The 72,089-nt window shown below is 39.0% G+C and overlaps 1 protein-coding gene and 3 non-coding genes across 5 annotated transcripts in view; all 4 read left to right on the forward strand.

Moving 5' to 3' along the window:
* Window positions 1-32,953: 32,953 nt before the first annotated feature.
* LOC112799122 (small nucleolar RNA R71) lies at window positions 32,954-33,061 on the forward strand. Its single transcript, XR_003200699.1, has one exon. It is a non-coding gene; the product is annotated as a small nucleolar RNA R71 (small nucleolar RNA).
* A 9,564-nt stretch (window positions 33,062-42,625) lies between these two features.
* On the forward strand, window positions 42,626-42,733 carry LOC112799045 (small nucleolar RNA R71). Its single transcript, XR_003200633.1, has one exon. It is a non-coding gene; the product is annotated as a small nucleolar RNA R71 (small nucleolar RNA).
* Window positions 42,734-54,938: 12,205 nt separating this feature from the next.
* On the forward strand, window positions 54,939-55,046 carry LOC112799046 (small nucleolar RNA R71). The gene has a single exon (XR_003200634.1). It is a non-coding gene; the product is annotated as a small nucleolar RNA R71 (small nucleolar RNA).
* Window positions 55,047-64,834: 9,788 nt separating this feature from the next.
* The window catches only part of LOC112796836 (E3 ubiquitin-protein ligase PRT6), a 17,730-nt gene continuing 10,475 nt past the window's right edge, over window positions 64,835-72,089 (forward strand). For both annotated transcript variants that reach the window (XM_025839478.3, XM_025839479.3), the window contains exons 1-7: window positions 64,835-65,317; window positions 65,640-66,710; window positions 66,939-68,149; window positions 68,260-68,400; window positions 70,500-70,743; window positions 70,822-71,535; window positions 71,878-72,066. In XM_025839478.3, the coding sequence (XP_025695263.1) occupies window positions 65,246-65,317; window positions 65,640-66,710; window positions 66,939-68,149; window positions 68,260-68,400; window positions 70,500-70,743; window positions 70,822-71,535; window positions 71,878-72,066 (3,642 nt within the window). In that variant the 5' untranslated portion in view covers window positions 64,835-65,245. The remainder of the gene's footprint in view (window positions 65,318-65,639; window positions 66,711-66,938; window positions 68,150-68,259; window positions 68,401-70,499; window positions 70,744-70,821; window positions 71,536-71,877; window positions 72,067-72,089) is intronic.

The following is a 72,089-nucleotide window of genomic DNA, read 5'->3' on the forward strand; positions in this document are numbered from 1 at the left end:
AGGATAATCACAACGTCATCACCATAAAAAGAATGACCATATTTTAGCTTTAGCATAAGTAATTAGTTGTGCTTGCAAAGTAGTTGAGCCTAGGGGTGGCAAACGGGCCTAAACCCGCCGGGCCGGCCCGCGTAACCCGCCAAAAAAGGCGGGCTGGGTTGGAAAATCGGGACCGCCGAAAAGCAAAAGCCCGCCTAACCCGCACTGCTTAAACCGCTGGTTTTGGCGGGCTTTGGCGGGGCGGGGCGGGCTTCCCCGCCGGGCTAAGGTTTTTATTAGTGAGGGGGTATTTTTGTAATTTTTTTGCCAAAACTTAACTTCCCCCAACCTAACTTACAAGAGTATGAAGATAAAAATTGAGTGTTTTGAATTATGTTTATGTTATTTTAGAGACAATATTTATAATTATGTTTTGGATTATATTTATTTTGCTTTGGAGATAATATTTATACTTATATTTTGAATGAAAATTTGGTTTATAATTATATTTATTAGATATTTATAATTACAAAGACTTTAATGTTTGTGAATATAAAAAATATAATTTTTTATGCCATTAGAAATTATAAATTTATTAATATGATTGTAAAATTATATAATTACTTAGTAGTTAATAGTAAAAAAAAAAAAAAGAGGAGCTTTGGCGGGCTTAGCCCGCCAGCCCGCCAGCCCGCAGTTAGGCGGGGCGGGCTAGGATTCTAGGACCGCCTCACTAGGTGGGGCGGGGCGGGCCAGCCCGCCAAAGGGCGGGCTTCTGGCGGGGCGGGGCGGGCTTCCCCGCTTGCCACCCCTAGTTGAGCCACAATACCCCTAAAAGTTAGAAAGACGATTTATATTGGTTATTATTATTATTGTTGTTTAAATTATTTGATTTGATAATGATATATATTGGGTTTAAGTTTTATTTTTTAAAAGTTTATTTTTAAGATGATAGGTTATCTGTATAAAAAATTTTATTATTTTTAAAATTTAAATTTAAGATCTTTAATTAAAGTGTTAAATATTTATTATTTTTATTATTATTATTACTATATATATATTTAATAAATAAAAGAATAAATGATAAATAATATTTATTAGTCCACTAATATACTAATATAAGTTGTAAAATAAATAAATAAAGAAGAGAAAAAAATATAAAATAAAGAAATATAAATAGAAGACTTTAGTATTAATATTTATCAATATTACTATCTCAATATAGAGATGATTCATATATATTTACTAATTATATATTGTAGTATATAAAGAGAAAGAGAGAAAAGAATATTTGTTATTACTATGTGTATATTGTCTTTGACTATGCCTCCTATTTATACTTATGTAAGTTTAACTTTTTTCAAGTTTTGGAAAGATGGCACCGTCTATCAGTAAAGATTTGTACCGTCCAAGTGATTTTAATTGGAGGAATGGTTGATGGTCATCCATATTGTTACACCCCTCTTTGGATGATCATTGTGAATATGCCTCATTAAAACCTTAATAAAGAAAAACCCAATGGAAAAAAACTTTAGTGAAGGAAAAAGAGTACAATATCCTTTGTGATGAGGACTGCCTCATTAAAAACCTTGTCAAGAAAAACCCATTAGAGACAAAAACTTGACCAAGAAAAAAAGTGTATATCCTCCCCCTCTTGTCGACAGTATTTAATATTTTAGAATTGGCGCATCCCAATCTGATACACCAATCTTTTAAAGGAGGATTTTGGAAGTGACTTTGTAAATAAATTTGCCAGATTATCGCTTGAGTGGATTTGTTAGACATCAATTGTTCCTTAATTATGAAGGTCATGAGTGAAGAAGAATTTGGGAAAAATTTGCTTTGTTCTATTGCCTTTGATATATCGACACTTGAGTTGAGCAATACATGCTGTATTATCTTCAAACAAAACAATTGAAGCTATTTTATAGTTAATCAGTCCACATAATGACAGAATATATTTGATTAAACTCCTGAGCTAAAAACATTTGCGACTTGCCTCATGTATCGCGAGTCTCTCAATATAATTAGAGAATGTTGCTGCTATCGTCTGTTTTGTGGACCTCCATGATATAGCTGTATCAGTATATGTGAATAGATATTCTTTTTGAGATCTTTCTTTGTGTAGATCAGACAAGTATTCTGCATCTGCATAACCAACTAATTGTGAGTTGGATTCATATCAATAAAATAGTCCCATATCAACTGTACCATGAAGATATCGAAAGATTTCTTTGGTTCCATTACAATGTCTTCTAGTTGGAGAGGAACTATACCTTGCTAGTAAATTCACAGCAAATGATATGTCAAGTCGTGTATTATTAAAAAGGTACATTAGCGCTCCAATGAAACTAAGATATGGTACTTCAAGACCAAGAATATCTTTATTTTCTTCTTTAGGACATAATTGATTATTTTCCAAATCCAAAGACCTTACGATCATTGGGATACTTAATAAATGTGACTTATCCATATAAAATCTCTTTAAGATCTTTCTGTATTAGTTGATGAATAAATATCCCATTTTTTGTATGCTCGATCTGCAAGTCAAGACAAAATTTAGTCTTTCTAAAATCTTTCATTTCAAAATATTCTTTTAGAGCTTTTATAATTGTTGGAATCTCTTCACGAGTTCTAATAATATTTAAATCATCAATGTACATAAAAATTATAATGAATTTAGATGCAGATTTCTTTATAAAAATACATGGTCAGATATTAACATTCTTAAATCCGTTTTTGGCCAGATACTTAGTAAGGCGATTATACTACATTCGTCCACATTGTTTTAGACCATATAAAGATCTTTGTAATTTTACTGAGTATAACCCCTGTGGATATTCATGATATGGTTTAGATATCTTTAGTCCTTGAGGGACTTTCATATAGATATCACGATCTAATGATCCGTATTAATTGGCTATTAACACGTCTATTAGATGCATATGTAATTTATGGTATGTGGATAAACTAACCAAATAACGCAATGTTATTGCATCTACTATAGGGGAATATATTTCTTCATAATCTATACCGGTCTTTTGTGAAAAATCTTGTGCCACAAGTCGAGCTTTGTAGCGGACAATTTTATTTTTCTCATTTCGTTTTCTCATAAATACTCATCTGTATCCAATAGGTTTTATATTTTTTGGTGTACAGACTACATGTCTAACGACTTCACGTTTTATAAGTGAGTCTAACTCAACCTTCATAGCGTCTTCCCATTTCAGCCAATCATTCCTTTGTCGACATTCTTTGACTATTCTTGACTCAAGATCCTTACTTTCATGCATGATGTGTAATGCCACACTATATGCAAATATTTCATTGATAATTATTTTATCTCTGTTCTATTTTTCTCTTGTAAAGACATAATTTATCGAGATCTCATTATTTTCACAATTTCTAGAATTTTTAGGTACCTAAACGTCTTCAAACATCAAAACTATATCAGAATTTTGGCCAACTGCATGTGTCTTTACTATGGCTTTATCTTTTTCAACTGAAATACTATTTACCTTTTTTTCAAAAATTTGTCTTTGGAACCAACATGCTTACCACGCTTCTGACCTTAATTTGTTTCGGTAGTCATTTGTTCAACTGGGACATTAATTCGAATTGGAGCATTTTCATCTGATATATAGGATTTAGTAATCTTTTTCATATCAGAAAATACATCAGGTAATTCATTTGCTATTCTTTGTAAATGTATAATCTTTTGAACTTCTAATTCATATTAGCATGATCGAGGATCGAAATGCATCAAGGATGATGCATTCTAATTAAATTCTTTTTCAAGAAGCTTATTCTCTCCGCCTAGTGTTAGAAATTTTGATTCATCAAAATGACAATCTGCAAATCGAGCTTTAAACACATCTCCTATTTGCATCTCAAGATACCTCACTATAGAAGGAGAATCATATTCCACATAAATTTTCAATTTTCTTTGGGTCCCTATAAAATCCCGATTAAACAAAAATTAAATAAATAATTAATTAAAGATGGACCGATGGGGTGAAAAAAATTGAAATCATAATTTGAAATTTTAAATGTGATATTTGGATTCGGAGATTTTTTTCAAGTGGCAAATGTACTTTTCTGTGAAAAAATGCGTAAGAACACATATTGAAAATTTAACCGGTAGTAACAGCTTAGACTGTCTGGTACTGTGAGTAAGAAAAGAAATTATAAGTCAGAGAGATTAATGATGCACCACTATTTCGTGGTACATCTTGTGCTTAATTGAGTGGATTTTATCCACTATTCTCACACTTATTCATGTAAATTGCATGTTTTACATTTTCCTTCCTAATTTTGTGCTATGATTGAAAACATGTTTCTTTGGTCTTAATTTAACTAATTTTAATCCTCTCTTATTACCATTCGATGCCATGATATGTGTGTTAAGTGTTTTCAGAGATTACAGGGCAGGAATGGCATAGAGGATGAAAAGGAAGCATGCAAAAGTGGAAGGAATACAAGAAGTTGAAGGAACTGCAAAGTTGTCAGCCCTGACTTCTTTGCACTCAATCGATCATAACTTGAGCTACAGAGGTTTAAATGAGGCAGTTTCAGTTGCGTTGGAAAGCTAACATCCGGGGCTTCGCAACGATATATAATTTGTCATAGTTTCCTGGCTGTTAAGTGACGCGCACGCATGGATCACGCATACGCGTGACCTGACAAAAGTTCAATCCACACGTACGCGTGGACGACGCGTACGCGTGACAGAGTTACGTGCTAGACGTATCAGAAATCACTGGAGGTGATTTCTGGGCTATTTTTGACCCAGTTTTTGGTCTAGAAAACACAGAATAGAAGCTGCAAAGTGGAGGAATCAGATTCATTCATCATACACTTATTATTCACAATTTTAGGTTTTAGGTGTAGTTTCTAGAGAGAGAGGCTCTCTCTTCCTCTCTTCTCCTCTCTCTAGGTTTTAGGATTTCTCTTAGGTTTAGGTTTATTTTTTTCCAATTCCAGGTTCAATGTTCCTTTAATTTAGTTTCTCTTCTACTTTTATTTATCTTAGCATTTTAGTTGATCTATTCCTCTTGTGATTCTCTATTTTTTCAATTTAGTTTATGAATTCTTATGTTAGATTTGATTTTCTATTTTAATACAATTTGAGGTATTTCAGATTTATTGCTTCTTCTATTTTTGACCCATGTTCTTGGCTTGGTTGAGTTATTGGTGACACTTGAGTTATCAAACTCCTTTATTGATTGATAATTGAAAGTTGCTGATTGATTTGGATTCCACTAAAGCTAGTCTTTCCTTAGGAGTTGACTAGGACTTGAGGAATCAAATTGATTAGTCCACTTGACTTTCCTTCATTCATTGAGGGTTAACTAAGTGGGAGCAATAAACAATTCTCATCACAATTGATAAGGATAACTGGGATTGGATTTTCATTTCTCATACCCTGCCAAGAGCTTTTCTAGTCATTTGATTTTCATTACTATTTACAATTCTTGCTTTTTATCTTAAAAACCCCAAAATAGACCTTTACATAACCAATAACAAGAACACTTCCCTGCAATTTCTTGAGAGACGACCCGAGGTTTAAATACTTCGGTTATTATTTATTAGGGGTTTGTTACTTGTGACAAACAATCTTTTGTACGAAAAGATTCTTGTTAGTTTAGAAACTATACTTTTAACGAGAATTTATTTGTGAAATTCTAAACCACACAAAAATCCGTTCGTCAAAATGGCGCCGTTGCCGGGGAATTGCAAATGTGTGCCTTATTATTGGTTATTGTAAATATTTGCTTTTTGTTTGTTTGCTATTTTTTGTTAGTTTGGGAATTAGTTGCTTATTTTTACTAGTATTTATTTTTATTTTCTTTAGCTACATAAACTCTCACCCCTTTGGCTATGAGTTTGGTTACAATTATGTTGCAGGAAGAGGATATTATAATGAGAATATGCATCAAGGATGGGAAAATCAAAGATGGGAGGAGCCACAAGGATTTGATCAATTCTCTTGGCAACAATCACCTCCAATGGACTATCAACAACCATTCTATGATGCATATCAAGGCAATGGTTATGGTGGACCTTTCTGTGACAATCAACAACCACCACCATACACCTATGAACCCCCTCCTCAACATAGCTTTGAACCACCATACTCACAAGCCCCTTACCACCAAAAACCCCCATATTCGAATGAACCATACATAGAACCACCCCAATTCCAAAATAATTACTCTCATGAACCACTACCTCCATATTCATCATCTCCATACCCTTACCAAGAAGAACCACCTTCCTATTATGAACCCTTTCTCCAAAATAATGAACCTTCCTATCCACCCCAACCTCCACTGGATGACAACACCCTTAGTGTTATTCACTAAGGGAAATTAAAGCTTCAAACCACACTTACCTCTCTCACTAGTCTAGCCTCTACTCTCCAGGCTCTTATATCACGCATGGACCAATCCTCTACCTCGAATACTCAACCCTCAAGCTCTAGTGCACTTCCTTTTCAACCACATAATGATCTCTCCATCCCATCCACCACCCTCTATGGAAGAGCACCCACATCCATCAATCCAAGAGCAAGATGATCCTAATTATACTATGGACATGGAACAAGAGAGAAGGGATCGTCTTCGCGAATTCATACTTTATAAGAAGCTAGAGAAGGCCCTAAAGGTGGAGGTAGTAGAGACTGACGTTAGGATTTTTGCCAGTAAAGAATATCATAAAAACAGTCGCGTTGTAGATATAGTCTCTAAACCAACAAAAATCCCTTCGTACAAACGTTTTGGTTGTCACAAGTAACAAACCCCTTTGAAATTGATAACCGAGTATTCAAACCTCAGGTCGTCTTCTCAAGGAATTGCAGGGAGGTATGTTCTTATTATTGGTTATGGAGATTGTAAATTTGGGGTTTTGAGAAATTTGGAGTTTGGGCAATGTGCACAGGTATATTTTCAAGCAATAAAAATTAATAAATAACTGTAAAATAAACTCTTGGTAAGGTATGAAGACTGGAGGTCCTATCCCAGTTATCCTTATCAATTGTAATGAGAATTGGATTTTTCTCCCACTTTATTAACCTCTAACTATGAAGGTAAGTTAAGTGGATGAATTAATTCTTGAAGAATTCCAATTCTCAATCAACAATGAGTTTGATAACTCAAGAGTCACCAATTATTTAACCAAGGCCAAAAGGGAGAAAAATATCTAAATTAAATTGAAAGCAATCTTAAACAGAGCAAAGCAATCTTAAATCTGAATTACCTCAAATAATATTAATTAAGAAAATCATAACATGAATGTAGCATAAGCCAAATAAGCAACATATCTAATACAAGCATTGAAGCATCTGAAAGTAAAAAGAGGAATATAAAGTAAAAGAACGTTGAACCTGGGATTGAGAGTCACTCCTAAAACTAAGAGAAATCCTAAATCCTAATCCTAAGAGAGAGGAGAGAGCCTCTCTCTCTAAAAACTACATCTACTCCTAAAATTGTGAATGTGAGAGCCTCTTTATGAATGGATGCATTCCCCCACTTTATAGCCTCTAATCTGTGTTCTCTGTGCCAAAAACTGGGTCAGAAACAGCCCAGAAATCACTTCCAGCGCTTTCTGGTCCGTACAGGTCACGGAAAAGTGACGCGGCCGCATGGCTCACGCGGCTGCGCGGGTTGTGTTCCTGCAAGGTCACGCGTCCGCGTGACCCACGCGTTCGCGTCGCCTGGCATCGGGGCAGCTATGGCAAATTATATATCAAATTGAAGCCCCAGACGTTAGCTTTCCAACGCAACTAGAACCGCGTCGTTTGGACCTCTGTAGCTAAAGTTATAGCCATTTGAGTGCAAAGAGGTCAGACTAAACAGCTTAGCAATTGCTCCAACTTCTTGTATTCCTTCCACTTTTGCATGCTTCCTTTCCATCCTCTGAGCCATTCCTGCCCTGTAATCTCTGAGATCACTTAACACACATATCAAGGCATCTAATGGTAATAAGAGAGGATTAATAATAAGCAAGTATAAGATCAAAGAAGCACGTTAAGGAAATATAAAACTATGCAAATATTATGAATAAGTGGGTAAAGAGTTGATAAAATCCGCTCAATTGAGCACAAGATAAACCCTAAAATAGTGGTTTATCAACCTCCCCACACTTAAACACTATCATGTCCTCATGCTAAGCTCAAGAGAAACTATAAAGATGAAGAGGAATGGTAGATTAATATGAAATGCAATCCTATCTATATGAATGCAACTACATGCAGAATGTTTCTACCTACTTGGTCAAGAGTAAATAAATTCTTCAAGACAAAAGTAATTCAATTTTTCACTAATTCAAATCATACAATAAAAAGCAAGTAAACTTGTAAGAAGATAGCTCATGAAATCAGGGAACATAGAATCAAGCATTGAACCCTCACTAGTAGTGTATATCACTCTAATCTCTCAAGTGTCTAGGGTCATTCACTCTATTCTTCTCTAGTCATGCTTTCTAAAATTTGTTCCTCACCTAACCAATCAACAATATTTAATATACCAATGCAAACATCATGAGGTCTTTTTCAAGGTTGTAATGGGGCTAAGGTAAGTGACGAATGGATTTTTGACGGTTTAGAATTTCTCAAATAAAATCTCGTCGAAGTATAGTTTCTAAACCAAGCAATAATCCTTTCATACAAAAAGTTGTTTGTCACTAAAACAAACCCCTAAATTTATAAACCGAAGTATTCAAACCTCGGGTCGTTCTCCCTAGGAATTGTAATGAAGTGTCTTGTTATTGGTTGAGTTATTTTTTTTTGGGTTTTGATAAGAGGCATGAAAGATAAATGGCAAGAAAGTAAACTAACAACTAGCAAAGCTCTTGGCAAGATATGAGAACTAGAAGTCCTATCCTAGTTATCCTCCTCAATTGTGATGACAAATTGTCCATTGCTCCCACTTAGTCAACCTCTAACCATGAAGGAAAGTCAAGTGGATGAATCAATTTGATCCCTCAAGTCCTAATCAACTCCTAAAGGAAAGATTAGCTTTAGAGGTACTCAAATCATTTAGCAACTTCTAATTATCAATCAACAAAAGGATTAGATAACTCAAGAGTCACTAATTACTCAACCAAAGCCAAGAGGAACAAAAGCTACACTAAATTCCTACCAAGCATTTCATCAAACACTTGGAAGGCATAAAAGGAAAACATAGTAAATCAACAACAAGAACAAAACCTAACAACAATTATTGCAAGGAATTAATAACAACAAATCAAAAGGAACACAATTATCATGAATTACCTCAAATTGCATTATTGGAATGAAACTAAAGAACAACAATCTATCCAAAACAAAATGAAGAATTACAATTATAAAAGTACATAACTAGAAAGAGAGAGATGAGAAGATTGAGAATTGATAAAGGAATATTGAATCAAAGCATGAATTAAATCTAGATCTAAGAAAAAGAGATTAACCTAAACCTAATCCTAATTCTAGAGAGAAGTGAGAGCTTCTCTCTCTAGAAACTACTTCTAAAACTAACTATCTATCTAATCTCTTTCTCATTAGTCTATGGGTGTCAATGTGTGAATGAATGTCCATCCCCCTTCAATCCTTGGCTCTTATATGCATTTTGGCGCCAAAGTTGGTTGCTGAAACCTTCCAAAATCGCCAGGCACGTGTTGCTTTAGTGAGGTCATGTGCCATCATCGGCGCGTGCGCGCATGGTACGCGTGCGCGTCCTTGGCCTGTTCCGCAATGTGCGCGCGAGCGCCTTGTGCGCGTGCGCGTGCTTGGCCGAGATCAACTCTTTGGCTTTTTGTGCTTCTCTCCACTTGCATGCTTCCTTCCTTGCTTCCTTTGATCCATGCCTAGCCTATTTCAATCCTGTAATTACTAGCAACCACATCAAGGCATCTTATGGAATCAAAGAGAAATCAAAATGAGGGTTGAAAAGCATGTTTTTACACTTAAGCACAAATATGGGAGAGATACAAAACCATGCTGATTCATAGGCTAAATGTGACAAAAGGTTATCAAAAATACTCTAAATTCAATACAAAACAAACCGTCAAATTGGGGTTTGTCAACCTCCCCACACTTAAACCTTAGCATGTCCTCATGCTAAATTAAGAAGGAACTAAGGGTTATGACATTTATTAAATGCAACTAAACTATATGAGTCCTATCTAAATGCAACTACCTAAAGTAAATGCAAATGCTTAATTCAAACATACCAAATTGCCAAGAGAGCATGTGTAAGCACAAGGGCTAGGTAATAGGAATTAGTTCCAAACCGCAATTGTATTGAATTATCAAAAAGAATTTGAACTTGCAAGAATATAGATAATATGGGTGAACACATGTAGTTGAACTTTTGAACCCTCACCGGATGTGTATCCGCTCTATTCACTCAAGTGTTTAAGGGTCAATTCACTCAATTCTCTTCTAATCAAGCTTTCCAAAATTTGATTTTCTTCTAACAATCAACATTTATCCAATGCATGCATACATTCATCATGAGGTCTTTCATTTAGGTTGTAATGGGGTTAGGGTCAAGGTAGGATCATTTATGGTTAAGTGGACTAGGATTTGAATCTTTGATTAGCATAGACTTCCCCACCTAACTATGTAATGACCTATACAAGTTCAAACTATTCTAACTACCCATTCTTCACTTTTTCTTACATATTCATGCATCCTTATTTGATTCATAACACTTATGCGTTGATTCTCTTTTATTGAACTCACTTTGGGGCATTTTGTCCCCTCTTTATTATTTTTTTTCTTCTTTTTCCATATACAATTGTTTTCTTTTCTTTTCTTTTGTTTTTCTCATTTTCACTTTTATTTCTCTTTTTTTTCTTTTCATTTCTTTTTTTTTCTTTTGTCAAACTATATACAAGAACATCAATGCATAAGGTCTATTCATTTAATCAATATATGAGTATGTACCCAATTCCTAAACATGAAAGTGTACTACCCCTTTTATCCCATCCAATGTTCCCAAGCCTCACCAACTTTGAATGATAAACACTCTCACTAGCCTAGGCTAATCAAAGATCCAAACAAGGACTTTTATTGGTTTTCCGCCTTGGGCTTGTAATGTGCTAAAATAAGAACAAGTTGGTTAAGCATAGGCTCAAAATTGGCTAACAATGGAGAATAAAAGGTTGGCTATTTGGGTAAGTGAGCTAATGAAGTAATGGCCTCAATCATATAAATGCATAAATACAAGAGATAAATGGACATATAGAATCAAGCAAATCAAGGATTACAATCATAGAAAGAGAACAATTTCACACAAGAATGGAAAATAAGTGGTTATAAAATGTAACCACATCAATAGGCTCAAGTCTCACAAGCTTGTGTTCTCAATTCAATACATGCTTCACAAAGTATGTAATTCAAGCAAGTTTCACCAAAAATTTTCTTTCAATCAATTGGTTCAATGCCCTATATTTAAACTTCTTGGAAAATTTCAATGTTTGACTAAGCATTGTTGTGATTGAAAAATTCAAAAATTTTCTTAGTTCACCCCTTTCTTTTACTTAAAATCACTTTCTTATGCAAAAGAGTGACTAAGTATTTGCAATTCAAGTATGATTTCTAATCACAACCACAAACTAAAAACAAAGATAAACAAAATGTATAAAGAAAAATAAAAATCCAACTAAAAGTCTAAAAGTACGGAATCTATCATCCAAAATATCTGAAAATATCCAAAAGCATCAAAATATCTAAAATCCAAAATAAGCAATAAAAGTGTCTAAAGCAAACTAGAAATGCATCAAAATATATACAAAAATGTGCAAAATAAGATAACTAGGCCGAAAAATTCACCGGTTCCCAAATAATGCTACCGGTGCCTTCCCCACACTTAGAACCAAGCATCATCCTCAATGCTAAACCGGAGGATCAGTGGGAGGTACAACGATAGGCTCTGGCTGTGGCCGTAGGACCGAATCCTCGTGAGTCTGTGGTGGCTCTGTAATGTCAGGGGCATCCTGCTGAATCGGTGCCTCCGCCTCCCTCTCCTGATGATCCTGCTCATTGGAGGCTGGAGAATCGGGAAGCGGAGGTAGCTCAGCACCCAAAGAAATCAGGGCCTGGTCCATCCGATCTAAACGGCGTCTGACATGGCGTCGCTCGCGCTCTAAGAATCGGAAAAGACGCTGGACCAGGAGATAAGTAGGCTCAGGGGCTGCTGGTGGATCTGTAGATGATGAAGGAGCTGCAGCAGTAGAGGATGATGGGGCAGCTATAGGGGCTGATGGTGAAGGTGTCCCGGTCACAGCTCTAGCCCGAGAGCGGCGTCTAGCGGATGGCCTCTCGTGCACCCAACCACCCCAGGGGATAGTAACCTCCCTGTCATCAGCATCAGGGGGTGGTGGTCGCACATCATCATCCAGCCATGGGACCTCAGCTAGGGCCGCCATACTCGTGACCAATGTAGGGAATGGGAGTAGGCCACGAATATGCGCCCGCCACATACACTGCCGGATAAGTCTAGGGAAAGAGACCTCCTTCCCCTCCATAACACACCCAATCAGCAAAAGCATCTCCATAGGAATCTCAGAGAAGTGGGTGGTGGGTAGGACATAGCAAGCGAATATCATCTGCCAAGTCTTGGCCTCCCTAGTCAAATGAGTAAACAACATCCCTTTAGGCTTGGTGTTGCCCGCATCTATAATCCATGCAGCATCCGGTATCCCAATCACACTCCTGAGTGCCTCATAATCAAAAGTCATGCTGTGTATGGCTAACTCAGCCTGCTGATGGGCACACAGCTCATCAGGGATATGCCGGCACTGTAGTCCCTCCTCAATCGCAGTCTCAGTAATCATAATCTCCCTACCCCGCACCTGAACCGAATCCAATGTCGGACGGAAGAAGTTGCAATAAAATTCCTTCACCCAAGATACATTGATATCCCCCAAATCCCGGTCAACAAAGTGAATACCCAACTCAAGGATCTGACCGGTAATAGACCGTCTTACATCAGTCGGGGGGAGCAACTTTTTCTCAATGTTCAGCTTTGTAGTTCGATATTTAGAAAACCGGAGCTCACAGTAGAGATTAGGGAATTTGTCTGGATTGGTAGAAGGTAACTGCTGATTTTCCTTGTCCACATCATTCAATGGGTTCTTGGCATAATTCTTATAGATGGAAGGAATAGAAGGGGTAGAGTGTTTTCTCTTTTTGGAGGTAGTGGCTATGGCTTTGCCTTTGTCCGACATCTTGAAAAATATGATAGGATATATAAGACATTTAGCATGTAGCAAAGAAGGCATGTTCAGGATACAATTATCAAAGAATAATCATGATGTTGCAATGAATATGCAAAAGTGAACAAGTAAACCAGGAAAGCAAGCTTCATTAAAATCAACAACTCATATTCAAAATGCTATAATATCATCATATTTTTGAAAGAATTGTTAAGAGGAGTTACAGGTAAGCGGAAGTTAGATGGTTAAAGAAATTAGTGCGTTAAAAAAAATGGATTAGTGACATGATGATATTTATGCGCAATGAAAAGAAAAGTTGTGGCTCATGTTCACAATGATTGTGCAAATCCGGGAAGTCAAAAGGAAAACGGAAAGTTGCCCAAAGTTAAAATGAAGACCAAAAGAAACTAATTTCCTTGAAAATCGGACAGCATTCCGGCTTAAAATTGGACGTTCCCGGATAGCAAATTATCACAATTAGCATAGAAAACAACATCAAGTAAGTACAGCAACAATGGTATAGTATTCAGGCACATGAAATGCACAAAATTATTCCAAAAATCAGCATACAACATCCAACTAGCAGACAGCAAACTAAGCACAAACGAAGCACTTATCAGGCCTAGAATCCTCTATCCAGCCCTAGCTACCTAACCGCAAATATCGCTATCTAACCTAGCATACAAAATCTGAATTCAACTAACTAACAAGCAATTACAGTAATTAATCGAAACGAACAGTAAAAAGGAAAAATGGAAAATAACAGAAATGGAACAGGAACCTGGGAGCAGAGAGGAACTAAGAAAGGAAGGGAAACAGGGGGGGTAAGTAGTGCCAGGAACTGCGCCGCCGTGGACGGTGGCGGGGAGTGGCAGAAAAGAGGGGCGGTGGGGGCTGCTGCAGTGGTTGCGCCGGACGGCTGTCAGGGTTGAGAGACAGAGAAAGGGAATGGCTGAAGGAGTAAGAGTGGTGAGTGGGTGGGAGAAGAGAGTCGCCGGTGGTGATGGTGGAACGGCGGCGGTGATGGCTGTCGGCGGCAGAAGGAAGAGGAGGGGAGTTAGAGGCGGAGTGAGAGAAGGGTGAGAGTGAGCGGTGATGAAAGAGAGAAAGAGAAGAAGAAAGGAGGGTGGCCGGCGGTGGTGGCTGTTGGCGCTGCCGCGGTGGTCACAGGGGTTGAGAGGAGGAAGAAGATGAGGGTTGGGGGAAGTGTGCGCGACTGCGCAGTGTGCGTCGCGCATTAGGGTTACCCCTATTTTTAAATCGATGCGAGCGCGCCACTTGCGCGTCCGCGTCCCTTGATGAAACTTGGGACCTACGCGTGCGCGTACAGTGCGCTTAAGCGTGGATGAGCAAAATAGGAGAGGACGCGTGCGCGTACAATGCGCGCACGCGTACATGGAGTTGGGCTGGGGGCTTAGAGTTGGCCCAACTCAGGCCTAACTCTCTGGAGAATGGCCTGGAAGTCGCGCTATCAGATCGGCGCGCACGCGGCATGCACGCGTCCGCGCGCAGTGAGAAAAATTGGAGGTCCACGCGTGAGCGTGCAGTGCGCTATAGCGTGGGTTGGCAGATTAGGCATGGGCGCGTGCGCGTACGGTGCGCGCACGCGTGCATTAGATTGGGCCTGAGGCTTAGGAGGGGCTTGGGGCACGCCTAACTCTCGGGTTAGAGGCCTAGATTGGTGGCAGCACGTAAGGACGCGCGCGCGTCAAGTGCGCGTCCGCGTACATTGTCAAGTTCTGAAATGGCGCGTTGGCGCAATGCGTGCGCTCGCGCAGATCGAGTTGGGCCTGGGGCCTAAAGCTAACCTCGAATCGGCTCAACTCTCTGGGGTTTGGCTCAATCAATTGCAGCAGCAATTCGGCGCGGACGCGGCATGTGCGCGTCTGCGTGAATGTCCATGTTTTTTAAAAATGGCGCGCACGCACGTTGTGCGCGTCCGCGTGGGTCGTATTGGGCTCAAGGCATAATGTTTGCCCAGGGGAGGCCCAACTCTCGGGAGTGTGGCTCGTGGTGCATCCACACAGGGACGCATGCGCGTACATGGTGCGCGCGCGTCCACCCTTTTTTTTTTTTCAGAAAACAAATTGCTGGGTGCTCCCCTTTTGTGTTCACAGCTCTTATTCACTCAACTATCATACAATTTACAAAAATGCAATTTTGATATTATTCATCTACTACTAAACACAACATGTATGTGACTAAGCTACAATTAAGTTGTACAAACAATTATGTATGAAACATCTACCTACAATGGTAACTCAAATCACTTATTAAGTAAATGTAAAAGATTGGAAAGAGTTTACCATGGTGGGGTGTCTCCCACCTAGCACTTTTAGTTTAAGTCCTTAAGTTGGACATTTGAGATGCTTGTTGTCATGGTGGCTTATGTTTGTATTCATCCTTGAATCTCCAAGGATCCATGCTCCTCAATTGGTTGACAGAATTTCCAACCATTTTTATTAAGCTTGGGCAGAGTTCTCCCCAAAATACGAGTTCCCATAATTGGTCTTCACATAGCGAACCGGGATCCCATATCTTATTTTCGCATCCATCCGTTATTTGAGTTCCATGATTTTGTCGGGTGGTTGGTTGACATAAATGTGGTGGACACACAGAATTCTCTTTACTGCACCAATGCTTCCTTCTAGATCCATACGAAACGATCCTTGTCCCAATATTATCCCTATACCTTGAGGCCTTGACCTTAATGAGCTTAACACCTACTTTCCAACCACTACACAACTCATCTCCACTTTTAATTCCACAAAGAGTTCTAAGTTGACCATCACTTTCAATCAGACCATATTCAAGTGAGAAATTAAAGCTTAGAGATAAGAGTTTTACCCACTTGAATGTTGTGTTGGATGGTGACTTGGGAAGGAAGGCCTCCCCACACTTAGACAATGCAAGATCTACCTCATTGTGCTTCTCTTTGGTTGTTTCCACCTCTTCACAAGCTTCTTCAATTTCAACCTTTTCCCTTTTGTTACATGGCTTGGTGTTGACATTTTGTTTAATGGGAGGTGATTCAACTTTGGATAGGAATTCATCGATGAATGAATTCATCTCTTGATCAACCTCTTCGTATTCTTCAATCTCAATATACACCATGCCATTTTCGTTTTCCTTGGGAGGTTGTACACACTCTTCTATAACTTCAACTTCATGTCCAATGAGAGAGGATTCGATTGTAGATAGGAATTCATCCATGATGGAATCCATCTTTTGATAGGCCTCTTCCAAGTATCCAACGATGATATGCTTTGGAGGTTGCGCACCCTCCTCAACATCAATGTCAAGCTTCTTGGAAGAGTGCTCCATGGTGCTACATTCCCTTGGACTTTCAACATCTCCTAAATCTTCAATCACCTCTTCCTTTTCTTCAATGATCATAGGCTCCTCCAATTGTTCTAACACAAAATTTGACTCTCCCTTCTTTTCCACCGGATTTTCCAATTTCTCCTTCATACTTTGCTCTTCTTTTGACTTTTCACATGGAATCATGGAAGTACCTTGAGCATTCAAACATTGGTAGGCTAAGGTGGACACTACCTTGGTCAAGTTGGTCACAAGCTCAAGTGTATCCCGTTTCATGGCTTCTTGTCCTTGAAGTAACAAAGTGAGAGGATCGTCTATTGGGGCTTGTGGTGGGTAGGAAGGTTCATCATTTTGGAGAGAGGGTTCATAATAGGAAGGTGATTCTTCTTGGTAAGGGTATGGAGATGGTGAGTATTGAGGTGGTTCATGGTAGTAATCATGATAGGGTTGTGGTGGTTCTATAGGTTCTTGCTCATAAAGGTCATAAGAATATGGTATGGGTGATTGGTCAAATGATGGATATGGATTATGGGAAGGTGCTTGGTATGGAGGGGCTTGTGAGTATGGTTGAGGTTCATGTTGCGGATGAGATTCATAGGCATATGGTGGTGGTTTTTGAAAGTCACAAGGCGATTCACCATAGCCATTGGGTTGATATGCATCATAGGATGACTCTTCTTCATAGTACATTGGTGGAGGTTGTTGCCATGAAGATTGATCATGTGCATATGGCTCCTCCCACCTTTGATTGTTCCATCCTCGATACACATCCTCATTGGAGCTCCCAATACCTACAACATAATTAGAACCAAACTCATAGCCAAAGTGAGAATTCATGGTGGAAAGAGAAAATAAAATTCTACACTAGCAAATGAAGCAAAAAGCAAGATATTTACACTATTCACATATGTACAATAACCAATAACATAACACCATTGCAATTTCCCGGCAACGGCGCCATTTTGACGAATGGATTTTTGACGGTTTAGAATTTCTCAAATAAAATCTCGTCGAAGTATAGTTTCTAAACCAAGCAATAATCCTTTCATACAAAAAGTTGTTTGTCACTAAAACAAACCCCTAAATTTATAAACCGAAGTATTCAAACCTCGGGTCGTTCTCCCTAGGAATTGTAATAAAGTGTCTTGTTATTGGTTGAGTTATTTTTTTTGGGTTTTGATAAGAGGCATGAAAGATAAATGGCAAGAAAGTAAACTAACAACTAGCAAAGCTCTTGGCAAGATATGAGAACTAGAAGTCCTATCCTAGTTATCCTCCTCAATTGTGATGACAAATTGTCCATTGCTCCCACTTAGTCAACCTCTAACCATGAAGGAAAGTCAAGTGGATGAATCAATTTGATCCCTCAAGTCCTAATCAACTCCTAAAGGAAAGATTAGCTTTAGAGGTACTCAAATCAATTAGCAACTTCTAATTATCAATCAACAAAAGGATTAGATAACTCAAGAGTCACTAATTACTCAACCAAAGCCAAGAGGAACAAAAGCTACACTAAATTCCTACCAAGCATTTCATCAAACACTTGGAAGGCATAAAAGGAAAACATAGTAAATCAACAACAAGAACAAAACCTAACAACAATTATTGCAAGGAATTAATAACAACAAATCAAAAGGAACACAATTATCATGAATTACCTCAAATTGCATTATTGGAATGAAACTAAAGAACAACAATCTATCCAAAACAAAATGAAGAATTACAATTATAAAAGTACATAACTAGAAAGAGAGAGATGAGAAGATTGAGAATTGATAAAGGAATATTGAATCAAAGCATGAATTAAATCTAGATCTAAGAAAAAGAGATTAACCTAAACCTAATCCTAATTCTAGAGAGAAGTGAGAGCTTCTCTCTCTAGAAACTACTTCTAAAACTAACTATCTATCTAATCTCTTTCTCATTAGTCTATGGGTGTCAATGTGTGAATGAATGTCCATCCCCCTTCAATCCTTGGCTCTTATATGCATTTTGGCGCCAAAGTTGGTTGCTGAAACCTTCCAAAATCGCCAAGCACGTGTTGCTTTAGTGAGGTCATGTGCCATCATCGGCGCGTGCGCGCATGGTACGCGTGCGCGTCCTTGGCCTGTTCCGCAATGTGCGCGCGAGCGCCTTGTGCGCGTGCGCGTGCTTGGCCGAGATCAACTCTTTGGCTTTTTGTGCTTCTCTCCACTTGCATGCTTCCTTCCTTGCTTCCTTTGATCCATGCCTAGCCTATTTCAATCCTGTAATTACTAGCAACCACATCAAGGCATCTTATGGAATCAAAGAGAAATCAAAATGAGGGTTGAAAAGCATGTTTTTACACTTAAGCACAAATATGGGAGAGATACAAAACCATGCTAATTCATAGGCTAAATGTGACAAAAGGTTATCAAAAATACTCTAAATTCAATACAAAACAAACCGTCAAATTGGGGTTTGTCAGTAAGGGTAAAGGTATATATATATGGCTAAGTGAGCTTCATAAATTGAATCTTTAATTAACCTAAGCTTTCATCTAACATACATATACTCTATATAACTTTAGTTCATGCCTAGCTACCCAAAATTCCCACTTTTGCATAATTTTCATACTCATGTACCAACTATTTCTTTTTAATTTATCACATGTGCATTGATTAACTTAACATTGGGGTAATTTTGTCCCCTTATTTATTTATTTATAATATATATATTTTTTCTCTTTTTTTTTGAATCATAACTTATCAATGCACATGGATTCTCCATTATTTTTTCTATTTTGGTTTTCCATGAGTAGGTTCTCAAATTCCAAATATTTTATCATATTAAAAATATAACACATTCCCTTATTAACCCATGTTCCCACAGTTTCCCCACACTTAATTAACACACTATCTTAAGCTAACCAAAGATTCAATTGGGATATTTAATTATTTTTCTACTTAAGGCTAGTGATGTGGTAAAATACAGAACAAATGGGGATTAAAAGGCTCAAAGTGGCTGACAAAGGTGATTTAAAGGGCAGGCTTATTTGGGATAAGTGAGCTAAAATAAACAATGGCCTTAATCATATGTAAGCATGTAAATATACTAAATATTGGACATATAGACTGAAACAAAGTAAAGATCACAATTATAGAGAAGTAAACACACAAGAATAAAATATTTATGGTTAAATAATGTAACCATATAAATAAGCCCAATTCTCACAGGTTGTGTATTCTTTGACTCAAAAACCATGTTCCAAATATAACTTCAAACAAGTTTTAACATAAAAAATTTTTTCAATTTAAATTAGTGAAATTTTTCAAAAATAGAGTCCTAAAAAGAAATTTATTACTTTAACCAAGTAGTAAATAAATGCATAAAAATTAAATAAACATGCAATCAAACATGCAAATGCAACAACTAATAAATTTAACATTGGTGTTGAAAATAGGAAATAACTAACCCATGGAGATCGATATCGACCTCCCCACACTTAAAGATTGCACCGTCCTCGGTGTATGCTAAGATGTGCGAGTGGATGGGGGTTGTGGGTCCTCAGCTGGGGCTCTTTTTGTTCCTTTCCTTGCCGGTGGTTTGGGAGTAGCTTTCTCCTTTCCTTTCTTGGTGGCCATCCTGAAAAAGGGAAAAGAAAGTGAAATAAATTTAAAGGGATAGAGCAAGGAAGAGGGTGGTGTAAGTGATAATCGATGCACAATAAAGAAGAATAATGTTAACACATGGTTCGGACGACATGTGAAAAGTTCATCAATGGAAATATAACAAGTGCATATAGGGACAAGTAAATGCAAGGGGTTTATTGGCATGCAGGCAAAGGCATGAGTAGCATAGATCAAGCATTCAATGTCCAATTGAAATATGTTATCACTCGTAACGAACCATCATGTTTGTATTGACAATTAAATTCAATTAATAAAATAGTGAAGGGAATTTGTGAAAAGCAAGCATTTAGTGTAGTAGAATAAAAGAAATCTAAAGATAGTGCAGAATGCCATACCGGCTTTTTCACAAACACATAGCATGTATGGTAAATAAGCTATTGAAAGTATTAAATTAAACATGCAAGCAACCCTTCAAAAAGTAATATATAATTGTCAAACAATTTTGCAACAATCCACAATGACCCAAATAAAATTCCAACACCAATGAAAATAATGCAATGAATGAAAGTATGCAAATAAATTAAAATAAAATAAAAAAAGAAAAATAAGAAGAATGCGGAAGGAAATAAGGGAAGAAGAAGTAAATAAGAAAGGATGGAGGAAAAAATTAGGATTGGGGAAGAAAATATAAGATTTTTGGCTGATCTGTATAAGCTGTGCGGCGCAGGTGACGCGGAGGCGGAGGGCACACGCTCGCATGAGTGTGCTCCAGGTAGAGCAACGCGATCGCGTCGGTCATGCGGTCGCGTGACCTATGTTGCGCTACTGGCACGAGTGCAGCCTCGCTCCAGCACAACTCTCTGTTCAATTTATGTTAATTGCCAAAATCGGGTGACGCGATCGCGTGGATCACGCGATCGCATGAGTGTGTATTATAAAATGAACGACGCGGCCGCGTCACCGACGCGATCGCGTGACAAGGATTGTGCTTCCAGCACAAATCCAGCATCACTCTCGCACAGAATGTGACTGTTCACCCTTTTACGTCGAAAACTCAGGGCACGCGGTCGCATGGGGCACACGACCGCGTGGGAGGCCATGATTTCCATGCGACGCGGTCGCATCAGCGACGCGGTCGCGTGAGGTAATTTGTGCCATTGGCATGCCTGCAGCCACGCTTTCGCGTGACTCTCTGTTCATCTTCATTTTCTTCCAAACGCACATACGACGCAGACGCGTCGGCGACGCTGTCGCGTCGCGTGCGAAAATCCCTATTTTTTTTGAAAAATGAAGAATGCAGTGTTAATATGAATGTGACGCAAAACTCCAGGTTCAATATAATAAAATAAAATAAAACTAGAAAACAAATAAAACTAAATAAAAATGAAAAATGAATGATCGTACCATGGTGGGTTGTCTCCCACCTAGCACTTTTAGTTAAAGTCCTTAAGTTGGACATTTGGTGGGCTTCCTGTTATGGTGGCTTGTGCTTGAACTCATCCAGGAATCTCCACCAATGTTTGTGATTCCAGTGTCCTCCGGGATCCCAAACTAAGCATGTAAAGCCCTTAAGAAGCTTCAAACAGATTCTTAGGCTCCCGGGGTGACAAATGCCAAAACAGATTCCAGGATCCCAAACTTTACTTTTACACCCGTTTTTGTCTCGATCTGCATTTTTCCAGCCGGGTGAAAGGTGATCTGAATTCTCACTGCAGCGACCAAACAGCTTCCTAGACCCATTCAGTTGAGCTTTATACCAACCTTTGCGTTTAAACTTAAAGCTTCCAACCATGATGAACCTTGCTGGACAATTCTTACCACTGACCATCTTCCTCTTACTCTTGATGCCACAAAGAGCTCTAAGTTGACCATCCGTCTCCAGTAGCCCATATTCAAGTGGGATTAGAAAGCTAAGGGATATGAATTTTACCCACTTGAATGTTGTGAAGGATGATGGCAACTTAGGGAGAGGTATTTTTAATGAAATTGCAAGCTCCACTCCCTTGTGCTCCTCTCTGATAATTACCACCTCTTTGCAAGCTTCTTCAATTTCAACCTCTTCCTCTTGGTAGCTCTCTTTCAATTCAATCTCCTCTTCATTGCTTTCCAAGGGCATGGTAGGTTGTGCTTCTTCTTCTTGAATCTCCATCTCTTGATCAACCTCTTCCAAGTCTTCAACTATGATATGCTTTGGAGGTTGTACACCCTCCTCAGCATCAATTTCAACCGTCTTGGAAGGAGGCTCTATGTCTTGACTTTCCCATAGAGGTTCTGCATCTCCTAAGTCTTCAACCACTTCTTTTTCTTCTTGAACAATGATAGCGTCTTCTACTTGTTCTAGTACGAATTCATTCTCTGTCCTGTCCACTGGGGTTTCTAGTATCTCTGTCATGCTACGCTCTTCAGTAGACTGTCCACATGGAGCTGTGGCTGATCCTTGTATATTTGAGCGCCTAGAAACCCATTGAATTACTACTTGCTCCAGTTGTTGAATGGTTGCCTGAAATCGATCCACTGTTTCCTTGAAACGATCCTTTGTCTCTTGATGTACTCGGCTTTCATAAGTAGGATCATAGTGCTCTTGGATTGATGGATATGGAGATGATGAATATTGAAGTGGTGGTTCTTGGGAGTAATTGGGTTGGAATTGGGGTGGTTCTATATATGGTTCATATGGCTCATAAGGTGGTTGGTATGGTGGTTGAGGGTTAGGGTCATATGGAGGTGAATGGCGGAAATGGACTTGTGAGTTTGGTGGTCCAAAGTTATGTTGAGGAAAGGGTTCATAGCCATATGGTGGTGGTTGTTGATAGTCCATTGGAGGTGGTTGTTGCCATGAGGATTGATCAAGTCCTTGTGACTCCTCTCATCTTTGATTGTTCCAACCTTGATGCCTGTTCTCATTATAATTTCTTCTTTCTGCAACATAATTATAACCAGACTCATAGCGATGGTGGTGAGAACTCATGATAGCAAATAAAAATTAAAAACGAAAATAAAAACAAATTTAAATTAAAAGGTTATTTAAATTTTGAAAATTAAATTTTGAATTTTAAATTTTGAAATTTGAAATTTTGAATTTTTAAATTTTTGAAATTTGAATTTTTTTGAAATTTGAAATTTGAAAATTGATTTTTGAAATAAGATAAGATAAGATAAAAATTTTAAAATAAAAACCAATAACCTCTTAATTTACGAAAAAGAAAAAAAATAAAAAATAAAAATAAAAACATATAAACAAGCAAAAATAAAATATTTACAATAACCAATAATAAGGCACACGTTTGCAATTCCCCGGCAACGGCGCCATTTTGACGTTAGGATTTTTGCCAGTAAAGAATATCATAAAAACAGTCGCGTTGTAGATATAGTCTCTAAACCGACAAAAATCCCTTCGTACAAACGTTTTGGTTGTCACAAGTAACAAACCCCTTTGAAATTGATAACCGAGTATTCAAACCTCGGGTCATCTTCTCAAAGAATTGCAGGGAGGTATGTTCTTATTATTGGTTATGGAGATTGTAAATTTGGGGTTTTGAGAAATTTGGAGTTTGGGCAATGTGCACAGGTATATTTTCAAGCAATAAAAATTAATAAATAACTGTAAAATAAACTCTTGGCAAGGTATGAAGACTGGAGGTCCTATCCCAGTTATCCTTATCAATTGTAATGAGAATTGGATTTTTCTCCCACTTTATTAACCTCTAACTATGAAGGTAAGTTAAGTGGATGAATTAATTCTTGAAGAATTCCAATTCTCAATCAACAATGAGTTTGATAACTCAAGAGTCACCAATTATTTAACCAAGGCCAAAAGGGAGAAAAATATCTAAATTAAATTGAAAGCAATCTTAAACAGAGCAAATCAATCTTAAATCTGAATTACCTCAAATAATATTAATTAAAAAAATCATAACATGAATGTAGCATAAGCCAAATAGGCAACATATCTAATACAAGCATTAAAGCATCTGAAAGTAAAAAGAGGAATATAAAGTAAAAGAACGTTGAACCTGGGATTGAGAGTCACTCCTAAAACTAAGAGAAATCCTAAATCCTAATCCTAAGAGAGAGGAGAGAGCCTCTCTCTCTAAAAACTACATCTACTCCTAAAATTGTGAATGTGAGAGCCTCTTTATGAATGGATGCATTCCCCCACTTTATAGTCTCTAATCTGTGTTCTCTGGACCGAAAACTGAGTCAGAAACAGCCTAGAAGTCACTTCCAGCGCTTTCTGGTCCGTACAGGTCACGGAAAAGTGACGCGGCCGCATGGCTCACGCGGCCGTGCGGGTTGTGTTCCTGCCAGGTCACGCGTCCGTGTGACCCATGCATTCGCGTTGCCTGGCGTCAGGGCAGCTATGGCAGATTATATATCAAATCGAAGCCCCGGACGTTAGCTTTCCAACGCAGCTGGAACCGCGTCATTTGGACCTCTGTAGCTAAAGTTATAGCCATTTGAGTGCAAAGAGGTCAGGCTAGACAGCTTAGCAATTTCTCCAACTTCTTGTATTCCTTCCACTTTTGCATGCTTCCTTTCCATCCTCTGAGCCATTCCTGCCCTGTAATCTCTGAGATCACTTAACACACATATCAAGGCATCTAATGGTAATAAGATAGGATTAATAATAAGCAAATATAAGATCAAAGAAGCACGTTTTCAATCATAGTACAAAATCAGGAAGGAAATATAAAACTATGCAAATATTATGAATAAGTGGGTAAAGAGTTGATAAAATTCGTTCAATTGAGCACAAGATAAACCATAAAATAGTGGTTTATCAGGGACCCTTGAAGGCGAAGGAGTGGTTAAAGAATTAGTGAAGGAAGACATCAAGGATGAGTTTGATTTTGTATTAGAGCAAGTGGAGAAAGCCGAAATTGTCACAAAGGAGGAAGTGGTTAAAGACATGGGAGATGCGGAACCTCCATGGAAAAGTCCAGTCATAGAGCCTCCTTGGTGTTTGATGTTGATGTTGAGGAGGGTGTACAACCTCCAAGGCATATCATGGTTGAAGACTTTGCAGAGGTTGATCAAGCGATGGAGATTAAAGACGAAGAAGCACAGCCTCCCATGCCCTTGGTAGGCAATGATGAAGAGACTGAATTGGAAGAAAGCTACCAAGAGGAAGCGGTTGAAGTTAAAGAGGCTTGCAAAGAGGTGGAAGAATTCAAAGAAGAGCACAAGGGAGTGGAGCTTGTATGACCATTGGAAACACCTCCCCCAAAGCCATTACCATCCAATACAACATTCAATTGGGTAAAATTCTTATCCTTAACCTTTACTTTTCCACTTGAATATAGACTACTGCAAATGGATGGTCAACTTAGAGCTCTTTGTGGCTTTAAGAGTAAGAGGGAGATGGTTAGTGGTAGGAGTTGTCATGCAAGGTTCAATATGGTTGTATGCTCCAAGTTGAAATGCAAAGGTTAGTGTAGAGCTCGATTGAATGGGTCTAGGAAGTTGTTTGGACACTTCAGTGAGAATTCAAATTGCTTGCCACCCGGTTGGAATAATGGTGATCAACACAAAGACGGGTGCAAAAGCAAGGTTTGGGCCCTCTAAATTCATTCTAGCAATCAACACTCTTTGGGCCTTGTCACTTGCTTTAACTTGCTTGAAGGCTTTATATGCCTAGTTTGGGATCCCGGAGACTATTGAAATTACAAACATTGGTGGGGATTCAAGGATCAGTACAAGCACAAGTCACCATAACAAGGAGTTCACCCAGTGTCCAACTTAAGGACAATAACTAAAAGTGCTAGGTGGGAGACAACTCACCATGGTATGATCTTTCATTTTTATTCTTCTTAGTTTTATTTTATTTTATTTTTATTAGTATTCATTCATAATTTCTGCATATTCATCTGCATTCTGCATTTCGCATTCTTCATGAAAGAAAAAAAGAAGAGAGAAAAGCGTGTTCCACACGTGCGCGTGAATCTCACGCACGCGTCACATGTGACGCTAAACCTTACGGAAGGTTACGCGGGAGCTGTGTAGGAAGGGTGCCTTGTGCACGAGCCAACCCACGCATACGCGTGGGCAACGCGTGCGCGTCACCCGTATTTTAGTCAACCTACGTGTAAGCATCAGCGACGCGTACGCGTGGATGGAAAATCGGTGTCAATGGGTGATTTGGCCGAGAGTTGTACTGCCTTGGTGCTGGTATTGTGCGTTTAGCACAACCAGTGGTGACGCGTACGCTTGACCAATGCTTGCGCATCGATTAGATTTCTGCTCACCCACGCGTACGCGTGGGCGATGCTTATGCGTCGTTTTGCAGATTCCCTTCTCATTCTCTCTTCTCTCCCTTCTTATTCTTTCTTCTTCCATTCTTACTTCCTTCTTCTTCATTTCTTTGACTTCTCCTCCTTATTCTCTTTCATTCTATTTTACTTAATTTATTTGCATATTTTCATTCATTGCATTTTAACTGTATGCATGTTTTTATTTTCTTTTCTATGTTTATTATTTTTCTATTGGTGTTAAATGTTCTTATTCCACTGTTGCATTTCTATTGCTTTCTTTTGGTGCTCCGTGACTTGTTTCCATTGTTGGATAATATTATTTAGATGTTGGTGCACGAAATTGTGATCATTAATGGCACCATCAACATGGTACGCTCAATTGCAATCTCAACTCTTTATCACAACTTCGCACAACTAACCAGCAAGTGCACTGAGTCATCCAAGTAATAAACCTTACGCGAGTAAGGGTCGATCCCACAGAGATTGTTGGTCTGAAGCAAGCTATGGTCATCTTGTAAATCTCAGTCAGGCGGATTCAAATGGTAATGGAGGATTAATGATTAAAAGATGAATAAAACATAAAATAAAGATAGAGATACTTATGCAATTCATTGGTGAGAATTTCAGATAAGCGTATGGAGATGCTTTGTCCCTTCCGTCTCTCTGCTTTCCTACTGTCTTCATCCAATCCTTCTTACTCCTTTCCATGGCAAGCTGTATGTTGGGCATCACTATTGTCAATGGCTACAGTCCCGTCCTCTCAGTGAAAATGTTCAACGCGCTCTGTCACAGCACGTCTAATCATCTGTTGATTCTCAATCAGGTTGGAATAGAATCCAGTGATTCTTTTGCGTCTGTCACTAACGCCCAGCCTTCAGGAGTTTGAAGCTCGTCACAGTCATTCAATCCTCGAATCCTACTCAGAATACCACAGACAAGGTTTAGACCTTCCGGATTCTCTTGAATGCCGCCATCAATTCTAGCTTATACCACGAAGATTTTGATTAAGGAATCCAAGAGATAAACATTCAAGCCTTGTTTGCTTATAGAACGGAAGTGGTTGTCAGGCACGCGTTCATAAGTGAGAATGATGATGAGCGTCACATAATCATCACATTCATCATGTTCTTGGGTGTGAATGAATATCTTAGAACAAGAATGAGCTTAATTGAATAGAAGAACAATAGTAATTGCATTAACACTCGAGGTACAGCAGAGCTCCACACCTTAATCTATGGTGTGTAGAAACTCCACCGTTGAAAATACATAAGAACAAGGTCTAGGCATGGCCGAATGGCCAGCCTCCCATAATCTAAGAACTAGACATCCAAAGATGATCCTCAGATCTAAAGTGATCAAAAGATTCCAGGATGTAAAATACAATAGCAAAAGGTCCTATTTATAGATAACTAGTAGCTTAGGGTTTACAAAAATGAGTAAATGACATAAAAATCCACTTCCGGGCCCACTTGGTGTGTGCTTGGGCTGAGCATTGAAGCTTTCATGTGTAGAGACTTTTCTTGGAGTTAAACGCCAGCTTTTGTGCCAGTTTGGGCGTTTAACTCCCATTCTTGTGCCAGTTCCGGCATTTAACGTCGGGCAGTCTTGAGCTGATTTGGAACGCCGGTTTGGGCCATCAAATCTCGGGCAAAGTATGAACTATTATATATTGCTGGAAAGCCCATGATGTCTACTTTCCAACGCAATTGAGAGCGTGCCAATTGGGCTTCTTTAGCTCCAGAAAATCCACTTTGAGTGCAGGGAGGTCAGAATCCAACAGCATCTGCAGTCCTTTTCAGCCTCTGAATCAGATTTTTGCTCAGGTCCCTCAATTTCAGCCAGAAAATAGAAAAACACACAAAATCATAGTAAAGTCCAGAAAAGTGAATTTTAACTAAAAACTAATAAAAATATAATAAAAACTAACTAAAACATACTAAAAACATACTAAAAATAATACCAAAAAGCGTATAAATTATCCGCTCATCATAACGCCAAACTTAAATTGTTGCTTGTCCCCAAGCAACTGAAAATCAAATAAGATAAAAAGAAGAGAATATGCAATGAATTCCAAAAACATCTATGAAGATCAGTATTAATTAGATGAGCGGGGCTTTTAGCTTTTTGCCTCTGAACAGTTTTGGCATCTCACTCTATCCTTTGAAATTCAGAATGATTGGCTTCTATAGGAACTCAGACTCCATATAGTGTTATTGATTCTCCTAGTTAAGTATGATGATTCTTGAACACAGCTACTTTATGAGTCTTGGCCGTGGCCTAAAGCACTCTGTCTTCCAGTATTACCACCAAATACATACATGCCACAGACACATAACTGGGTGAACCTTTTCAGATTGTGACTCAACTTTGCTAGAGTCCCCAATTAGAGGTGTCCAGGGTTCTTAAGCACAATCTTTTTGTCTTGGATCACGACTTTATTTTTACCCTTGCCTTTTGGCTTTTTTTCTGATTGTTTTCTCTCTCTCTCTTTTTTTCGCACATAATCTCTCCTTTTTTGTATTCACTGCTTTTTCTTGCTTCAAGAATCATTTTTATGATTTTTCAGATCCTCAATAACATGTCTCTTTTTTTCATCATTCTTTCAAGAGCCAACATTCATGAACAACAAATTCAAAAGACATATGCACTATTCAAGCATACATTCAGAAGTCAAAGTATTACCACCACATCAAAATAATTAATCTGTTATAAAATTCAAAATTCATGCACTTCTTTTCTTTTTCAATTAAGAACATTTTTCATTTAAGAAAGGTAATGGATTCATAGGACATTCATAACTTTAAGGCACAGACACTAAGACACTAATGATCATAAGACACAAACATAGATAAACATAAGCATGAAAATTCGAAAAACAGAAAAATAAAGAACAAGGAAATTAAAGAACGGGTCCACCTTAGTGATGGCGTCTTGTTCTTCCTCTTGAAGATCTTATGGAGTGCTTGAGCTCCTCAATGTATCTTCCTTGCCTTTGTTGCTCTTCTCTCATGATTCTTTGATCTTCTCTAATTTCATGGAGGAGGATGGAATGTTCTTGGTGCTCCACCCTTAGTTGTCCCATGTTGGAACTCAATTCTCCTAGGGAGGTGTTGATTTGATCCCAATAGTTTTGTGGAGGAAAGTGCATCCCTTGAGGCATCTCAGGGATTTCATGATGAGTGGGATCTCTTGTTTGCTCCATCCTTTTCTTAGTGATGGGCTTGTCCTCATCAATGAGGATGTTTCCCTCTATGTTAACTCCAACTGAATTACAGAGGTGACAAATGAGATGAAGGAAGGTTAACCTTGTCAAGGTAGAGGACTTGTCCGCCACCTTATAAAGTTCTTGGGATATAACCTCATGAACTTCTACTTCCTCTCCAATCATGATGCTATGAATCATGATAGCCCGATCTATAGTGACTTCGGACCGGTTGCTAGTGAGAATCATTGAGTGTTGGATAAACTCCAACCATTCCCTAGCCACGGGCTTGAGGTCTTGCCTTCTCAGTTGAACTGTCTTCCCTCTTGAATCTCTCTTCCATTGAGCGCCCTCTTCACAAATATCTATGAGGACTTGGTCCAACCTTTGATCAAAGTTGACACTTCTAGTGTAAGGGTGTTCATCTCCTTGCATCATGGGTAAGTTGAATGTCAACCTTACATTTTCCGGACTAAAATCTAAGCATTTCCCCCGAACAATTGTAAGCCAATTCTTTGGGTCCGGGTTCACACTTTGATCATAGTTCTTGGTGATCCATGCATTGGCATAGAACTCTTGAACCATTAAGATTCCGACTTGTTGAATGGGGTTGGTAAGAACTTCCTAACCTCTTCTTCGGATCTCATGTCGGATCTCCGGATATTCACTCTTTTTGAGTTTGAAAGGGACCTCGGGGATCACCTTCTTCATGGCCACAACTTCATAGAAGTGGTCTTGATGCACCCTTGAGATGAATCTCTCCATCTCCCATGACTCGGAGGTGGAAGCTTTTGCCTTCCCTTTCCTCTTTCTAGAGGTTTCTCTGGCCTTAGATTCCATAAATGGTTATGAAAAAACAAAAAGCAATGCTTTTACCATACCAAACATAGAAGGTTTGCTCATCCTCGAGCAAAAGCAGAAAGAAGAGAGTAGAAGAAGAAGAAATAGAGGAGATGGAGGTGGCTTTATTTTTCGGCCAAGGGGGAGAAGTAGTGTGTAGGTTGTGTGAAAATGAAGGAGTGAAGATGGGTTTATATAGGGGTGGATAGAGAGGTAAGGTTCGGCCAATATGGGTGGGTTTGGGAGGGAAAGTGGTTTGAATTTGAATGATGAGGTAGGTGGGGATTTATGAAGGATGGATGTGAGTGGTGAAGAGAATGGTGGGATTTGATAGGTGAGGGGTTTTGGGGAAGAGGTGTTGAGTTGATTGGTGAATGGGTGAAGAAGAGAGAGAGTGGTGGGGTAGGTGGAGATCCTGTGGGGTCCACAAATCCTGAGGTGTCAAGGATAATTCATCCCTGCACCAAGTGGCGAGCAAAAATACTCCTTCTGCCAATCCTGGCGTTAAACGCCGGGCTGGTGCCCATTTCTGGCGTTTAACGCCAGCTTCTTGCCCATTCCTGGCGTTAAACGCCAGTATGGTGCCCCTTTCTGGCGTTAAACGCCCAGAATGGTACCAGACTGGGCGTTAAACGCCCATTTGCTGTCTTCACTGGCGTTTAAACGCCAGTAAGCTTTCCTCCAGGGTGTGCTATTTTTCTTTCTATTTTTCATTCTATTTTTTGCTTTTTTTCAATTGATTTTATGACTTCCCATGATCATCAACCTATAGAAAACATAAAATAACAAAAGGAAAATAGATAAATATAACATTGGGTTGCCTCCCAACAAGCGTTTCTTTAATGTCATTAGCTTGACAGTGGGCCCTCATGGAGCCTCACAGATACTCAGAGCAATGTTGGAACCTCCCAACACCAAACTTAGAGTTTGAATGTGGGAGTTCAACACCAAACTTAGAATTTGGTTGTGGCCTCCCAACACCAAACTTAGAGTTTGACTGTGGGGGCTCTGTTTGACTCTGTTTTGAGAGAAGCTCTTCATGCTTCCTCTCCATAGTTACAGAGGGATATCCTTGAGCCTTAAACACAAGGGATTCTTCATTCACTTGAATGATCAATTCTCCTCTGTCAACATCAATCACAGCCTTTGCTGTGGCTAGGAAGGGTCTGCCAAGGATGATGGATTCATCCATGCACTTTCCAGTCTCTAGGACTATGAAATCATCAGGAATGTAATGGTCTTCAATCTTTACCAGAACATCCTCTACAAGTTCATAAGCTTGTTTTCTTCAATTGTCTGCCATCTCTAGTGAGATTCTTGCAGCTTGTACCTCAAAGATCCCTAGCTTCTCCATTACAGAAAGAGGCATGAGGTTTATGCTTGACCCTAGGTCACACAGAGCCTTCTTGAAGGTCATGGTGCCTACTGTACAAGGTATTGAGAACTTTCCAGGGTCTTGTCTCTTTGAGGTAATCTCTGCCTAGTCAAGTCATCCAGTTCTTTGGTGAGCAAAGGGGGTTCATCCTTCCAAGTCTCATTACCAAATAACTTGTCATTTAGCTTAATGATTGCTCCAAGTACTTAGCAACTTGCTCTTCAATGACATCTTCGTCCTCTTCAGAGGAAGAATACTCATCAGAGCTCATGAATGACAGAAGTAAATTCAATGGAATCTCTATGGTCTCAGTGTGAGCCTCAGATTCCCATGGTTCCTCATTAGGGAACTCATTGGAGTCCAGTGGACGTCCATTGAGGCCTTCTTCAGTGGCGCTCACTGCCTCTTTCTCCTCTCCAAGTTCGGCCATGTTGATGGCCTTGCACTCTCCTTTTGGATTCTCTTCTGTATTGCTTGGAAGAGTACTAAGAGGGAGTTCAGTAACTTTCTTACTCAGCTGACCCACTTGTGCCTCCAAGTTTCTAATGGAGGATCTTGTTTCAGTCATGAAACTTTGAGTGGTTTTGATTAGATCAGAGACCATGGTTGCTAAGTCAGAGTGGCTCTGCTTAGAATTCTCTGTCTGTTGCTGAGAAGATGATGGAAAAGGCTTGCCATTGCTAAACCTGTTTCTTCCACCATTATTGTTGTTGAAACCTTGTTGAGGTCTCTATTGATCCTTCCATGAGAGATTTGGATGATTTCTCCATGAAGGATTATAGGTGTTTCCATAGGGTTCTCCCATGTAATTCACCTCTTCCATTGATGGGTTCTCAGGATCATAAGCTTCTTCTTCAAATGAAACGTCCTTAGTACTGCCTGGTGCAGCTTACATTCCAGACAGACTTTGAGAAATCATATTAACTTGCTGAGTCAATATTTTGTTCTGAGCCAATATGGCATTCAGAGTATCAATCTCAAGAACTCCATTCTTTTGATTCGTCCCATTGTTCACAGGATTCCTTTCAGAAGTGTACATGAATTGGTTATTTGCAACTATTTCAATGAGTTCTTGAGCTTCTATAGGCGTCTTCTTCAGATGAAGAGATCCTCCAGCAGAGCTGTCCAATGACATCTTGGACAGTTCAGAAAGACCATCATAGAAGATACCTATGATGCTCCATTCAGAAAGCATGTGAGAAGGACACTTTCAGATCAATTGTTTGTATCTTTCCCAAGCTTCATAGAGGGATTCACCTTCCTTCTGTCTGAAGGTTTGGACTTCCACTCTAAGCTTACTCAATTTTTGAGGTGGAAAGAACTTTGGCAAGAAGGCATTGACTAGCTTTTCCCAAGAGTTCAGGCTTTCTTTGGGTTGTGAGTCCAACCATATCCTAGCTCTGTCTCTTACAGCAAAAGGAAATAGCATAAGTTTGTAGACCTCAGGGTCAACCCCATTGGTCTTGACAGTGTCACAGATTTGCAAGAATTCAGCTAAAAACTGATGAGAATCTTCCAATGGAAGTTGGTATGCGAAATTGTGATCAATACTTTTCACAACACAAATAATCCCCGGTGATGAATCCAAAAACTTGGTGTTCAATACCATGGCATAAACACAACTTCGCACAACTAACCAGCAAGTGTACTGAGTCGTCCAAGTAATAAACCTTACGCGAGTAAGGGTCGATCCCACAGAGATTGTTGGTATGAAGCAAGCTATGGTCACCTTGTAAATCTTAGTCAGGCAGACTCAAATGGATATGAATGATGATATATGAATAAAACATAGAGATAAAGATAGAGATACTTATGTAATTCATTGGTAGGAATTTCAGATAAGCGTATGAAGATGCTTGTCCCTTCCGTCTCTCTGCTTCCATACTGTCTTCATCCAATCCTTCTTACTCCTTTCCATGGCAAGCTTATGCAAGGGTTTCACCGTTGTCAGTGGCTACCTCCCACCTCTCAGTGGAAATGTTCAACGCACCCTGTCACGGCACGGCTATCCATCTGTCGGTTCTCAATCAGGCCGGAATAGAATCCAGTGATTCTTTTGCGTCTGTCACTAACGCCCTGCCTTCAGGAGTTTGAAGCTCATCACAGTCATTCAATCATTGAATCCTACTCAGAATACCACAGACAAGGTTAGACCTTCTGGATTCTCTTGAATGCCGCCATCAGTTCTAGCCTATACCACGAAGACTCTGATCTCACGGAATGGCTGGCTCGGTTGTCAGGCGAGCACTCGGTTGCCAGGCAATCAACCATGCATCGTGTATCAGGAATCCAAGAGATATTCACCCAATCTAAGGTAGAACGGAGGTGGTTGTCAGGCACACGTTCATAGTTGAGAATGATGATGAGTATCACGGATCATCACATTCATCAAGTTGAAGAACAAGTGATATCTTGGAACAAGAACAAGCGGAATTGAATAGAAGAACAATAGTAATTGCATTAATACTCGAGGTACAGCAGAGCTCCACACCTTAATCTATGGTGTGTAGAAACTCCACCATTGAAAATACATAAGAACAAACCAAAGAGGGTTCAATCATAAAAACATGATCAAAAGCTCCAAATACAATAGTAAAAGGTCCTATATATAGAGAACTAGTAGCCTAGGGTGTACAGAGATGAGTAAATGACATAAAAATCCACTTCCGGGCCCACTTGGTGTGTGCTTGGGCTGAGCATTGAAGCATTTTCGTGTAGAGACTCTTCTTGGAGTTAAACGCCAGCTTTTATGCCAGTTTGGGCGTTTAACTCCCATTCTTGTGCCAGTTCCGGCGTTTAACGCTGGGAATTCTGAGGGTGACTTTGAACGCCGGTTTGGGCCATCAAATCTTGGGCAAAGTATGAACTATCATATATTTCTGGAAAGCCCAGGATGTCTACTTTCCAACGCCGTTGAGAGCGCGCCAATTGGGCTTCTGTAGCTCCAGAAAATCCGCTTCGAGTGCAGGGAGGTCAGAATCCAACAGCATCTGCAGTCCTTTTTAGTCTCTGAATCAGATTTTTGCTCAGGTCCCTCAATTTCAGTCAGAAAATACCTGAAATCACAGAAAAACACACAAACTCATAGTAAAGTCCAGAAAAGTGAATTTTAACTAAAAACTAATAAAAATATACTAAAAACTAACTAGATCATACTAAAAACATACTAAAAACAATGCCAAAAAGCGTACAAATTATCCGCTCATCACAACACCAAACTTAAATTGTTGCTTGTCCCCAAGCAACTGAAAATCAAATAAGATAAAAAGAGGAGAATATACTATAGACTCCAAATTATCAATGAAACTTAGCTCTAATTAGATGAGCGGGACTGGTAGCTTTTTGCCTCTGAACAGTTTTGGCATCTCACTTTATCCTTTGAAATTCAGAATGATTGGCTTCTTTAGGAACTCAGAGTCCAGATAGTGTTATTGATTCTCCTAGTTAAGTATGATGATTCTTGAACACAGCTACTTTGTGAGTCTTAGCCATGGCCCAAAGCACTCTGTCTTCCAGTATTACCACCGGATACATACATGCCACAGACACATAACTGGGTGAACCTTTTCAGATTGTGACTCAGCTTTGCTAGAGTCCCCAATTAGAGGTGTCCAGGGTTCTTAAGCACACTCTTTTTGCCTTGGATCACAATGATGTGTGGAAAACGATCCAACACAAAACTCACCAGCAAGTGTACCGGGTCGCATCAAGTAATAATAACTCACATGAGTGAGGTCGATCCCACAGGGATTGAAGGATTGAGCAATTTTAGTTTAGTGGTTGATTTAGTCAAGCAAATCAAGTTTTGGTTGAGTGGGTTGTATTTAACAGAAGATAAATTGCTTGAAATGTAAAGGGAGAGGGAAAATTGCAGTGAACTAAAGAACAGGAAAGTAAAATAGACTGAATCTTAAAGAACAAGAAAGTAAATGACTGAAACTTAAAGTGCAAGAAATGTAAATTGCAGTAACTTAAATGGCAAGAAAGATAAATGGCTTGAAAATAAAAGGGGTTTGAGGACTGGGATTGCAGAATATAAACAAAGAGAAATTGAATTGCCACAGTTAATATAGCAGGAATTGAATTGGAAGCAATGGAAGCTTAAACAGAAAATTAAAGTAAAATGCAGCAAGGTTCACAGAAGAACCCAAGTAAATTGTGATCTCAGGACTCAAGAGCTTAGGTAGCAGAGCCTAAAACCCAATTTCCTTCCCAGATCCGAGTTATCAAAGCAATTGACAGAAAATTAAAGAAGAAGTAGTAGAAGAACAGAAATCAAATTCAATTATGCAGAAAATGATGTAAAGAGATTTTAGATGGGAATTGAGACAGAATTTCCTTAATTTCACACACCCAAAACTCAGAAACAGAAGAGTAGAATTGCCCGAGTAAGAATGAGGAAGGAGATCAGTCAATTCTCCCTTAATCCTCTGAGCTCTCGGTCAAGTCTCTCAAGAACAATTACAAGAAATTCAAAGCTCAAAGAAAGTGCAAAATTCAAAAGCCAAGCTAAAGGTAAGTCAAAAGTGTCCTAATTACATCAAACTAGCTTCTATTTATACACTTTCTATTCTTGGATTTTGGGATTTGGATGGGCTTTTGATTTGGTGAAGAAATGAATTAAAATGGGGTTTTAATTTGAATTTTCGGCCCATGAAAAGTTGCTCCCAGGAGGCTGCCCTGCCCTTGTGGAGGGCAGGGCAGGATTTGGTGCATGTTGGTGCGGCCTTGGTGCGGTCTGGTGCGTGTTTGGTGCGCAGAATGCTGCCCTGCCCACGCCAAGGGCAGGATAGGAAAAGTTGGTGCGCCAGAAATGCCTTGGTGCGCTGTTGGTGCTGCCAGAATCAAGAGTTGGTGCGCCAGAATCAAGAATTGGTGCGCCAGAAATTTCCTTGGTGCATAGGATGCTGCCCTGCCCTCGCGGAGGGCAGGGCAGGAAAATTTGGTGCTGCCAGGATCGAGCTTGGTGCGTGCTGGTGCTGCCAGGAATGTGCCACGGTGCGCCAGATCCACTTCTTGGTGCGCCAGATTTGTGCACCATCCAAATGCTGCCCTGCCCTCGCGGAGGGCAGGGCAGTGTTGCCACTTTGCTGTCCCGTGTTCGAAACACGGCTGGGACACACGTTCAATTAATTTCCTTGGTTTCTTGGCACGGCACTCAACCTTAGTTCTTTGTTTCTTCCTTGGTCCGTGTTCGAGTCTTGTGGCATGCATGGGTGACATTTTTCCTTTGATTTTCTTCCTTGGTGAGCCCGATACTGCCCTTGTGGAGGGCAGGGCAAGGTTCTCTTCTTCTTGGTTCCAAGGCACACTTTTGTGCTCTGCCCTTGTAGTGGGCAGGGCAGAGTTGCCTTCCTTGTTTGGTTTCCTTATGTTGCCCTCCTAGAGGGCAGTGTGCCCTTGTGGAGGGCAATGTTTGCCTCCCCCTTGCATGCGACACACTTCCTCTTGCCTTGACCACGCTTTCCTTTCCTTGGGCTACACTTCTTAGGCCACGCTTTTCCTTTTCTTTTCTTTTCTTCACCTATAATAAACCAAAACAACCACTCCAAGTATCACTAAATTCAAGAGGCTTATAAATCAATTAAAATTCAATTAAAATTAGCTTAAACCTCATGGATTATCATTAATTTCATGGTGGTTGCTTGATTTAGAGAAGTTATGCATTTTCACTCCAAATCACTTACTTAGGATGCAAGAAAGTGCATAAATGCTAACAAAACAAGTGAAATTAGCTTGAAAAATGGGTATATGATGACTTGTCATCACACAACTTTATTTCTTTCTTTTTCTTTCTTTTTCTTTTTCTCCCCTTTTTTTTGTTTTTTTTTTGTTTTTTTATTTTTTTTTTGAATTCACTGCTTTTTCTTGCTTCAAGAATCATTTTTATGATTTTTCAGATCCTCAATAACATGTCTCCTTTTTCATCATTCTTTCAAGAGCCAAAAATTTTAACATTCATGAACAACAAATTCAAAAGGCATATGCACTGTTCAAGCATACATTCAGAAAACAAAAAGTATTGTCACCACATCAAACTAATTAAGCTAGTTTTAAAGATGAATTCGAAATCCTGTACTTCTTGTTCTTTTGTAATAAAAACAGTTTTCATTTAAGAAAGGTGATGGATTCATAGGACATTCATAACTTTAAGGCATAGACACTAAGACACTAATGATCACAAGACACAAACATAGATAAACATAAGCATAAAATTTCGAAAAACAGAAAAATAAAGAACAAGAAAATTAAAGAACGGGTCCACCTTAGTGATGGCGGCTTGTTCTTCCTCTTGAAGGTCTTATGGAGTGCTTGAGCTCCTCAATGTCTCTTCCTTGTCTTTGTTGTTCCTCTCTCATGGTTCTTTGATCTTCTCTTATCTCATGGAGGAGGATGGAATGTTCTTGGTGCTCCACCCTTAGTTGTCCCATGTTGGACTCAATTCTCCTAGGGAGGTGTTGATTTGCTCCCAATAGTTTTGTGGAGGAAAGTGCATCCCTTGAGGCATCTCAGGGATTTTATGAGGAGGAATTTCCTCATGCTTTCTCCATCCTTTTCTTAGTGATGGGATTGAGGTCATGCCTTCTCAGTTGAACCGGCTTCCCTCTTGAGTTTCTCTTCCATTGAGCGCCCTCTTCACAAATGTTTATGAGGACTTGGTCCAACCTTTGATCAAAGTTGACCCTTTTTGAGTTTGAAAGGGATCTCGGGGATCACCTTCTTCAAGGCCACAACTTCATAGAAGTGGTCTTGATGCACCCTTGAGATGAATCTCTCCATCTCCCATGACTCGGAGGTGAAAGCTTTTGCCTTCCCTTTCCTCTTTCTAGAGGTTTCTCCGGCCTTGGATGCCATAAATGGTTATGGAAAAACAAAAAGCAATGCTTTTACCACACCAAACTTAAAAGGTTTGCTCGTCCTCGAGCAAAAGAAGAAAGAAGAGAGTAGAAGAAGAAGAAATGAAGGAAATGGGGAAGGCTTTATGGTTCGGCCAAAGGAGGAGAAAGAGTGTTTATGTTGTGGGAAAATGAAGGAGTGAAGATGGGTTTATATAGGAGTGGGGGGAGGGTGATGGTTCGGTCATCTATGGGAGGGTTTGGGTGGGAAAGTGGTTTGAATTTGAATGGTGAGGTAGGTGGGGTTTTATGAAGGATGAATGTGAGTGGTGGGGTAGGTGGGGATCCTGTGGGGTCCACAGATCCTGAGGAGTCAAGGAAAAGTCATCCCTGCACCAAGTGGCGAGCAAATTTGCTCTTTGTGCCAAATCTGGCGATAAACGCCGGGCTGGTGCCCATTTTTGGCGTTTAACGCCAAGTTCTTGCCCTTTACTGGCGTTTAACGCCAGTCTGGTGCCCCTTTCTGGCGTTAAACGCCCAGAATGGTGCCAGAATGGGCGTTAAACGCCCATCTGCTAACCTTACTGGCGTTTAAACGCCAGCAGGATCTTCCTCCAGGGTGTGCTATTTTTCTTTCTGTTTTTCATTCTGTTTTTGCTTTTTCAATTGATTTTGTGACTTCTCATGATCATCAACCTACAGAAAACATAAAATAACAAAAGAAAATAAATAAAATATAACATTGGGTTGCCTCCCAACAAGCACTTCTTTAATGTCAGTAGCTTGACAGAGGGCTCTCATGGAGCCTCACAGATACTCAGAGCAATGTTGGAACCTCTGATGAGCAGATAATTTGTATGCTTTTTGGCATTGTTTTTAGTATGTTTTTAGTATGATCTAGTTAGTTTTTAGTATATTTTTATTAGTTTTTAGCTAAAATTCACTTTTCTGGACTTTACTATGAGATTGTGTGTTTTTCTGTGATTTCAGGTATTTTCTGGCTGAAATTGAGGGTCCTGAGCAAAAATCTGATTCCGAGACCAAAAAGGACTGCAGATGCTGTTGGATTCTGACCTCCCTGCACTCGAAATGGATTTTCTGGAGCTACAGAAGCCCAATTGGCGCGCTCTCAATGGCGTTGGAAAGTAGACATCCTGGGCTTTCCAGCAATATATGATAGTCCATACTTTGTCCAAGATTTGATGGCCCAAACCGGCATAGCAATTCGGCCTCAGAAATTCCAGCGTTTAACGCTGGAACTGGCATGAAACTTGGAGTTAAACGCCCAAACTGGCATGAAAGCTGGCGTTTAACTCCAGAAAAGGTCTCTACACGAAAATGCTTCATTGCTCAACCCAAGCACACACCAAGTGGGCCCGGAAGTGGATTTTTAAGTCATTTACTCATCTCTGTATACCCTAGGCTACTAGTTTACTATTAATAGGATCATTTGACATTGTATCTGTACCTCATGACACTTTACACGTTTTCTTTGTGTACTTTCCACGGCATGAGTCTCTAAACCCCATGGTTGGGGGTGAGGAGCTCTGCTGTGTCTTGATGGATTAATGCAACTACTACTGTTTCTCATTCAATCATGCTTGCTTCCATTCAAAGATAATACTTGTTCTTAACCCGGATGAATGTGATGATCCGTGACAATCATCATCATTCTCAACTATGAACGCGTGCTTGACAACCACCTCCGTTCTACCTTAGATTAAGTAGTTATCTCTTGGGTTCTTTAACCGGAATCTTCGTGGTATAAGCTAGAATTGATGGCGGCATTCAAGAGAATCCGGAAGGTCTAAACCTTGTCTGTGGTATTCTGAGTAGGATTCAATGATTGAATGACTGTGACGTGCTTCAAACTCCTAGCAGGCGGGGCGTTAGTGACAGACGCAAAAGAATCACTGGATTCTATTCCGGCCTGACCGAGAACCGACAGATGAATTCCGCGTGCTGTGACAGAGCATATGCAATCGTTTTCACTGAGAGGATGGGAGGTAGCCATTGACAACGGTGAAACCCTACATACAGCTTGCCATGGAAGGAGACTTGCGTGTTTGAAGAAGAAGACAGTAGGAAAGCAGAGATTCAGAAGATGGAGCATCTCCAAACCTCAACCTATTCTCCATTACTGCAAAACAAGTAATCATTTCATGTTCTTTAGCTTTTCACAATCAATCCTGATAGTTTCTGATATCCTGACTAAGATTTACAAGATAACCATAGCTTGCTCCAAGCCGACAATCTCCGTGGGATCGACCCTTGCTCACGCAAGGTATTACTTGGACGACCCAGTGCACTTGCTGGTTAGTTGTGCGGGGTTGCAAAAGTGTGATTGCAATTTCGTGCACCAACCTCCCTACACCAAACTTAGAGTTTGAATGTGGGGGTTCAACACCAAACTTAGAAGTTGGTTGTGGCCTCCCAACACCAAACTTAAAGTTTGACTGTGGGGGCTCTGTTTGACTCTGTTTTGAGAGAAGCTCTTCATGCTTCCTCTCCATGGTGACAGAGGGATATCCTTGAGCCTTAAACACAAAGGATTCTTCATTCACTTGAATGATCATTTCTCCTCTATCAACATCAATCACAGCCTTTGTTGTGGCTAGGAAGGGTCTGCCAAGGATGATGGATTCATCCATGCACTTCCCAGTCTCTAAGACTATGAAATCAGCAGAGATGTAATGGTCTTCAACTTTTACCAGAACATCCTCTACAAGTCCATAAGCTTGTTTTCTTGAGTTGTCTGCCATCTCTAGTGAGATTCTTGCAGCTTGCACCTCAAAGATCCCTAGCTTCTCCATTACAGAGAGAGGCATGAAGTTTACACTTGACCCTAGGTCACACAAGGCCTTCTTGAAGGTCATGGTGCCTATGGTACAAGGTATTGAAAACTTCCCAGGATCCTGTCTCTTTTGAGGTAATTTCTGCCTAGACAAGTCATCCAGTTCTTTGGTGAGCAAAGGGAGTTCATCCTCCCAAGTCTCATTTCCAAATAACTTGTCATTTAGCTTCATGATTGCTCCAAGGTATTTAGCAACTTGCTCTTCAGTGACATACTCATCCTCTTCAGAGGAAGAATACTCATCAGAGCTCATGAATGGCAGAAGTAAGTCCAATGGAATCTCTATGGTCTCATTTTGAGCCTCAGATTCCCATGGTTCCTCATTGGGGAACTCATTGGAGGCCAGTGGACGTCCATTGAGGTCTTCCTCAGTGGCGTTCACTGCTTCTCCGTCCTCTCCAAATTCGGCCATGTTGATGGCCTTGCACTCTCCTTTTGGATTTTCTTCTGTATTGCTTGGAAGAGTACTAGGAGGGAGTTCAGTAATTTTCTTGCTCAGCTGACCCACTTGTGCCTCCAAATTTCTAATGGAGGACCTTGTTTCAGTCATGAAACTTTGAGTGGTTTTGATTAGATCAGAGACCATGGTTGCTAAGTCAGAGGTATTCTGCTTAGAACTCTCTGTCTGTTGCTGAGAAGATGATGGAAAAGGCTTGCTATTGCTAAACCTGTTTCTTCCACCATTATTGTTGTTGAAACCTTGTTGAGGTCTCTGTTGATCCTTCCATGAGAGATTTGGATGATTTCTCCATGAAGGATTATAAGTGTTTCCATAGGGTTCTCCCATGTAATTCACCTCTTCTATTGAAGGGTTCTCAGGATTATAAGCTTCTTCTTCAGATGAAGCTTCCTTAGTACTGCTTGCTGCATTTTGCATTCCAGACAGACTTTGAGAAATCATATTGACTTGTTGAGTCAATATTTTATTCTGAGCCAGTATGGCATTTAGAGTGTCAATCTCAAGAACTCCTTTCTTCTGATTGGTCCCATTGTTCACAGGATTCCTTTCAGAAGTGTACATGAATTGGTTATTTGCAACCATTTCAATCAGCTCTTGAGCTTCTGTAGGCGTCTTCTTCAGATGAAGAGATCCTCCAGCAGAGCTATCCAAAGACATCTTGGATAGTTCAGAGAGACCATCATAGAAAATTCCAATGATGCTCCATTCAGAAAGCATATCAGTGGGACACTTTCTGATGAATTGTTTGTATCTTTCCCAAGCTTCATAGAGGGACTCTCCTTCCTTCTGTCTGAAGGTTTGGACTTCCACTCTAAGCTTACTCAATTTTTGAGGTGGAAAGAACTTTGCCAAGAAGGCATTGACTAGCTTTTCCCAAGAGTTTAGGCTTTCTTTAGGTTGTGAGTCCAACCATATTCTAGCTCTGTCTCTTACAGCAAAAGGGAATAGCATAAGTCTGTAGACCTCAAGGTCAACCCCATTAGTCTTGACAGTGTCACAGATTTGCAAGAACTCAGCTAAAAACTGATGAGGATCTTCCAATGGAAGTCCATGGAACTTGCAATTCTATTGCATTAGAGAAACTAATTGAGGCTTAAGCTCAAAGTTGTTTGCTCCAATGGCAGGGATAGAGATGCTTCTCCCATAGAAGTCGGGAGTAGGTGCAGTAAAGTCACCCAGCACCTTCCTTGCATTGTTGGCATTGTTGTTATTTTCGGCTGCCATGGGTTCTTCTTCTTTGAAGATTTCTGTTAGGTCCTCTACAGAGAGTTGTGCCTTGGATTCTCTTAGCTTTCGCTTCAAGGTCCTTTCAGGTTCAGGATCAGCCTCAACAAGAATGCTTTTGTCCTTGCTCTTGCTCATAAGAAAGAGAAGAGAACAAGAAAATGTGGAATCCTCTATGTCACAGTATAGAGATTCCTTGAGGTGTCAGAGGAAAAGAAAAATAGAAGGCAGAAGTAGAAAATTCGAACTTATCAAAGAAGATGGAGTTCGAATTTTGCATTAAGGAATAGTGTTAGTCCATAAATAGAAGGATGTGAGAAGAGGGGAAGTAATTTTCGAAAATCAAGTAAAAGATTTTGAAAACATTTTGAAAAACACTAATTGATTTTCGAAAATAAAAGTGGGAAAGAAATCAAGTGATTTTCAAAATCAAATCTTTTTCATAAAAATTTTTCAATCATATCTTTTTAATTGCTGTTTTCAAAATCTTTTTTATTAACTAATTGATTCAGTTTTCAATTTGCTTTGATCTTATTTTCTTTTTGATTTTCGAATTTTTATTTTAATTTTCTTTTTTATTATTTTATTTTTTTTCGTTAATTCAAAAAAAAAACAACAAAATTTATCTCCTTGCAATCATTATCATTTCCCTTTTGTCCATTATGGACTCAAGTGGGATTAATCAGTCCAAAAGGACTCTGGGGTCATATGCTAACCCCATTACAGCTGCATATGGGAGTAGCATCTGTACACCTCCCATCAAAGCAAGCAGCTTTGAACTAAATCCTCAACTCATTATCATAGTGCAGCAAAATTGCCAGTATTCCGGTCTTCCACAGGAAGAACCTACTGAGTTTCTGGCACAGTTTTTACAAATTGCTGACACAGTACATGATAAAGAGGTAGATCAGGATGTCTACAGACTATTACTGTTTCCATTTGCTGTAAAAGATCAAGCTAAAAGGTGGTTGAATAACCAACCTACAGCAAGCATAAAGACATGGAAACAGTTGTCAGACAAATTCCTGAATCATTTTTACCCTCCAAAAAGGATGACACAGTTAAGACTGGACATCCAAGGCTTTAAACAAGAGGATAATGAATCCCTTTATAATGCCTGGGAGAGGTATAGAGGTATGCTAAGGAAATGTCCCTCTGAAATGTTTTCAAAGTGGGTACAGTTAGACATTTTCTACTATGGGCTTACAGAAAAAGCTCAGATGTCTTTAGACCACTCAGCTGGTGGATCTATACACATGAGGAAGACAATTGAAGAAGCTCAAGAGCTTATAGACACTGTTGCTAGAAACCAATATTTGTACTCTAGCAATGAGTTCTCTCCAAAAAAGGAAGCCATGGCAGTAGTCACTGACCCTAGTCCTCAAGAACAAATAATTGAGCTTAATCAACAATTGCTCCTGATGACAGAACAGTTAGCAGACTTTAAAGAGATGCTCCATGAAACTAAAGTTGCTAACAAGAGCATAGAACTGCAGTTAAATCAAGCAAAACAGCAAATATCTAAACAGATAACAGAGGAATGTCAAGCAGTTCAATTGAGGAGTGGGAAGACCCTGAATAACACTGCTCAAAAGAGTAAAAAGCCAAACAAGGAACAATTGACAGAGGACAACCAAACCACTGTTCAAAATCCCTCTGAGGACAGTAAGAGCCCAGAGAGGAATGTCATTGGCGTTCAGACGCCAGAAAGGGAAGGAAAGCTGGCGTTAAACGCCCAGTCCTTGCCCAGTTCTGGCGTTCAAACGCCAGAAAAGGGGGAAAAGTTGGCGTTAAACGCCCAATTTCCACCCAATCCTGGCGTTCAGACGCCTGGGGAGAATCAGACACCTGAGAGTGCTGACAGTAATCCCTCTAACAAGGCTTCTTCAACCACTTCTATAAGGAATAAACCTGCAGCATCTAAGGTTGAAGAATATAAAGCCAAGATGCCTTATCCTCAAAAACTCCGCCAAGCGGAACAGGATAAGCAATTTGCCCGCTTTGCAGACTATCTAAGGACTCTTGAAATAAAGATTCCGTTTGCAGAGGCACTTGAGCAAATACCTTCTTATGCTAAATTCATGAAAGAAATCTTAAGTCATAAGAAGGATTGGAGAGAAACTGAAAAAGTGTTTCTCACTGAAGAATGCAGTGCAGTCATATTAAAGAGCTTACCAGAAAAGCTTCAAGATCCAGGGAGCTTTATGATACCATGCACATTAGAAGGTGCTTGCACCAAGACAGCTCTATGTGATCTTGGAGCAAGCATCAATCTAATACCTGCATCCACTATCAGAAAGCTTGGGTTGACTGGAGAAGTCAAACCAACCCGGATATGCCTCCAACTTGCTGATGGCTCTATTAAATACCCATCAGGCATAATTGAGGACATGATTGTCAAGGTTGGGCCATTTGCCTTTCCAACTGACTTTGTGGTGCTGGAAATGGAGGAGCACAAGAGTGCAACTCTCATTCTAGGAAGACCCTTCCTAGCAACTGGACGAACTCTCATTGATGTACAAAAAGGGGAAGTCACCTTGAGAGTCAATGAGGATGAGTTCAAGTTGAATGCTGTAAAAGCTATGCAGCATCCAGATACACCAAATGACTGCATGGGCGCTGACATTATTGACTCCTTGGTAGAAGAGATCAATATGGCTGAAAGCCTAGAATCAGAGCTTGAGGACATCTTCAAAGATGCTCAACCTGATCAAGAAGAATTAGAGGAGGCAAAGGAATTTTCGAAAATTCCTCAGGAGGAGGATAAGCCTCCCAAGCCTGAACTCAAACCACTACCACCATCCCTGAAATATGCATTTCTGGGAAAGGGTGACACTTTTCCAGTGATTATAAGCTCTGCTTTAAATTCACAGGAAGAGGAAGCACTGATTCAAGTGCTAAGGACACACAAGACAGCTCTTGGGTGGTCCATAAGTGATCTTAAGGGCATTAGCCCAGCTAGATGCATGCACAAGATCCTATTGGAGGATAATGCCAAACCAGTGGTCCAACCACAGAGGAGGCTAAATCCTGCCATGAAGGAGGTGGTGCAGAAAGAGGTCACTAAATTACTAGAGGCTGGGATTATTTATCCTATTTCTGATAGCCCCTGGGTGAGCCCTGTCCAAGTTGTTCCCAAAAAGGGAGGCATGACAGTGGTTCATAATGAATAAAATGAACTGGTTCCTACAAGGACAGTCACAGGGTGGCGCATGTGTATTGACTACAGAAGGCTCAATACAGCCACCAGAAAGGATCATTTTCCTTTACCATTCATAGACCAAATGCTAGAAAGACTAGCTGGCCATGATTATTACTGCTTTTTGGATGGCTATTCAGGCTACAACCAAATTGCAGTAGATCCTCAGGACCAAGAGAAAACAGCATTCACTTGCCCTTCTGGCGTGTTTGCCTATAGGAGGATGCCTTTTGGTCTGTGCAATGCACCTGCAACCTTTCAGAGGTGCATGCTCTCTATCTTCTCAGATATGGTAGAGAAATTTCTGGAAGTCTTCATGGATGACTTCTCAGTATATGGAGACTCATTCAGCTCCTGTCTTAATCACCTAGCCCTTGTCCTGAAAAGGTGCCAAGAGACTAACCTGGTTTTAAACTGGGAGAAATGTCACTTTATGGTGACTGAAGGGATTGTCCTTGGGCACAAAATTTCAAGCAGGGGGATAGAGGTGGATAAGGCAAAGGTAGAGGTAATTGAAAAATTACCACCACCTGCCAATGTTAAGGCAATCAGAAGTTTTCTGGGGCATGCAGGATTCTACAGAAGGTTTATAAAGGATTTTTCGAAAATTGCAAAACCTCTGAGTAACCTGTTAGCTGCAGACACACCATTTGTGTTTGACACCCAGTGTCTGCAAGCATTTGAGACCCTGAAAGCTAAGCTGGTCACAGCACCAGTCATCTCTGCACCAGATTGGACATTGCCATTTGAATTAATGTGTGATGCCAGTGACCATGCCATTGGTGCAGTGTTGGGACAAAGGCATAACAAGCTTCTGCACGTCATTTACTATGCCAGCCGTGTTCTAAATGACGCACAGAAGAACTACACAACCACAGAAAAAGAGTTACTTGCAGTGGTCTATGCCATTGACAAGTTTAGATCCTATCTAGTAGGATCCAAAGTGGTTGTGTACACTGACCATGCTGCTCATAAATACTTACTCACAAAGCAGGATTCAAAACCCAGGCTTATAAGATGGGTGCTGCTTCTGCAAGAGTTTGATATAGAAATAAGAGACAGAAAAAGGACGGAAAACCAAGTAGCTGATCATCTGTCCCGAATAGAACCAGTAGCTGGGGCGTCCCTCCCTTCTACTGAGATCTCTGAGACTTTCCCAGATGAGCAACTCTTTGCCATTCAGGAAGCTCCATGGTTTGCAGATATTGCAAATTATAAAGCTGTGAGGTTCATTCCCAAGGAGTACAGCTACGTGCAAAGAAAGAAATTAATTTCAGATGCCAAGTACTACCTCTGGGATGAACCATATCTCTTTAAGAGATGTGCTGACGGAGTGATCCGCAGATGTGTACCCAGAGAAGAAGCACAAAGGATCCTATGGCATTGCCATGGATCACAGTATGGAGGACATTTTAGAAGTGAGCGAACAGCCACTAAAGTCCTCCAATGTGGCTTCTACTGGCCTACTCTCTATAAAGATTCCCGAGAGTTTGTGCGTAACTGTGACAGTTGCCAAAGAGCTGGCAACTTGCCTCATGGATATGCCATGCCTCAACAAGGGATATTAGAGATAGAATTGTTTGATGTATGGGGAATTGACTTCATGGGACCATTCCCACCATCATACTCAAACACTTACATTCTGGTGGCAGTGGACTATGTATCTAAGTGGGTAGAAGCAATTGCTACACCCACTAATGATACCAAGACCGTGCTAAAATTCCTCCAGAAAAACATCTTCAGCAGATTTGGTGTTCCCAGAGTATTAATCAGTGACGGAGGCACTCATTTCTGCAACAAACAGCTATACTCTGCTATGGTTAGATATGGAATTAGCCACAAAGTGGCAACTCTGTACCATCCACAGACAAATGGGCAAGTTGAAGTCTCTAACAGAGAACTAAAGAGAATCCTGGAACGGACTGTGATAGCCCGAAGAAAGGATTGGGCAAAGAGCTTGGATGATGCTCTGTGGGCATACAGAACAGCATTCAAGACTCCTATAGGAACCTCTCCATACCAACTGGTGTATGGGAAGGCCTGTCATTTGCCTGTGGAACTGGAACATAAGGCCTACTGGGCAACCAGATTCCTAAACATGGATGCACAGTTAGCTGGTGAAAAAAGATTGCTCCAGCTAAATGAGCTAGAGGAGTTCAGACTCAATGCCTTTGAAAATGCAAAAATTTATAAGGAAAAGGCAAAGAAATGGCATGACAAGAAGTTGTCAACCAGAGTCTTTGAGCCAGGACAAAAAGTTCTGCTCTTCAACTCTAGGCTCAGACTGTTTCCAGGAAAACTCAAATCCCGGTGGAGGGGTCCGTATGTGATTACAGGAGTGTCACCATATGGATATGTTGAGCTTCAGGATACTGATTCCGACAAAAGGTTCATTGTTAATGGACAGAGAATCAAGCATTATCTTGAAGGAAACTTTGAGCAGGAATGCTCAAAACTGAGACTTGAGTGATTCTCAGTGAAGGTCCAGCTAAAGACAGTAAAGAAGCGCTTGTTGGGAGGCAACCCAGTCATTAGTAGGTTGTATGATTTGTTCTTACAAAGGCAAGTATCAAAAATGAAGGAATTCACAGAGTTACAGAAGGATTCAGCTCAAAAAGCAGAGAAAAAGAGCTTACTGGCGAAAAAACGCCAGTAAGGGGCATTTTGGGCGTTAAACGCCAGAATGGGTACCATTCTGGGCGTTTAACGCCAGGAATGGTGCCATTTTGGGCGTTAAACGCCAGAATGGGCACCATTCTGGGCGTTTAACGCCAGGTGTGCAGCATCCTGGGCGTTCAGAAAAACGCCCAGTGCTAAAGGATTTCTGGCGTTTAACGCCAGCCAGGGCACCTGGCTGGGCGTTAAACGCCCAAAAGGGGTGCCAATTGGGCGTTAAACGCCAGAATGAGTGCCATTCTGGGCGTTTAACGCCAGAAAGGTGGGGGGACCACAATTTTGTTTTCAAATCAGATTTTTTCAAACTTTCCTTTTCTCACCCATATTTTTTCACAAAAATACATTTCAATCTCTCATCATTCACTTTCAAATTTTCAAAAATTTAAAATCATTCTTCAAATCATTCCCAAATTTTGTCCAAAAACTCACCCTTCTTTCAATTTCTTTCCATATCTCCTCAAATCTCCTTTCAAATTTTTCTTTTTTTCGAAAATCTCTCCCCCCACTCTATAAATAAACGTTTGCCACCCCTCATTCCCCACACCATTCGAATTTCCTCTTCCTCTCTCTCTCTCTTCTCTTCTTTCTTTTCTTTTTGCTTGAGGACAAGCAAACCTCTAAGTTTGGTGTGCTTTTCCGTGATCACTAAGCCAAGATTCATCAAGATCATGGCTCCTAAAGGAAAACAAACCAATTTAAGAGGAAAGAAAGAGAATAATCCAAAGAATCTTTGGAATCAAGAGAAGTTCTTAACCAAAGAACATGAAGACCATTATCACAAAATAATGGGTCTGAGGTCAGTGATCCCGGAAGTTAAATTTGATCTGAAAGAAGATGAATATCCGGGGATCCAAGAGCAAATTCGAAACAGAGGATGGGAAGTTCTGACCAATCCTGAAATAAAGGTTGGAAGGAACATGGTTCAGGAATTCTACTCTAATCTGTGGCTAACAGATAAGCAAAGAATGACTGGAACTACTTACCATACCTACAGAACCATGGTCAAAGGGAAAGTTATGTACTTCTATCTGGACAAAATAAGAGAAATCTTCAAACTACCTCAACTGCAAGATGATCCTGATTCCTTCAATAGGAGGATGGTGAGAGTAGATAAAGGGTTGGATCAAGTTCTAGAGGACATATGCCTCCCTGGGACTAAGTGGATAACCAATTCAAAGGTGTCCCAAACTAACTCAAGAGGGGAGACCTCAAACCAATTGCAATAGGTTGGCTAGACTTTATTGGGCGTTCCATATTGCCCACTAGCAACCGTTCTGAGGTCACCATCAAGAGAGCAGTGATGATTCATTGCATTATGCTTGGAAAAGAAGTGGAGGTCCATCATGTGATTGCTTGTGAGATCTACACAATTGCAAATAAGAATTCCACTGAAGCCAAATTGGCTTATCCAAGCCTGATCTCCTTGCTCTGTAAAGAGGCTGGGGTGAAGATGGGAGTAGATGAGTTCATACCCATTGAACACCCAATCACCAAGAAGTCAATGGAAGGACAAGTGCAAGACAACTCTATCAAGAGGAGGGCGCAGGAATTCCTCCCTGAATTCCCAAGAATTGACTACTGGACCAGCCTAGAAGCATCTATCACCAAGTTGCAAGAGACTATGGAGCAACTGAAGGAAGAACAGCAGAATCAGAACTGCATGCTCTGCAAATTGCTGAAGGAACAAGAGAAGCAGGGGCGTGAACTCCAAGAGTTGAAACGCCAAAAGCTCTCCTCTCAAGCTGAGGGAGCATCCACTTCTCAAAATCAAGGTTGTTGAGTCCTAACTCTGTGAAAATCTCTATCATTAGGAGCCTATGTTTTTGCGTTTTCTTTTTTCTTTTGTTTTGTTTTCTATTTTTATTTTTTAGTCTTATATCTATTTTTGAGTCTAGTTCTTAATTCATAATTAATAAAATTGAAATTTTATGCCTTAAAGATATGAATGTCCTATGAATCCATCACTTCTCTTAAATGAAAAATGCTTTAATCACAAAAGAACAAGAAGTACAGGATTTCGAAATTTATCCTTGAAACTAGTTGAATTAGCTTGATGTGGTGACAATACTTTTTGTTTTCTGAATGAATGCTTGAACAGTGCATATGTCTCTTGAATTTGTTGTTTTGAGAATGTTAAAATTGTTGGCTCTTGAAAGAATGAGGAAAAAGAGAACTGTATTGAGGATCTAAAAATCATTAGATTGATTCTTGAAGCAAGAAAAAGCAGTGGATACAAAAAAAAATATTTTCGAAAAAAAAAGAGAGAAAAGAAAAAGAAAAAGAAGGAAATAAAGTTGTGATCCAAGGCAACAAGAGTGTGCTTAAGAACCCTGGACACCTCTAATTGGGGACTCTAGCAAAGCTGGGTCACAATCTGAAAAGGTTTACCCGATTATGTGTCTGTGGCATGTATGTATCCGGTGGTAATACTGGAAGACAGAGTGCTTTGGGCCACAGCCAAGACTCATACACTGGCTATGTTCAAGAATCATTATACTTAACTAGGAGAATCAATAACACTATCTGAGTTCTGAGTTCTTATAGATGCCAATCATTCTGAACTTCAAAGGATAGAGTGAGATGCCAAAACTGTTCGGAGGCAAAAAGCTACTAGTCCCGCTCATCTAATTGGAGCTAAGTTTCCTTGATATTTTGGAGTCTATAGTATATTCTCTTCTTTTTATCCTATTTTGATTTTCAGTTGCTTGGGGACAAGCAACAATTTAAGTTTGGTGTTGTGATGAGCGGATAATTTGTATGCTTTTTGGCATTGTTTTTAGTATGTTTTTAGTATGATCTAGTTAGTTTTTAGTATATTTTTATTAGTTTTTAGCTAAAATTCAATTTTCTGGACTTTACTATGAGATTGTGTGTTTTTCTGTGATTTCAGGTATTTTCTGGCTGAAATTGAGGGTCCTGAGCAAAAATCTGATTCCGAGACCAAAAAGGACTGCAGATGCTGTTGGATTCTGACCTCCCTGCACTCGAAATGGATTTTCTGGAGCTACAGAAGCCCAATTGGCGCGCTCTCAATGGCGTTGGAAAGTAGACATCCTGGGCTTTCCAGCAATATATGATAGTCTATACTTTGCCCAAGATTTGATGGCCCAAACCGGCGTAGCAATTCGGCCTCAGAAATTCCAGCGTTTAACACTGGAACTGGCATGAAACTTGGAGTTAAACGCCCAAACTGGCATGAAAGCTGGCGTTTAACTCCAGAAAAGGTCTCTACACGAAAATGCTTCATTGCTCAACCCAAGCACACACCAAGTGGGCCCGGAAGTGGATTTTTAAGTCATTTACTCATCTCTGTATACCCTAGGCTACTAGTTTACTATTAATAGGATCATTTGACATTGTATCTGTACCTCATGACACTTTACACGTTTTCTTTGTGTACTTTCCACGGCATGAGTCTCTAAACCCCATGGTTGGGGGTGAGGAGCTCTGCTGTGTCTTGATGGATTAATGCAACTACTACTGTTTCTCATTCAATCATGCTTGCTTCCATTCTAAGATAATACTTGTTCTTAACCCGGATGAATGTGATGATCCGTGACAATCATCATCATTCTCAACTATGAACGCGTGCTTGACAACCACCTCCGTTCTACCTTAGATTAAGTAGTTATCTCTTGGGTTCTTTAACCGAAATCTTCGTGGTATAAGCTAGAATTGATGGCGGCATTCAAGAGAATCCGGAAGGTCTAAACCTTGTCTGTGGTATTCTGAGTAGGATTCAATGATTGAATGACTGTGACGTGCTTCAAACTCCTAGCAGGCGGGGCGTTAGTGACAGACGCAAAAGAATCACTGGATTCTATTCCGGCCTGACCGAGAACCGACAGATGAATTCCGCGTGCTGTGACAGAGCATATGCAATCGTTTTCACTGAGAGGATGGGAGGTAGCCATTGACAACGGTGAAACCCTACATACAGCTTGCCATGGAAGGAGACTTGCGTGTTTGAAGAAGAAGACAGTAGGAAAGCAGAGATTCAGAAGATGGAGCATCTCCAAACCTCAACCTATTCTCCATTACTGCAAAACAAGTAATCATTTCATGTTCTTTAGCTTTTCACAATCAATCCTGATAGTTTCTGATATCCTGACTAAGATTTACAAGATAACCATAGCTTGCTCCAAGCCGACAATCTCCGTGGGATCGACCCTTGCTCACGCAAGGTATTACTTGGACGACCCAGTGCACTTGCTGGTTAGTTGTGCGGGGTTGCAAAAGTGTGATTGCAATTTCGTGCACCAACCTCCCTACACCAAACTTAGAGTTTGAATGTGGGGGTTTAACACCAAACTTAGAAGTTGGTTGTGGCCTCCCAACACCAAACTTAAAGTTTGACTGTGGGGGCTCTGTTTGACTCTGTTTTGAGAGAAGCTCTTCATGCTTCCTCTCCATGGTGACAGAGGGATATCCTTGAGCCTTAAACACAAAGGATTCTTCATTCACTTGAATGATCATTTCTCCTCTATCAACATCAATCACAGCCTTTGTTGTGGCTAGGAAGGGTCTGCCAAGGATGATGGATTCATCCATGCACTTCCCAGTCTCTAAGACTATGAAATCAGCAGAGATGTAATGGTCTTCAACTTTTACCAGAACATCCTCTACAAGTCCATAAGCTTGTTTTCTTGAGTTGTCTGCCATCTCTAGTGAGATTCTTGCAGCTTGCACCTCAAAGATCCCTAGCTTCTCCATTACAGAGAGAGGCATGAAGTTTACACTTGACCCTAGGTCACACAAGGCCTTCTTGAAGGTCATGGTGCCTATGGTACAAGGTATTGAAAACTTCCCAGGATCCTGTCTCTTTTGAGGTAATTTCTGCCTAGACAAGTCATCCAGTTCTTTGGTGAGCAAAGGGAGTTCATCCTCCCAAGTCTCATTTCCAAATAACTTGTCATTTAGCTTCATGATTGCTCCAAGGTATTTAGCAACTTGCTCTTCAGTGACATACTCATCCTCTTCAGAGGAAGAATACTCATCAGAGCTCATGAATGGCAGAAGTAAGTCCAATGGAATCTCTATGGTCTCATTTTGAGCCTCAGATTCCCATGGTTCCTCATTGGGGAACTCATTGGAGGCCAGTGGACGTCCATTGAGGTCTTCCTCAGTGGCGTTCACTGCTTCTCCGTCCTCTCCAAATTCGGCCATGTTGATGGCCTTGCACTCTCCTTTTGGATTTTCTTCTGTATTGCTTGGAAGAGTACTAGGAGGGAGTTCAGTAATTTTCTTGCTCAGCTGACCCACTTGTGCCTCCAAATTTCTAATGGAGGACCTTGTTTCAGTCATGAAACTTTGAGTGGTTTTGATTAGATCAGAGACCATGGTTGCTAAGTCAGAGGTATTCTGCTTAGAACTCTCTGTCTGTTGCTGAGAAGATGATGGAAAAGGCTTGCTATTGCTAAACCTGTTTCTTCCACCATTATTGTTGTTGAAACCTTGTTGAGGTCTCTGTTGATCCTTCCATGAGAGATTTGGATGATTTCTCCATGAAGGATTATAAGTGTTTCCATAGGGTTCTCCCATGTAATTCACCTCTTCTATTGAAGGGTTCTCAGGATTATAAGCTTCTTCTTCAGATGAAGCTTCCTTAGTACTGCTTGCTGCATTTTGCATTCCAGACAGACTTTGAGAAATCATATTGACTTGTTGAGTTAATATTTTATTCTGAGCCAGTATGGCATTTAGAGTGTCAATCTCAAGAACTCCTTTCTTCTGATTGGTCCCATTGTTCACAGGATTCCTTTCAGAAGTGTACATGAATTGGTTATTTGCAACCATTTCAATCAGCTCTTGAGCTTCTGTAGGCGTCTTCTTCAGATGAAGAGATCCTCCAGCAGAGCTATCCAAAGACATCTTGGATAGTTCAGAGAGACCATCATAGAAAATTCCAATGATGCTCCATTCAGAAAGCATATCAGTGGGACACTTTCTGATGAATTGTTTGTATCTTTCCCAAGCTTCATAGAGGGACTCTCCTTCCTTCTGTCTGAAGGTTTGGACTTCCACTCTAAGCTTACTCAATTTTTGAGGTGGAAAGAACTTTGCCAAGAAGGCATTGACTAGCTTTTCCCAAGAGTTTAGGCTTTCTTTAGGTTGTGAGTCCAACCATATTCTAGCTCTGTCTCTTACAGCAAAAGGGAATAGCATAAGTCTGTAGACCTCAAGGTCAACCCCATTAGTCTTGACAGTGTCACAGATTTGCAAGAACTCAGCTAAAAACTGATGAGGATCTTCCAATGGAAGTCCATGGAACTTGCAATTCTATTGCATTAGAGAAACTAATTGAGGCTTAAGCTCAAAGTTGTTTGCTCCAATGGCAGGGATAGAGATGCTTCTCCCATAGAAGTCGGGAGTAGGTGCAGTAAAGTCACCCAGCACCTTCCTTGCATTATTGGCATTGTTGTTATTTTCGGCTGCCATGGGTTCTTCTTCTTTGAAGATTTCTGTTAGGTCCTCTACAGAGAGTTGTGCCTTGGATTCTCTTAGCTTTCGCTTCAAGGTCCTTTCAGGTTCAGGATCAGCCTCAACAAGAATGCTTTTGTCCTTGCTCTTTCTCATAAGAAAGAGAAGAGAACAAGAAAATGTGGAATCCTCTATGTCACAGTATAGAGATTCCTTGAGGTGTCAGAGGAAAAGAAAAATAGAAGGCAGAAGTAGAAAATTCGAACTTATCAAAGAAGATGGAGTTCGAATTTTGCATTAAGGAATAGTGTTAGTCCATAAATAGAAGGATGTGAGAAGAGGGGAAGTAATTTTCGAAAATCAAGTAAAAGATTTTGAAAACATTTTGAAAAACACTAATTGATTTTCGAAAATAAAAGTGGGAAAGAAATCAAGTGATTTTTGAAAAAGAATTTGAAATTAGAAATCAAAAAGATTTGATTGAAAGTTATTTTGAAAAAGATGTGGTTAAGAAGATATGATTGGTTTTAAAAAGATGTGATTGAGAAGATATGATTTGAAAAACATTTTTAAAAAAAATTTGATTTTGAAAATTAATGACTTGGCTATCAAGAAAAGATATTATTCAAACATTAAACCTTTCTCAACAGAAAAGGCAACATACTTGAAATGTTGAATCAAATCATTAATTGATAGCAAGTATCTTTGAAAATAGAAAGAAATTGAATTTGAAAAAGATTTGATTGAAAAGATATGATTTGAAAAAGATTTGATTTTGAAAAGATTTTGAAAACTTAAAAAAATTTGCATTGAAAACAAAAATCTTCCCTCTTGTGCCATCTTGGCGTTAAACGCCCAGAATGGTGCACATTCTGGCGTTTAACGCCCAAAACTCTACCCTTTTGGGCGTTAAACGCCCAACCAGGCACCCTGGCTGGCGTTTAAACGCCAGTCTGTCCTTCTTCACTGGGCGTTTTGAACGCCCAGCTTTTTCTATATAATTCCTCTGCTGTATGTTCTGAATCTTCAATTCTCTGTATTATTGACTTGAAAAGACACAAATTAAAAATATTTTTGGATTTTTAATAGTGAGGAATAATCAAAATGCAACTAAAATCAAATAATAATGCATGCAAGACACCAAACTTAGCAATTTGTATACTACTGACACTAATGAGAATGCATATGAGACACATAAACCCTCAAGTCAAGAGAATTTAAAAATCAGAGCAATGAAATCATCAAGAAGAACTTGAAGATTAATGAAGACACATGCATGAATGCAAAAGGAGCAGAAACATGCAATTGACACCAAACTTAAAATGAGAATAGAGTCTCAACAGGAAAAATATTTTTGGTTTTTATGATTTTGTAAATTTTTTTTGTGCTTTTTCGAAAATTAAGTGGAAAAAGAAAATAAAGATACCAAAATTCTTAATGAGAATCCCAGGAATCATGCAATGTTAGTCTAAAGCTTCAGTCTAAAGGAATTAGACATGGCTGAACAAGCTTCAGCAGGACATTGCATTCAAGAGCTAAATTGATGAAAATCAATCATCTTTGGTGATGATAAGAACATCACCTTGAAACACTAGAATTCATTCTTAAGAACTCTGAAGAAAAAAATACCTAATCTAAGCAACAAGATGAACCGTCAGTTGTCCATACTCGAACAATCCCCGGCAACAGCGCCAAAAACTTGGTGCTGTTGCCGGATCAGAAATTTGGCACTGATGTTACCGGACCAAAAGCTTGCTGAAAACTCGAACAATCCCCGGCAACGGCGCCAAAAACTTGGTATGCGAAATTGTGATCAATACTTTTCACAACACAAATAATCCCCGGTGATGAATCCAAAAACTTGGTGTTCAATACCATGGCATAAACACAACTTCGCACAACTAACCAGCAAGTGTACTGGGTCGTCCAAGTAATAAACCTTACGCGAGTAAGGGTCGATCCCACAGAGATTGTTAGTATGAAGCAAGCTATGGTCACCTTGTAAATCTTAGTCAGGCAGACTCAAATGGATATGAATGATGATATACGAATAAAACATAGAGATAAAGATAGAGATACTTATGTAATTCATTGGTAGGAATTTCAGATAAGCGTATGAAGATGCTTGTCCCTTCCGTCTCTCTGCTTCCATACTGTCTTCATCCGATCCTTCTTACTCCTTTCCATGGCAAGCTTATGCAAGGGTTTCACCGTTGTCAGTGGCTACCTCCCATCCTCTCAGTGGAAATGTTCAACGCACCCTGTCACGGCACGGCTATCCATCTGTCGGTTCTCAATCAGGCCGGAATAGAATCCAGTGATTCTTTTGCGTCTGTCACTAACGCCCTGCCTTCAGGAGTTTGAAGCTCGTCACAGTCATTCAATCATTGAATCCTACTCAGAATACCACAGACAAGGTTAGACCTTTCGGATTCTCTTGAATGCCGCCATCAGTTCTAGCCTATACCACGAAGACTCTAATCTCACGGAATGGCTGGCTCGGTTGTCAGGCGAGCACTCGGTTGTCAGGCGATCAACCATGCATCGTGTATCAGGAATCCAAGAGATATTCACCCAATCTAAGGTAGAACGGAGGTGGTTGTCAGGCACACGTTCATAGGTGAGAATGATGATGAGTGTCACGGATCATCACATTCATCAAGTTGAAGAACAAGTGATATCTTGGAACAAGAACAAGCGGAATTGAATAGAAGAACAATAGTAATTGCATTAATACTCGAGGTACAGCAGAGCTCCACACCTTAATCTATGGTGTGTAGAAACTCCACCGTTGAAAATACATAAGAACAAGGTCTAGGCATGGCCGAATGGCCAGCCTCCCAAAGAGGGTTCAATCATAAAAACATGATCAAAAGCTCCAAATACAATAGTAAAAGGTCCTATATATAGAGAACTAGTAGCCTAGGGTGTACAGAGATGAGTAAATGACATAAAAATCCACTTCCGGGCCCACTTGGTGTGTGCTTGGGCTGAGCATTGAAGCATTTTCGTGTAGAGACTCTTCTTGGAGTTAAACGCCAGCTTTTATGCCAGTTTGGGCGTTTAACTCCCATTCTTGTGCCAGTTCCGGCGTTTAACGCTGGGAATTCTGAGGGTGACTTTGAATGCCGGTTTGGGCCATCAAATCTTGGGCAAAGTATGGACTATCATATATTGCTGGAAAGCCCAGGATGTCTACTTTCCAACGCCGTTGAGAGCGCGCCAATTGGGCTTCTGTAGCTCCAGAAAATCCGCTTCGAGTGCAGGGAGGTCAGAATCCAACAGCATCTGCAGTCCTTTTGAGTCTCTGAATCAGATTTTTGCTCAGGTCCCTCAATTTCAGTCAAAAAATACCTGAAATCACAGAAAAACACACAAACTCATAGTAAAGTCCAGAAAAGTGAATTTTAACTAAAAACTAATAAAAATATACTAAAAACTAACTAGATCATACTAAAAACATACTAAAAACAATGCCAAAAAGCGTACAAATTATCCGCTCATCAGAAGTCCATGGAACTTTCAATTCTGTTGCATTAGAGAAACTAATTGAGGCTTAAGCTCAAAGTTGTTTGCTCCAATGGCAGGGATAGAGATGTTTCTCCTATAGAAGTCGGGAGTAGGTGCAGTAAAGTCACTCAGCACCTTCCTTGCATTGTTGGTATTGTTGTTGTGTTCAGCTGCCATGGGTTCTTCTTCTTTGAAGATTTCTGTTAGGTCCTCTACAGAGAGTTGTGCTTTAGCTTCTCTTAGATTTCGCTTCAAGGTCCTTTCAGGTTCAGGGTCAGCCTCAACAAGAATGCTTTTATCTTTGCTCCTGCTCATATGAAAGAGAAGAGAACAAGAAAATATGGAATCCTCTATGTCACAGTATATTGATTCCTTTAGGTGTCAAAGGAAAAGAAGAATAGAAGGAGGAGGTAGAAGAAGAATTCGAACTTATCAAGAGAGATGGAGTTCGAATTGTTGATAGTGGAGGAGTATTAGTCCATAAATAGAAGGATGTGAGAAGAGGGGAAGAATTTTTGAAATTAAAGTAAAAGATTTTAAAATAATTAAAAGAAATTTTGAAAATTTGATTGATGATTTTCGAAAACTAAGATTGAGAAAGAAATAAAGTGATTTTTGAAAAAGATTTTGAAATTAGAAATCAAAAAGATATGATTTGAAAACTATTTTGAAAAAGATGTGATTAAAAAGATATGATTGAAAAACAATTTAAAAAGATTTGATTTTTTTAAAATTAATGACTTGGCTAACAAGAAATTTAAAAGATATGATTCAGACATTAAACCTTTCTCAACAGAAAAGGCAACATACTTGAAATGTTGAATCAAATCATTAATTGTTAGCAAGTATTTTTGAAAATGGAAAGAAATTGATTTTGAAAATATATGATTGAAAAGATATGATTTGAAAAAGATTTGATTTTAAAAAATTATGGAAACTTGAAAAAAAATTTGAATTAAAAACAAAATCTTCCCTCTTGAGCCATCTTGGCGTTAAACGCCCAGAATGGTATCCATTCTGGCACCCTTTTGGGCGTTAAACGCCCAGCCAGGTATCCTGGCTGGCGTTTAAACGCCAGTTTTCCTTCTTCACTGGGCGTTTTGAACGCCCAGCTTTTTCTGTGTGATTCCTCTACTGTATGTTCTGAATCTTCAATTCTCTATATTATTGACTTGAAAAGACACATATTAAATTTTTTTTTGAATTTTTAATAATGAGGAATAATCAAAATGAAACTAAGATCAAATAAACAATGCATGCAAGACACCAAACTTAGAAGTTTGTATACTACTGACACTAACAAATTGAAAATGCATATGAGAAATAACAAAATACTTAAGACAAGAGAATTTAAATATCAGAGTAAGGAAATCATCAAGAACAACTTGAAGATCAATGAAGACACATGATTGAATTCGAAAAATGCAAGAAGAACAGAAACATGCAATTGACACCAAACTTAAAATGAGACACTAGACTCAAACAAGAAACATAAAATATTTTTGATTTTTATGACTTTGTAATTTTTTTTAGATTTTTCGAAAATTATGTGGAAAAAGAAAATAAGGATATCAAAATTCTTAATGAGAATTCCAAGAATCATGCAATGTTAGTCCAAAGCTTCAGTCTAAAAAGATTAGACATGGCTAGCCAAGCTTCAGCAGGACATTACATTCAAGAGCTAAATTGATGAGAATCAATCAGCTTTGGTGATGATAAAAATATCACCTTGAAACTCTAGAATTCATTCTTAAAAATTCTGAAGAAAAATACCTAATCTAAGCAACAAGATGAACCGTCAGTTGTCCAAACTCAAACAATCCCCGGCAACGGCGCCAAAAACTTGGTGCATGAAATTGTGATCATCAATGGCGCCATCAACATAGTACGCTCAATTGCGTCTGTCACTAACGCCCAGCCTTCAGGAGTTTGAAGCTCGTCACAGTCATTCAATCCTCGAATCATACTCAGAATACCACAGACAAGGTTTAGACCTTCCGGATTCTCTTGAATGCCGCCATCAATTCTAACTTATACCACGAAGATTCTGATTAAGGAATCCAAGAGATAAACATTCAAGCCTTGTTTGCTTGTAGAACGGAAGTGGTTGTCAGGCACGCGTTCATAAGTGAGAATGACGATGAGCGTCACATAATCATCACATTCATCATGTTCTTGGGTGCGAATGAATATCTTAGAACAAGAAGGAGCTAAATTGAATAGAAGAACAATAGTAATTGTATTAACACTCGAGGTACAGCAGAGCTCCACACCTTAATCTATGGTGTGTAGAAACTCCACCATTGAAAATACGTAAGAACAAGGTCTAGGCATGGCCGAATGGCCAGCCTCCTATAATTTAAGAACTAGACGTCCAAAGATGATCCTCAGATCTAAAGTGATCAAAAGATTCCAGGATGTAAAATACAATAGCAAAAGGTCCTATTTGTAGATAACTAGTAGCTTAGGGTTTACAAAAATGAGTAAATGACATAAAAATCCACTTCCGGGCCCACTTGGTGTGTGCTTGGGCTGAGCATTGAAGCTTTCATGTGTAGAGACTTTTCTTGGAGTTAAACGCCAGCTTTTGTGCCAGTTTGGGCGTTTAACTCCCATTCTTGTGCCAGTTCCGGCATTTAACGTCGGGCAGTCTTGAGCTGATTTGGAACGCCGGTTTGAGCCATCAAATCTCGGGCAAAGTATGAACTATTATATATTGCTGGAAAGCCCATGATGTCTACTTTCCAACGCAATTGAGAGCGTGCCAATTGGGCTTCTTTAGCTCCAGAAAATCCACTTCGAGTGCAGGGAGGTCAGAATCCAACAGCATCTGCAGTCCTTTTCAGCCTCTGAATCAGATTTTTGCTCAGGTCCCTCAATTTCAGCCAGAAAATACCTGAAATCACAGAAAAACATACAAACGCATAGTAAAATTCAGAAAAGTAAATTTTAACTAAAAACTAATAAAAATATAATAAAAACTAACTAAAACATACTAAAAACAATGCCAAAAAGCGTATAAATTATCCGCTCATCAGATGTCAATGCTAATCTTTTATGACATTTGTATCACATTTGCATTGATATGCACTTATATTGTCTTTCATTACCCACACTCTCTCCCCCATTATTGCAATTTTTGTACTATTCATATGCCATTTGCTTTTACTGTTTTCTCACTTGCATGCTGTAACTACCATGTAGTTGAGAACCTCATTATTAATTGGCATTAACCCAACCCATATTTTATTTATTTTCACATCTTTGTTTGTGGGTTATTCTTCTTTCTTTTTCTCTTCTTTCAGGTTGGCCACCAAGAAGGGGAATGGAAGAGCTTCTGAATGGGGAGACAAGCAAGCCCATATGCACATTCTTTAAAGAAAGCGCCGCAGTTATAGCTCACCACCCCTATCCACTTGTACATCTCAGCATGCATCGAGGATGGTGCAATCTTTAAGTGTGGGGAGGTCGATACCGACTTTCGGGGGTTAGTTACCTTCTTTTCAACACCATTGTTTAATTTTCTTTGTAGTTCATTGTTGCATTTGCATGTTTGATTACATGTTTGTTTGATTTTGTGTATATTTTATCACTGCTTGGTTAAAGTAATGAGTTTCTTTTCAAGACTCTTTTTACAATATTTCACTAATTTAAATTAAAATTTTGTGTTAAACTTGTTTGAAACTTGTACTTGGAACATAGTTCATAGTTAAGAACACACAACCTGTGAGACTTGAGCTTAATTATATGGTTACATTATTTCGCCATAAATTTTTTTTTTTGTGTGTTTTCTTCTCTATGATTGTAATCTATTTTTATTCCATTCTATATGTCCATTGTTTAGTGTATTTACATGCTTGCATATGATTGAGGCCATCATTTGTTGTTAGCTCACTTATCCCAAATAGCCTACCCTTTCAATCACCTTTGTTTGCCACCTTGAGCCTTTTAATCCCCGTTTACTCTATATTTTACCACATCACTAGCCTTAAGCGGAAAAATAATTAATTACCTCAAATGAATCTTTGGTTAGTTTAAGTTAGAGATTGTGTGTCAATTAAGTGTGGGGAACTGTGGGAACTTGGGTTGATGAAAGTATACAGTGTTTCATTGATAAAATATTGAAAATTTGGGTACTTACTCATGTGAGACCAGAAAAATTAAAAACTCATATGCATTGATATGTTATGTTTGCTTCCAAAAAAAAGAAAAAAAAAGAGAAAAATAAAAAATATTCAAATAATTAAGTAAATAAGTGAATAAGGGGACAAAATTACCCCAATGTTAAGTTTAATAAACGATCAATGCATATGTGATAAAATTAAAAAAAAGTTGATACATGAGTATGTAATGCAAAAGTAGGAATTTTGGGTAGTTAGGCATAATTTTAGAGTTACATAGAGTGTGTATGTGTGTTAGGTGAGAGCTTAGGTTAATTAAAGATTCATATTTTAGCTCATTTGGCCATACATATATCCTCACACTTACCTTAGCCCCATTACAACCTTGAAAAGACCTCATGATGTTTGCATTGGTGTACTAAATACTTGTTGATTGGTTAGATGAAGAACAAAATTTTAGAAAGCATGATTAGAGAAGGGTAGAGTGATTGACCCTAGACACTTGAGAGATTAGAATGCATATATACTTTCTAGAGTTATGATTCCGCATTTACTTCAGGAAATGGGACAGTGCCAGCTGGGCGCAATTCATAATTTCTTAAAAGCAATTCATTGTTACATTTAGCAACAAGAAGGCAAGAAATTAACTCAGAATATTCTTTAAATTCGTTTTTTCGATACTACTGCTACAGGAGCACATTCGAGGCATGGAAGGTCGAGAAAGTTTTCTCTAACATGTCATTCTCAGTTATCTTTTCTCTACATAATTTTATTCGTGAGGTAATTCGGAATATTGTTGAATTATATTCACTTATGGATTTAAAATCCTGTAGACGCAAGTATGTCCTCTCATACTGGGTTTGAGGAAGTATCACTGTCTTTTGATGATTATACTTTTCTTCAAGGTTCTTCCACAGATTTGCAAGATCTTTTAGTATGAGATATTCATTTTTCAATCCTTTGTCAAGATGACACGAAGGAAGATCATGGCTTTGATTTTATCCTTTTGGGATACATTTTTTTAACCTTAATGGTATATTCAAGATCTATTGAATCAAGATGAATTTTGACATCTAATATTCATGATAAATAGTTGTTTTCAGATATATCAAAAGTATTAAATTCAAGATGAAAGAGTTTTGATATAATAAAAATTTATTACATGAGTCTTTCTAAAATTTGATTAGAGTATCGTGCTGATAACGTGTTGTAAAATAAATAAATAAAAAAGAAGAAATAGATATAAACTAAAAAATATAAATAAAAAATTTTAATACTAATATTCATCAATATTATTATTTTAATATAGAGATGATTCATATATTCACTAATTATATACTGTAATATATAAAAAGAGAGAATACTATTTGCTATTATTATGTGCATATTACCTCTAACTATGTTTCTTATCTATATTTATGTAAGTTTAATTTTTTAAGTTTTGGAAAGACAACACCGTCCATGTTTAATTTGTACTGTCTAAATAATTTTAATCGGAAAAATAGTTGATGATAATCTATATCATAACAATATACTAATTTAAAATAATTAAGTTTCAAAATAATTAACTTTTTCAAATAGTCAAACGGTTTTATAATAAAATATATCTTTTAAAAAAATAAAAAAACTAATAAAATTTATTGTTTTTAGTGATATTTTTAGCAATCAGTCTTATTTTTTATTTTAATAATATAATAATATATTTTTAACTCATATTTTAAACATTATTAATTTTATTTGTCACAAAACCATAAATTTTATTAGTCTTCTGACATTTTTCAAAAGTTTTTTCGGTTTAAAAAAAAGTTGCAGGAAACTTAAATCATTACTTTATTTTGTCTATTTTTCGGGCGAAAATTGGACACAGACACACACAGTGAATGTAATTGAGTAAAATACTAAAATGGAAACCGATATATGAAGTAGGCACGAGAAATGAGTGCGCAGTAAGCTCTGCACAGCGTCGTCATCATCCTCATCGTTTACTATGGAATTAGATTTCTCAGTGAAAATTGGGGATTTTCGGAGTTAGGGTTTCTCCTGTAGTTCTGTTTCTTCGCTGAAAACCAAGAAATTGAACAGTCCATTTCTCCTCGTCAGAGACCAAACCTGGGGAGCGAAGGTTCCCGGTTCGGTCCACGCTCTTTGTGCTGTTGCGTCGTTCGGTTCTGGCGCTCCCTGATGGCTGATAACATGGAAATCGATCCCCCCTCTGATTCTCAATCCCTCACGCCCCGAGATCGAATCGTTCGGGTAACAACACTATTGCCGGTTGTCTTTTTTTGTTTTTCCTTGAATTTCACACTCTCATTCACTTGATCACTGTTCAATTCAGTTAGCATTTGATGCAGATATGATCCATGTTGATGAATTTTGCTGGTTTTACTCAATTTATTTTAACCTTTTTGAATTAAACGAGTTTCTATTTTTCATGAATGCAATTTTAATTGATCTTTTTTTTTGGGGGGGGGGGGGGTCGGGGCAGGAGCTAAATTTAAGGGACTGATTTTATTGATTCTATTTTCTAAATTGTGTTCTTCATTGATGTTTTTGTTTTTCGGATTCTGTTTTATAGAGACTTGCCCTGCTTGGAGTTCCGGAGGAGCAGCTTGACCCGCCTGGTCTGGTTGCTTTTGTTAAGGATAAGAGGGAATTGATTCCTCAGTTGGTGTCTGTTATATTGCCTCCTGATGAGGAAGTGGCAGAAGCATTGCAAGAATCTAAGGCTGGCGGGAAGAAGAGTTCTTTGACCATGAGGAAGAGGTTCCATCACAGCATGTTGTGGTTGCAGTGGTTGATGTTTGAGGGTGAACCCGATGCTGCTCTTAGAAGCCTTGCCAAGATGTCTATTGGTCAGCGGGGTGTCTGTGGGGCAGTTTGGGGGAACAATGATATAGCTTACAGGTGCAGGACGTGTGAACACGACCCTACATGCGCAATATGTGTTCCTTGTTTTGAGAATGGGGATCACAAGAGCCATGATTACTTTGTTATATACACGGGTGGTGGTTGTTGTGATTGTGGGGATGTTACGGCTTGGAAACGTGAGGGGTTCTGCTCAAAGCATAAGGGTGCTGAGCAGATACAACCCCTTCCGGAGGAAATTGCAAATTCAGTTGCGCCTGTGCTTGGTTCTCTTTTCAATTGTTGGAAAGACAAGCTAACACTTGCAAGCAATTCTCCTTCTATTGAAAGTAAGAAGACTGCAATGGAACTAACTTCTGCTGTAGTAGATATGCTTTCAGAATTCTGCCAGCATAGTGAGAGTTTGCTCAGTTTTGTTGCTAGGTTGTTGTTTTCATCTACAGGTTCATTGGATATTCTGGTAAGAGCTGAGAGGTTTTTAAGTGATGTTGTTGTGAAGAAACTCCAAGAGCTACTCCTAAAATTGTTGGGCGAACCTACTTTCAAGTATGAATTTGCTAAAGTTTTTCTTACTTACTATCCGAGTGTTATAAGTGAGGCTGTAAAAGAGTGTAGTGACCTTCCTTTGAAGAGGTATCCGCTACTATCCACTTTCTCTGTGCAGATACTTACAGTGCCCACTCTTACCCCACGTCTTGTTAAGGAAATCAACTTATTAACCATATTATTGGGATCTCTAGAAAACATTTTCACTTCTTGTGCTGAAGACGGGCATTTACAGGTAGTGAGTTAGTGCATCTCTATTAAGGAATACTAATTTGGTAGATGTAATTTGAGACTTGCAAGATAACAAGTTTTTTTCTGGATCTAATCCTTTAAAATATTTTTTAATGGTACCTGCTGTAAAGTCTTTAAAGAACTTTATATTGATCAAGTGTATATATGTTTATGATAATGATTTCACTCTTCGTTTATGATGTTTAATTAAGAGATATTGAATCTTTTCCAGGTTTCCAGGTGGGTGAATTTGTATGAGACGACAATACGCGTTGTTGAAGATATTCGTTTTGTTATGAGCCATGTGGCGGTGCCAAAATATGTAACTAATGACCAACAGGATATATCAAGAACTTGGATGAGACTTCTGTCCTTTGTGCAAGGGATGAACCCTCAAAAGAGAGAAACTGGCCAACATGTTGAAGAAGAAAATGAGAATGTGAATTTGCCTTTTGTTTTAGGTCATTCTATTGCCAATATCCACTCTCTGTTGGTGGGTGGGGCATTTTCTGATGCTAGCAATGGAGGGATGGATGATGAAATTGTTTGGAACTTAAATAAGAATGAATCAGAGGAAGGAGATAATTTGAGACATGCAAAGGTAGGACGGATTTCACAGGAGAGCTCTGCTAGTGTGACCTGTAGGAATAATGTCTTTGCTTCACGAAAGATATCCGATGCCTCTTCTCATTTGTTTCTTCCATCCTCTGTTATTTGGTTGATATATGAGTGTCTAAGGGCCATTGAGAATTGGTTGGGGGTTGAGAATACCTCTGCGGTACTTCCTAACATGTTATCCCCAAACACTGATAGTGTTATTGATGGCAATTTTTCAGCATTAAGAAGAACAATATCCAATTTCAGAAGAGGTAAATATAGTTTTGTTAGGCGTGCAAGTTCAAGTGAAGATCATCATCAGCAATGCTCTGACTATAGTGTTGATGGCATGGAAATTAATAAAAATGATGCACAGGATGGTAAACTGAAAACAAATGGTGAAATTGATTCTGAAAATACCTGCATTCGCTCTGATGTTGATTATAGTGCAATGGAAGAAGATTCTCCTGGGGATTTGGTTGGTCTCCGTTTTCTATCATTGCCTGATTGGCCCCAGATAGTCTATGATGTTAGTTCACAATATATATCTGTGCACATTCCATTACATAGATTGCTATCCATGCTCTTGCAGAGGGCACTGAAAAGATACTTTAGTGAATCTGAAGTGTCAGGTGTGACTGATGTCTCTTCTTATTCATCATCAATGATCTACACTGACTTCTTTGGACTTGCTTTACGGGGAAGTCATCCATGTGGTTTCTCTGCCTTCATTATGGAGCATCCATTGCGGATTAGAGTCTTTTGTGCTGAAGTCCATGCTGGAATGTGGCGAAAAAATGGAGATGCTGCTTTACTGTCTTGTGAATGGTACAGATCAGTGCGATGGTTAGTCAATTCATTATTACTATAGTATATTATATTATGTTATATTATACTATATTAATGGGTTGAAATTCATTTAATATGTTATGATATATCATTCTTTACTTCTACAGGTCTGAACAAGGTCTGGAGCTTGATCTTTTTCTTCTTCAGTGTTGCGCTGCTCTGGCTCCAGAAGATCTATATATTAGTAGAATTCTTGAGCGCTTTGGGCTGTCAAACTATCTATCCCTAAATCTTGATCGGTCTAGCGAGTATGTCCTCATCTCCTGAAACATGACAACCTTTTCTTATATGCCTGTACATACAATACTTTGGCAGAAAGTTATGGCATATCTTTCTTTGAAAGATTGTTGTGATTCTTTAGCAGATTCTTTTTTCGTTGCTTTGTTGTTTGCAGTTCTTTTTAGAGAGAAGGAACTAAAAAATTACCCAAGAAAAATTCTGTTTCTGACAAACTTCCTCATAAAAGAATGTCAGTCAAAATTATTACCCATCAAAGAGAAAAAGAAGTTTCCCACTTCACCTAAAAGGCTTGATTAATTTTGACAAATCTACCTAAAGATTGGATATTCTGTCCATGTAAACTTGTCTTCATCATTTTTGGATTTTTGTTCTTTTCATGGCTAATTTGGCAGCAAGATACTCTGTGGGTAATTTTGGTACTTCACCCTTCTTTCCATGAATTGACTTTTATGGGTAAATGTTCTCATTAGATCTTGCTCCTTTATGGGATGCCTTTCTTTTCCACGTTAATCATGATGTACTTAACAAGTATCATTTTTTAAATATCGTCTTAGAAAACAAGCATAGAATATGAAATTGTAGTCCCACAATGTTCACCTATGGTTCTTATAGTTCCACCTGTTCTCATGTTATAGGAAAATTTTCTGTTAGTATGATTCCAAGATAAGACTAGACAATATGAATTGTTGCCAACTTTTTAGGATTTGGATTATTTTTTCTCATACCATTTTAGATGTTTTGGAGCAAGGAAAGAGGGCATGATTTATCGGTGCTGTGCACTATATGCCATGATTTGAGTGCCTTGTTGGAGAGAAATCGTAGAACTTCAGGATATTTTTCTTGCTTTTGCACTTTACATTTTTAAAAGATAAAGTGGTCTTAAGTCTTAACTACTTTTTTTTGGAATGTTCTATTGTTTAAACTTATGGAGACATTGCTTGCTTTTCAACACCGATGTTATTTTCCCTATAATTTATTGGTCTTACTTAGGACTTAGGAGGTTATATCTTATCATTTTCTTTTGATTTTAATTTTCTCATTTGAATTTCTGTTCTAAAGAGAAGTATTTAGGATAGAAACTATGGATGAAATGCTTACCTAACTGAAGCATGCATTGATCAAGGCAGTTATCTATATGATTTGTGCATCTAGTAATTGCAATGATACTTTCAAAGTAATCCTTAGTTCGTGGTTATTCACAATTGCTATCTCCAGATTATTTGTTGTCCTCATGACTCTAAATTAGATTGTATGTTTTTGTTCCGAACATTATGAGGTGTCCCATTAGAATATCATATGCAAAGCCACTGGGAATGTAATTGGTTAGGAGTTTGGCTTGAGCTCCTAGTTTCAAACCTTGTTGCTGCCAATTTACCAAAAGAAAGAGAATATCATATGCAACTGTAGATAGTTACTTTGGCAATAGAAACAAGATGGTTTGTTTAAAATCACAATCAATTCTTCACCAAATTTCCCTCATTTGATGGATTAGTGCCATGAAGGATAATTTTCCTAGACTAAATTGGATATCCGAAATCAACCACCAATCAGTCACCTGTATAGGAATACAAAATGACTCCATGTTCACATTTAGAATCAATTTCATAAACATAAACGATATCATTAAACTATATTGATGTTTATAATCAAACTTTATAAACAATATAATCATTTGATTCACATTTGTAATCAAATACGAATTAAAGTACAAGAATGCATTGGTAGCAAAATTTTTCTGTTCCTGAAAAGTTTAATTATTCTGCTATGAAAATGCTTATTACTTTATTATGAAAAGTTTGATTATTCTGTTGTGAAAAGTTTTGAAACCATACAAACCATTGATTATCAAAGATAGCTTAACCTGTTCGCAAATGCCTTAAATTGATTGTATATCCAATAAAAGTCGAAAGTTTTTGTTATTTGCTTTTATTAGTGCCTCTTAAGGGTCAGGAGCTTATGATGATATCTTATAGCTGAATAATGATAAATCAAATATTATTCTTCTCCGTTGCGTTATGCTCATATGTACTTATATCAGTATCATGTTGTCAATCTATCTTGTGTTCAAATATATTTTATTTGATAATGAATTCTTTCTCATTTACAGGTATGAATCTGTTTTAGTACAGGAGATGCTTACTCTTATAATTCAAATAATAAAAGAACGGCGCTTTTGTGGGTTGACTACTGCTGAAAGTTTGAAAAGAGAACTAATTTATAAGTTATCCATTGGGGATGCAACTCACAGTCAACTAGTGAAGTCACTTCCTCGTGATCTCTCCAAATTTGAACAGCTTCAGGAAATTTTGGACTCAGTTGCTGTTTATTCTAATCCATCTGGCTTCAATCAGGTTTTGTTGGTTCTTTTAGAAATTTATCAATATCTTCTGTTAGCTTGTATTTACCTATATTGTCATCGGTTGTATTAGGGAATGTATTCTCTGCGATGGCCGTTATGGAAAGAATTGGATCTGTATCATCCACGTTGGTATTCGAAGGATTTGCAAGTTGCTGAAGAAAGATACTTGCGGTACTGCAGTGTCTCTGCACTAACCACTCAGCTACCGAAGTGGACCAAAATTTATCCTCCACTTAAGGGGATCGCCAGAGTTGCTACTTGCAAAGTTGTCTTAGAGATCATCCGTGCAGTGATATTTTATGCTGTTTTTACTTTTAAATCAGCTGAATCTCGTGCTCCTGATGGGGTTCTTTTACCTGCACTGCATTTGCTATCACTATCATTAGATATCTGTTCTCAGCAGAAAGAATCTGGTGCGAGTGATGTTGCACAAATTCCCATAATAGCTTCTTCTGGCGAAATGATTGATGAAAATTCTTTTTATGGTGCTGGAGAACAAAGCTTGTTATCCCTTCTTGTGTTATTGATGGAAATGCACCGGAAGGAAAATGTAGACAACATTGTAGAAGCGGGTGGTTGCAGTCTATCTGCTTTAATTGAAAGCTTGCTGAAGAAATTTGCTGATATTGATGACAGCTGCATGACTATATTGCAAAAACTTGCTCCCGAAGTGGTTAGTCATATTTCTGAATGTGCTGAAACTAAAGATTCAAGTGTCCCATTGTCAGCCTCTGATAGCGAGAAACGCAAAGCAAAGGCCCGAGAGAGGCAGGCTGCAATAATGGTAGGTTTTGCATTCTTATTTTTCTGTTGGTAGTATAGAAAAATTATGTGCTATTTCCAGTATTTCATGCGATGTTACTGCAAGACCAATCTGAGCAATGATGTTAATTATTACAATATTCAAATTTAAACCCTAGAAGATTTTGGCGGGCATATTCCTTGTGTCTTTTGGATGGGTTGTTTACTGCCCAGGGAAGACATTTGGTCTCAAATGTTTTCAGTTGTTCTAAACACTACCATTTCTTTATAGTCAGGCTATTCTTGATCTATTCTGGTGCGCCAATTTAATTGCCTTCACCATTTTAATTATTATTTTTTTGTTTAATCGGTTTTTCCAATGCAGGAAAAAATGAAAGCACAACAGTCAAAATTTTTGGCCAGCATTGATTCCAGTGGTGATGATGGGTCTCAAGTTGGCCATGAAGGTGACTTCGGCACTGAACACGATTCTGAAGAATCCAAACAAGTTGTGTGCTCTCTTTGCCATGATCACAATTCAAGAAATCCAGTTTCGTTTTTGATTCTTCTTCAGGTATATCCGTATATGGCAGTTAT

This window comes from Arachis hypogaea, chromosome 4 (genome assembly GCF_003086295.3).
Source record: "Arachis hypogaea cultivar Tifrunner chromosome 4, arahy.Tifrunner.gnm2.J5K5, whole genome shotgun sequence".
Lineage (NCBI taxonomy): Eukaryota > Viridiplantae > Streptophyta > Magnoliopsida > Fabales > Fabaceae > Arachis > Arachis hypogaea.